The sequence below is a fragment of the Schistocerca cancellata genome, chromosome 1, assembly GCF_023864275.1.
Source record: "Schistocerca cancellata isolate TAMUIC-IGC-003103 chromosome 1, iqSchCanc2.1, whole genome shotgun sequence".
In the NCBI taxonomy this organism is placed as follows: Eukaryota; Metazoa; Arthropoda; class Insecta; order Orthoptera; family Acrididae; genus Schistocerca; species Schistocerca cancellata.
Window position 1 is genome coordinate 1,075,602,746 of NC_064626.1, and position 72,089 is coordinate 1,075,674,834.

The following is a 72,089-nucleotide window of genomic DNA, read 5'->3' on the forward strand; positions in this document are numbered from 1 at the left end:
ACACACAGTTAGGTCATTACATACATCAAGATCAGGACAATAATTTCATATCCTATTGCAAGTGATTTCTGCCAACCCTTTTGTGGCACTAGACACATACCTCTAACATCTACTTCACATACTTTAGTCAGGTTTATCTCCTCAGTTTTAAACACACATACAGTTTTTCAACATAATAATTATCCCTATTTTCAAAAGAAAAAATTACATTCAGTCATATTATAGTATTCATTTATTTTGTTTTCAGTAATTTTACCTTTTCTCATCCATATTTCTCTTTCCAACTACTTTTCCATTACATTTTTCCTTTACAATACCCACTTTACTTTCATTATTCTTGGTCATTTTCTAGTGTACCCAATTTAATTATTCATTTACTTGTCCACAAACAATACACAGTATTCTACATTATTTCCACACTATTCAATACGCTCTGATAGAGAAGAAGGAAAGAAGATAGTAAAAGTTCTGAATGATGAAGAGGAAGGTTGGCAGCACGAAAATAAATGGAAGTAGTGCTGACAACGACTCGGGTACCTAGTGCTCGTCAGACACTTGACAATGCAAAGAGTGCATGGCCCCTGAGGCTTAACAACCCTCATCTGAGGACATGTCTCTTTAAGTAAACCACATACTGCAAACATAAGCCCTTTTTGAATTTTAAGTATATTAGGAATAAATTATTATCTTTTGGAGTTCTTTGCACTCTCGTTAAGTTACTATAAGCATCATTAGTCACAAAGTTCTCAGGTTTCTCACACTACATGGCCCTGTCTTCATAATTAGATTGGCAACAGTAAGTATTCAATTGAAAATAAACAGTTTCTAAGCAAAGGCAATAATAAAATAAACAACAACCTGCCCCAGGTCTCAAGATCAACAAAACAATAATTCACTTTCAGGTAACACTCAGACACAATAATAATAAAGACACGCATTAAATTAACAGTATATATACATGCATCCTGCCCCCAGACTCTTTATTAACAAGGCAGTCTTTTATGGTTCATAAAATAGTTACTAAGTCTGGTGGTTTTTTAGGCCTCCTGTTTTCTACATCTTTCACTAAGCCATTCAGATCTTGCCAACGTTTTGTTTCATCAGGTGGCTTTTTAGGTTTTGGAATTTCAAAGTCTTTAGCAAGGTACAACATCTCCTGTTTTGCTATTATTTTATCGGGTAGTTCTTTATGTTCCTGTGCCTCACACTTATTCAAAACATTTGTTAAGGCTTGCCCCAGTATAGTATCATCTGGAGGTTCCTGCAGATTATGCCCCTGTGTTACATTACTTAATAATTCATTTGGTTTTGGCCCAGTTCTACTTTCTGTATTTTGCTTTGGAAAAAGTCACTAATTTTCTCATACCCTCTTTCAGTAAATGTATATTCACTTTCGTTTACACCTGAAAATTCATCATCTCTGGAGTCATCACTACTCTCTTCCTCGCCACCAGATTCACTTAAGTGCTCTACTTTTGAACAAAAGGGGAAGTTAGTATATTCATTCTTACCTGTATTCATATACCCTTCATCATCTAAATTATCACTGATTTCATTTTCGTCATCAGATTCGAGCAGGAAAGCAACTTTTAGACAGTGGAGCAGATTATCACTACATTTTTCAACCACTTCGATTTTCGACTCATTTTCTACACACTGCACATCGTTTGGAGACTCAGGCACTTCAGTTGTATCACTTTGAACGATTTCAGCCTTAACTTCATACTTAGTATAATCGTCATATACTTCGATAACCTTCATTTCATTTTCTTCCTTACTATCAGTTTCAGACAATCATGCGAAATTCCTACAAGACTCTTCTGCATTATAATCACAGAACACCTTTCCATCAACAACAATTTCGTCTGCACTGCTTATAATGCAATGGTTCAAATGGCTCTGAGCACTATGGGACTCAACTGCTGTGGTCATAAGTCCCCTAGAACTTAGAACTACTTAAACCTAACTAACCTAAGGACAGCACACAACACCCAGCCATCACGAGGCAGAGAAAATCCCTGACCCCGCCGGGAATCGAACCCGGGAACCCGGGCGTGGGAAGCGAGAACGCTACCGCACGACCACGAGATGCGGGCAATATAATGCAATGTTTACTAACGTCCTCCTCTACATCATTTTCACCTATTATTAATTGTGCACACGTCTTTTGCGTGGCGTATTTTACCTTCCTTTCCTCTTTATTTATCATAACCTCCCCCACATCTACGTCTTTTACCTCATACACATCATTAACAGTGCCAATATTCCCTTTTTCACTCGCGCTTTCTATCTCCCTTTCTTCCTTAAATAATGTCTTTTCGCACGTTTTCGATACTGAGTTATCTTTATCATATGACATATTAACTTTATTTTCATTTCTACATTCATCTACTACTGAAACCGGCCAACGGAAGTGTCCGATCCCGCCTCTTCTGTTTCTCTCTACGGCAGCCATCTTGTTCTGACGTCTGCCATTTATATGTGCTGCCAAGTGCAATGTACGCTGCTCCGGCAACCGCTGGCCCGAGCACGAACGGTCACGTGACTTCGCACTGGGAACGCCACTATGTATCACTCCGCGCCCGTCTTTCATAGGCGCGTCCTTAACCTTCCTGCCCCGTATTTTGCATGTTTCCTTCTCGAATCTATTATTTGACATCTTTTCTTTGGGCCCGAAATCGGTTTCCGCGTGAATCCGGCCCGTAACACACGCGGTTTTCAGTTTTCCATTTCGTCTCTAGTTTGGAAATTCCGTGCCATGTATCCTCTACCGCGCGTAGTATAATTTCCCCTGCCTCACGCACGACCTCTTTGAATCGTGTTTACACGATATCTTTCGTTTTCAGGTCGTTCGTTTTGGTCATTGTTTTCGCGCGAATAATTGTTGTTATGATGGGGACGGGTCTCGCGATTTCTTCGCCAGTGATCTCCATCCTCTACCCTATCCAAGAAAGCAGAAAAACTTCTGTGGGTACTCCCAACATATCGTTTAGAATCCTCAGATCCTCAGGCAGTTTCTGCCAAAGAACCCAGACGATCTCGGCTTCAGTCCTTCTTGCTTTTAGGTGTATCAGTTTTCTATACCACGATTCGCAAAACTCTTTCATGGTTTGTCTACCCCTGGCATCATACAGTCTGGCCATTAGGAACTCGCAGCACAACTGGTCTTGCTTTTGTTCCGACCAATATTCGTCAATAAATTTTTGCTTAAAGTTTTCAAAAGACATCTGGTCAGTATCCAGATTCAGTCCCCACCTTTTTGCTTCTCCCGTTAATGCTCTGATTACAACATTAATTTTTTCCTGGTCAGTCAAATATTCAGGAAAATTTCTTTCGCAATTCTTTACAAAATCAAGGGGGTGCCAGCCGTTATGTCTCTTTGCTGGGTTGAATTTTTCCTCGCCCTCTAATATTTTACTGAAAGGCATTTTTTCAGTAAAATGTGTAGGTCCAGATTGTAATTTTCTTTCCAAGTCATACATTTTGCCTTGGATTTGTGAAGTGTTATGTTCACACTTCTTTTTGCAAGTAACAATCTGTCTGGTTAATTCTCTACTTGTTTCTGTTACAGACTGTTTAATCTGTGCAAATTCCACTTTACATTCTGTTTGTATTTCGGATTTAATACCGAATACCTTTTCATCCACTTTAGTACAGACTAAGGGTTCTATCTGATCTTGAATTTTAATTATTTCAGAGTCAAATCTTTCGTTAATGTCATCAACTTGTCCCTGTATGTTGGCAATATTGCCATTGATGACAGTAATTTCGCTTTTGAGGTTTTTAATTTCATTACTCACAATGTCTACTTTTACATCAACTTTCTCAATCTGTTTACTAATATCACTACCCTGTGTTGTAATTAACTGCCACTGTGCTGCAATTAGATGTCTTTGTTCTACATTTTGTTGCCCCAGTGCTGCAATTTGATGCCCCTGTGCTGCGATTTGTGCCTTAATATTATCACAGTGTGCTGTAATTTGTGCCTTAATATTGTCATTGATATAGTCATTTTGCGCTGCAAATTGCGCAGACAGTATTCTAAGTAAATCAGTCAGATCTGGTGTCTTTTCACTTTTGGTTTCTACCGCATTTTCGTGTTCGAGTCCTGCTTCCCTCTCAATTTCTGGTGATTCGAACATATCTCGCGATTCATTAACATAGCCACTGTCTTCGACAACATCCCCTATTTTGTCTTGATTAGTACGCGCGAAAGTCATAGCTTCGATCTGTTTATTCACGTCTGCGTGATAACGTACATAGTTTAACTCGCGTATAATGCCATCTGTTGGTGTGCTGCCTGAACTGCTCTCGGTTGCATTCTGCTCTCGCGTGTCTAGATTTATTTCTAGTTTCCTGTCCATTTTAGTTATTATTAAGTACTGATACCTTTTATTTTCAATTTAAACTGGACTTTCACTATCCGTTCTGTCAACTAATGTACAGGTTCGTGCCGCTGGACATTTTATGTTCACTCTATGTTTGTAAAATGCTAACTACTTATAATTTTTTTTCCGTTTGTAGGTGCAAATTGTACAACGTCCTGTCACGCGGCACCACGTATAACACTCCTGTCTGCTACTGCCATACCTTAACCTCGAAGCTGGAGGCAGTTTGCAAAACAGAATTATTTAGTTATAGCAATTATGGTATAAAGCAACTGAGCAGTGTTACCCTCTGAGAGGAATTTTGTTATTTTGACCGTGTTGTTCCTAACGGAGGTGGCTTATCGGAAATGAAAGTCAGAATTACTTAAATATTTGAACAGTAACAAACGGAATTTTGCCTATCTGTACTGTTTAATGGATAAAGAAAATAGTCACCAGCCTAACTAGGCAAGAGAATGATTAACATTCTCATTCAAGAAAATATTTATTAGTAATTTTAGTGGATAAACACAACCTATACTTTGTTACACGGGAGTGCAGTGAACTCTGACACACATGTTTTAAGATTGAAGCTAACAACTGGAGCAGCACAAACTATTCGCAAAAATTATAAGAGGTACCGAAACACTCTATTACTTTCAGGCTTACATAAATTATGGTTTTACTAATTAGTGGTCTTTCCGTTACTTGATACTCAGCATTAATACAATAGACAAACTGTGGATCTTGTTATATTATTAATATGCACTTCCTATACACAAAGCCCGCATCTCGTGGTCGTGCGGTAGCGTTCTCGCTTCCCACGCCCGGGTTCCCGGGTTCGATTCCCGGCGGGGTCAGGGATTTTCTCTGCCTCGTGATGGCTGGGTGTTGTGTGCTGTCCTTAGGTTAGTTAGGTTTAAGTAGTTCTAAGTTCTAGGGGACTTATGACCACAGCAGTTGAGTCCCATAGTGCTCAGAGCCAGAGCCTATACACAAGAGAGACATACACTTAACAAACATGAGCATATAATGTTTCACAACTGCAGTTTTCCACTTTTACTACAGCGAAACACAATGTTGACAAAATTTCAAGAAACTGACTCACCTTTTTGAATTTACTACAGATATCTAGGTGATCATTTGCTAAGCAAAACTTTAGATGCCTCAGTCTTAAGAACTTTTAATTTTGCAGTTGGCAACAGCACTTTAATAAGCAGTTTTAATAGGAAAATTATTTTCAGCAAACAATATTTACTTTAACTCACTCTCTTGCCACATTAACTTTAACTTTCTTTTTACTAAGTTCAAGAGGAATTAATTAGCAAGACTCTAGGCTTTAATTTCTTTTGGTAAGGACACTCGGATATCACTTTAGCTCAAACGGAGAGGAACCCGAGAGGTGTTATGATAAGGAAAAAATCAAGGTAGGTACATAAATCCCGATATAAATTACCTTATATTTGAGCACACTAACACATCCATTAGGCTGATCCTTTACTGTACATCAATGTAGTATTCCGATACAATGATTGCGCAATGTGGTGGCAACTGCATGTTGGTAGGTGGAATTGCAGGTAGAATTGATGGACTCTGTCATTTCTTGGTGGCGATGATAAATACAAATTCCAGAATAGTTCCAGCTATTTATCCACCCATCCGAGGCATTGGAAAGTAGCAGAAAAAGCCTCCCTCGGAATAATCACAATATGCATCGGTTACTTGGCAGTCCCCGACTGGTAGCTCGTCTCCGACTGCTGGCTCGTCCCCGACTGACTATCAGTTCCACCTTTTCTACCTAGGCCAACCACAATTTGCGCGCGCTACACAGTTCCGTTCCCGAGGGGAACCACTACACTTTTTACATACAAATTAACTAAGAACCCTAAGTGAAGGTCAGCAGTTTACATAACAGCAAACAAATACATTAAATAAAACAGAACATTTTCACATATTGACACTTCTACAAAAAATTATTCACACAAAATTACAATTATATACAGTAAGTTTTGTTCCCTCCAAATGGGACAAAGAATATAAATTGCAGATACACTACTTTGCATAGAATCAAATCACGACATCAAAGGTTTGACAAAGAAAAGAGTACACAATTTTATGTTATCGATTCAAACACATTTACGGAAGATCAACAGTGTAACATTAAATAAAGCAAAATAAATCCATACAGCATAAGAGCTGTGGTGTTACAAACAGGCCGTTATAGTTTGGATACTGGGCTTGTTTCGTGAGCGAACAGAATTCGATCCTCGTATAGCTATGCTCATTTCAGTTTACATAAATCACAGCAAGGAAATTCGTCGCGTGCTACGTGGGATTTAAGTCGGTGGAACGGGCTAGCCACCTCATTCGCCGCTTATCCTCTCGTTCCAAGACGTCCTCCATTGTGCAGTTAAATGCGTTCGCCCATTGTAATCCATAAAAGTGAAGTCAGGGCCGGATGCACTCACGAAAAGGCGCAGATGGAGAAGGAGTACAGAGTCAAAATAACATTGACAAGTGACTGTACCATGGTAAAAGATATGGAGGTCAGTGCGTCAGTGCAAAATTATGCCTCCCCACAACATTTTACCTGGACCACCAAAACTATCATGTTCGGGAATGCTGGACGTACCCTCCTACGGCGAGATGTGGGATCACGTAATTCGTCCTGCAACGTTTTGGTGGACCAGGTGTTACGGCGTGGGAAGTCATAACGTTGCCTGGGCGTACTGACCTACAAACCTTTGAATACGGTACACTCGCCGGTCAGCATTACTGTGATACTGCACTCCTTCCCCATCTGCGTCTTTTCAGGACTGAATTCGGTCCTGACTTCATTTTGTGCATGACAATGCTTGATGCATCAGACAGCGCGTGTGGAGGAGCTCTTGGAACGAGATGATTTATGGCAAATAGACTGTCTTACTTGTTCACCCAACCTGTAACTCATCGGAAACGTGAGAGATACGTTGGGAAGACGTATTGCAGGACATAATCCGCAAAAACGACCATTCAGCTGTTGTCTACTACGCTTGTGGAGGAACGGAACCCCCTAACACAGCAACTCATTACCAACCTTGTGGCCACATGGGAAAACGTGCAGTGCATGCACTGCCATCCGTGGTGATCACACGCTCTGTCAAGAACCAGATCTCGTCTTTTGTAACATCCATGGGGCCATCATGAAAAGCGGTGGCTTCAGTGTAAATACCGTCTTTGAGTAAAAATGTAACAAATGTTCGTCTCATTGTGTCTTTCTTTTAGTTACCTTCTGTACTGTGCTGTATTGTAGCAGCTATTTCTTTGAGTGGTTCAAGGTTCAAGAAGATATTTTACTTGCCAATGACACATCATGTGAAAATTCCTGTCGTCCTTAAGTTTTGCGCACCAGTATATAGCTACATTAATACTTCGTGCAACATTATGATGTGCATTGCGAAGGCTGCTTCCCATTGTACCATTTATTGGAGCTTCTTTCAGTTCTATTCGCATATGGAACGCGGAAAAATGATTTCTTGAACGCCCCTGTGCGATCGTCAATCGTCTGACCTTGTCCTCGCAATCCCGTGATGCAAAGGGGTTCGTAGTATATTCCTAGGTTCCTCACTCTTGAAACTTTGCAAGTAGGCTTAAATTTTTAAGTGTCTACCTGTTCAGGTTCTTGAGCAATTTAACGTTTCCGTGAAAGTCTCTCGTGGATAAAACAAACCTACACCTTTCGTACTCCTTTTCTTTGAACACGTTTGGTATACTCTGTTAGTCCTATTTCGTATATTGCCTATATACTTGAGTAGTATTCTGGAATTGGTCGCACAATGTTCAGTAATCAGCGTTCACCGTACGTAACGTTTTCCCAGTATCCTATCAATAACGGAAGTCTGCCACCTACCTTTCATACGACTGAGATTATGTGACGATATCCCCACAACACCTCTCTTGCAGCGTCTGCAACGGGAGTTTGTTGGGCATCTTTGTAACGCTCGTCCGCCGACCAAACGATTGCGTGACGAAAGACGTCGCACTTCGTTGGATATACTCTATCTCTTCTATCAATTACTAATTCCACCTGATAAGGATCTCAGACTGATGAGTAGTGCTCAAGAATCAATTGAACAAGTGGCTTGTACGTCACTTCGTTCGTGGATGAGTTACATTTCCCTGAGAGTCATCCAATGAATCTAAGTCTGGAATTTGCTTTTCCTACAATCTGTTTTATATGGCAATTCCACTCGAGGACGCTCTGAAAAGTAGTTACTCCCAGGTATTTTACGATACATTCCGTTTCTAACAATCTGTCGTCAACACCGTAGTGGTACAGAGGTGGATTTCTTTTCCTATATATGCACAATATGTTACGTTTAATGTATTTACGGTTAAGATCAACTGCCAGAGCTTGCTCCATTCATCAGTCATCTGTAGGTCATCGTGTAAATCGATACTGTGTTCTAACGTTGCTACTTTCTTATAGACAACCGTATTATCCGCCAACTGTCTTAAAGAGTTTATGGAAGGACAATGGTTCAAACCCGCGTACGGCCATCTCGATTTAGGTTGTCCTTGATTTCCGGCCATCTCGATTTAGGTTGTCCTTGATTTCCCCTAATCGCTTAAGGTAAATGCCACGATGGTTCCTTTTCCATAGTTCCCTAATAAGAGATTGTACTCTGTCTCTAATGATCTCGTTATTGATGGGACGTTAAACTCTGATCTTTTCCACCTCCTTAAAGAGCTTCCGACACTTCTTACCGCATCATTTATATACACTGTAAACAGTAACGTTCCTATCACGCTTCCTTGGGGTACTCCTGAGATTACTTTTATATCTGTCCATTTTCTTCCCATAAGAGCGACGTTTTGAGCTCTATCTGCAACGAATTCTTGATTCCAGTCGCAAATATGGTCCATTACTCTGTATGCTTGTATTTTTTCATTAAATAACAGTCCGGGATGGTGTCAGATGCCTTCCTGCAGTCAAGGTACATGGCTTCAACTTGAGCACCGTCGTCTGGAGCAGTCTCATGGAGGAACACAGCGAGCTGAGTTTCGTAAGATCTCTGTTTGTGGATCGATGTTCACTTTGATCGACGAGATTTTCCTTCTCCAAAAAGTCATAATCCTTGAACGTAAAACACGTTTCATAATTCTACAACAGACTGAGTCAACGTCATAGGCTTATAGATATGTGTATTTTTCTTCTGGCCCTTCTTGAAAACAGGAATGACGTGCGCTTTTTTCCAGCTGATAGCTAAACTGCTGCTGGAAGGGGAAATTCTTTCGCATTATATTTGTAGAATGTAACATGTGTCTTGTCTAGTCATGATCCCTTTCCACTACAAAGCGACTGTAGTTGTTTTTCTGTTCGTCTGTCAGTTGTCCCAATATCTGATATTTTGAAGTGCGTACGATGATTGAAAGGACAGATAGTATTACGATCGTCCGTCGTGAAACAGTTCAGCAGACTGGATTCGCGCCGGCCGGGTTGGGTAGCGGTTCTAGGCGTTACAGTCTGGAACCGCCCGACCGCTACGGTCGCGGGTTCGAATCCTGCCTCGGGCATGGGTGTGTGTGATGTCCTTAGGTTAGTTAAGTTTAAGTAGTTCTAAGTTTAAGGGGACTGATGACCTCAGAAGTTAAGTCTCATAGTGCTCAGAGCCATTTGAACCATTTGAACTGGATTCACAATTTTGGACTTCTTTCTGCTATGATGGTCACCGAGTGCAGAATAGGTGATTTCTAACCGCTTACTGATTTCACAAAAGAACAAAATCTCTAAGGATTTTTACTCATATCAGTTCACGAAATTTTACTTGCGAAGTCACTAAACGATTCTCTCATTGTACTCATTTTCGAATCGTTCACTTTTTGTTGGTCAGCTAGATATTATTTCTTTTGAATCTGTGATAAACTCTCTTTGTTTACGTACCAGTTGTCTAGTATGGCCATTAAAACACTCGGTCTCTTTCCCATCCTTTCAGGTCTTGCTCGCAACGTGCTTGGTCGATTTGGGGGAAGAGACCAAACAGCGAGGTCATCGGTCCCACCGGCGTAGGGAGGGATAAGGAAGTACGTCAGCCGAGCACTTTCAAAGGAACCATCCAGCTATTTGCCTGAAGAAATTTAGGGAGATCACTGAAAACCTAAATCAGGAGGGCCGGACGCGGGTTTGAACTGCCGTCCTCCCTAATGCGAGTCCAGTGTGCTAACCACTGCGCCACCTCGTTCACTGCAACATACTTGTCTGAAGCATATGGAACAATGCTTGTGAGATTCTTTCCATTCTTGGTCCACATTTCCTACCTCAGCACTGAATATTTGAAGTTCACTACTCAGATACTCTGCAAATCGTATGCAGTCATTCCTCCAAAGCAATTTTTTTTCCTTTCTTTATATTTATTGTAATACCTGTAGTCGTACTTGCTTGCTTTCACAGCCTTATGGTTCAAATGGCTCTGAGCACTATGGGACTTAACTTCTGAGGTTATCAGTCCCCTAGAACTTAGAACTACTTAAACCTAACTAACCTAATTACATGACACACATCCATGCCCGTGGCAGGATCCGAACCTGCGACCGTAGCGGTCGCGCGGTTCCAGACTGTAGCGCGTAAAACCGCTCGGCCACTTCGGCCGGCGAATATTTCCAAATTAATTACTTTAGTCCGTGGAAAGGAGGCGAGGGACAAAGTACATTTAAAAAAATGGTTCAAATGGCTCTGAGCACTATGGGACTTAACATCTATGGTCATCAGTCCCCTAGAACTTAGAACTACTTCAACCTAACTAACCTAAGGACAGCACACAACACCCAGCCATCACGAGGCAGAGAAAATCCCTGACCCCGCCGGGAATCGAACCCGGGAACCCGGGCGTGGGAAGCGAGTACATTTAAAACGGGTAGATATTCTTGTACATATCTTGCATCTAAAATCATTAAAAAATCACATAAGACCATTACAGTACGTAAGAAAATTTTCTTTCTCCAAAAAAAATTCAGTTCTGGGAAGGTTAAGTATACATATTCCAGTCTGAACTTAGAATTCCGTGACACTCACTTCCAGTTTCAACTGTCTTTCTGTTCCTACAACTTTCTGTGCATTGTTGTTGTTGTTGTTGTTGTTGTGGCCCCCAGTCCTGAGACTGGTTTGATGCAGCTCTCCATGCTACTCTATCCTGTGCAAGCTTCTTCATCTCCCAGTACCTACTGCAACCTACATCCTTCTGAATCTGCTTAGTGCATTCATCTCTTGGTCTCCCTCTATGATTTTTACCCTCCACGCTGTCCTCCAGTACTAAATTGGTCATCCCTTGATGCCTCAGAACATGTCCCACCAACCGATCCCTTCTTCTAGTTAAGTTGTGCCACAACTCCTCATCTCCCCAATTATTTTCAATACCTCCTTATTAGTTATGTGATCTACCCATCTAATCTTCAGCATTCTGCTGTAGCACCACATTTCGAAAGCTTCTATTCTCTTCCTCTCCAAACTATTTATCGTCCATGTTTCACTTCCATACATGGCTACACTACATACAAATACTTTCAGAAACGACTTCCTGACACTTAAATCTATACTCGATGTTAACAAATTTTTCTTCTTCAGAAACGGTTTCTTTGCCATTGCCAGTCTACATTTTATATCCTCTTTACTTCGACCATCATCAGTTATTTTGTTCCCCAAATAGCAAACTCATTTACTACTTTAAGCGTCTCATTTCCTAATCTAATTCCCTCAGCATCACCCCGTTTAATTCGACTACATTCCATTATCCTCGTTTTGATTTTGTTGATGTTCATATTATATCCTCCTTTCAAGACACTGTCCATTGCGTTCAGCTGCTCTTCCAGGTGCTTTGCTGAGTCTGACAGAATTACACTGACGAAGTGTTGTGATGTCTGTGTGCCCGGACGATTAATTGATTACTGTCAATGTCTGTAATGTGTTTAAATGTCTTATGCAATATGAAACACGGTGGCAGATGTTTACTAAATTCTTTGAATATAATTTTCCTTCTTTACATTGTACTATTTTACAACAGCCTTAAATTAATTTCATAGTCCTTGCTACAAACATGAGCCGCATTTGAAGATGATCATGTAGTCGTTTTTCCCTCGCTCTGTTTGCGAGTGGAAGGGGAAAGGAAATGACTAATAGTTGTCGAAGGTACTCTCCGCTACGCACCATACTGTGGCTAGCAAAGCCTGCATGTAATTGTGAAGTAACACACTGTGATTCTCCAAAACATTGGAAGAATGAGATCTCTCCCATCATTGCCGCCATACTTGTCGGCGATGGTCATCAGGGGCCAGGCAGAAAGCTGATTCATCGTTGAATGCAGTGCGACGCCTCTCATCAGCAGTTAATCCTTTCCGCTCACAGCACCACTCCAAAAGCATGTGTTTTTGTTGTGATCTTTACGGTAAGCTACGGGTAGTTCACTAGTTTGGCTACTGTTTAATCTCCGGCAAATGATGTGGGATGTCGCAGAATGTTGGTGGGAGCCCATTGCTTGTACTCGGGTAGCTAGCACAGATATGATTATGTTATGTTGTGGTTGGTGCAATATAAGGCGAGCCTCCCTTGTGGTGGTCAAACATGGTCGGTCAGAACCTTGACAAAAAGTAAGCCCGTTCCCTCTTTCCCATGCGGTCGAACATCTGGCCACTCTCACACCCGAATGTCCCCCATATCAAGACACGGCACAATTCGACCTGTCAGGCAAATGGGGCACAAAGAGGCCACTTTCGAACTCTTGCTAATAATTCTGTTTCACACGTGTACACGGAATCTCCGCCCGCTTCATATTAATTACAGAGCTTCTGACGCTGTTCACACCACTTATATACCTTACCATTCCTGATAAAATGACTAAAGACCGAGAATACTAATGCACTTTGGTGCCTCTTCTACCTGCTACAGAGAATTACAACTCAAATCATTTACGTACCCGAGGAAGGTGTGTACGCTTACGAAGTTGCGTTGGCGTCCGACCGTATCTTATAGGTGCTTTACTTCTCTTGGCGAGCAGCATATTTCGTACAGCTTCTCGATAAAGGTGTTAGGAAGGCCATACACCAATTCCTTCTCCCTCACATTGACATGCTAGCGCAAGGACGTAGGCAGCCACTGACATCTTCATAAAGTGAAGTTGGGTTGGGTTGTTTTGCGGAAGGAGACCAGACAGCGAGGTCATCGGTCTCATCGGATTAGGGAAGGACGGGGAAGGAAGTCGGCCGTGCCCTTTGAAAGGAACCATCCCGGCATTTGCCTGGAGCGATTTAGGGAAATCACGGAAAACCCGTCCGCCGCTCGTGGTCTCGCGGTAGCGTTCTCGCTTCCCGAGCACGGGGTCCCGGGTTCGATTCCCGGCGGGGTCAGGGATTTTCACCTGCCTCGAGATGACTGGGTGTTTGTGTTGTCCTCATCATTTCATCATCATCCAGGAAAGTGGCGAAATTGGACTGTGCAAAAGATTGGGTAATTGTACGGGCGCTGATAACCACGCAGTTGAGCGCCCCACAAACCAAACATTATCATCACGGAAAACCTAAATCAGGATGGCCGGACGCGGGATTGAACCGTCGTCCTCCCGAATGCTAAAGTGAAGTCTATTGCTTATCGTACGATTGGACACTAGTATAGCGATCGACGCAGTCAAACTGTGCCTAAGCAATCTCTGGATGTGAGTACTGCATGGACGTCACGGAGCTCCGCAGCTGTCTTCCAGCCTGCGTTTTCCAATAACTAGGATCGAACCAGAGTTCTCCGTTTAGCAGTCTCAAACGTTGCCTACTACATAAATCATGCAAATTACCTTATTTGGGGGAATGTTAATCCGTTTTTTGAGTCATTTTAAATGAACGGCCACCTGCAAAACGATACACATTATGCGTTTTTAATGCCATGGTCTCCATTGCCTTCTGCATCGTTATATCGGTGATTTCTGTTAGTTATTCTCCCTTTTAGGGATAGTTTTCCACCCCAAAGTTCGCTGAAACTATTTCACATCCTCAGCCCTTTTTGACGAGGCTTTTCGCAGAATTATGATGTCTTTTTGTACCGAGGTCTAGTTTCGTAACGTATGGCCAAAATTAAGAGACGCAAAGCTTATAATTTAAGGTGTCTCTGCCAACAAAGTCACAAGGGGCAAATGCTAAGCCGAGAAAGGGTCGAGGGTCATTCGGCTGTGTTAAGCTGTGATAAGAAACCACGAAATGAAAATATGCAAATGACTATCCGGAGAATTGGAACTAGTATCATCCGAATACCACTCTGGCACCCCAAGAAATGTTTTAGCTCTATCAGTAACATTAAAAGTGCATAATATTGTGTATGGTGTTTGTAGGAATCGTTGTTACAGGCGAGGAACACACTGACACAGTTCCATATATCATAAGGGGATTAAAAGCGGAGTGTACAAGATAGTGTCTGCAAGTCACGTAAAAAATGTCCGGCGCTTAAAATCACCAAGATTTCAGCAGTGGGTCAGCCAGTGAATGTTTTCTCGCTTCATCTTTTCGAATGGTTCTGTAGTATCGATACAGGCGTGTGGAATTGTAAAGGACAATGGTTGAAGAAATGACGTCAGAGCACCTTTCCACGGAAACCACGCTTAGCATTGTCATACTCCTATATAAGGACAGACGCAGGGAAGTTTAGGCAGAGCTTCGGAGACTGGTCACTGCAAGTAGACAGGATGAAGCAGAAGCGAACATACGTGGACGACGCCGTCGCCGTGTACTAGTCACTGGAAGTGCAAAAGCGCAGGGGGTGGCGGCGTCGATGCTGTTTGCGAAGTATACGGAGGTACGCCCTGTTATCTGATCGCGTGCGACCTCCCACGACTTGTGGTCCATTTATGCTCATGTACTCTCTTTTTTTTCAGAGTTTTGGATTTATTGGAGTGCAACGACGACGACGCCGACGTGTACAACTCGCTGGAGAGGTGGCGGCGTCGAAGCTGTCTGCGAAAAATAAGAAGGTATGCCGTGGTATCTGAGCACATACGAACTCCTACGATTTGTGCTAAATTTTTGCTAAGGTTCCTGTTTTTTCAGAGTTTTGGATTTGAGTACAACGACATGTCGCCGTTGTGTGCAAACTGCTGAAACCGCAAATGCTGGCAAGGTGGCGGCGTCGAAGACGATACGAAGATATGCCGTGGTGCCTGAGCACGTTACGAGTTCCCGCGACTCGCAGTAAACTCTTGCTCATGGACTCTCGTTTTCTTTCAGGTCCTTGCAATTATTTGTGTGCGACGAAGACCGCCAGCGCCATCACCACCGCCGCCGCCGTGTGCAGGTCGCTGGAAGCGCAAAGCTGAGGAGAAGGTGGCGGCATCAAAGCTGTTTGCAAGCGACGCGAAAGTGCGCCTTGGTGCCTGACAGCTTAGAGCATTACAAGACTCAAGTCACGCTGGGATGGTCGAAGACCAATCTAACAGAGCTGTAACTGACGAGTGCAGAAGATGGTGCGTGTGGGCTGAATTTCTGGACTCAATACTAACGCACTTGTAAATTAAGAAAAATAAAATGAAATAAGTGATCGATTTTGTTGTAATTGCTGTACTGGTAGACATATAGAAACATACTAGATTAAGGCTTAGTTTTCACCAGAGCTGCAAAAAAACAGTAGACTTGAGTATGGAAAATGCACTAGTTTGAGGCTCATAATTTCTATTAGAGTAACAAAAGTAATCGCCGCCCCCCCAAACTAATGTTAGGAGTATACATAATTACGTATTGCTCCGATGTATTCCCATTCTTGCTTATATCTGCCTCACGTGCAGAACGAACGATCGCTGACACTATAATTCTAGCTTAAAACCGATACTGAACTGCTGAGCCTTTTGTGTGGATACGGGTCACATAATTCAGATGGGTCACATAAATGGGTCACTTAATGGCACTGACAGCGCATCCGACCACGAAAGGAACACTACGGTGGGTAGGAGCTCAGTCTCATTTGCGGAAAGTATTGCTTCTAACACAGAGTTGTGCAGTCAGTAGCACCAGCTAGAAGAACGGACTGCAGAATTACACCGTCAAGAGAAGAGATCGGACACTGCGGTGTCAGAGGAATTGAAGAAGTCGACTTTCGCTAAGAGGCGTATACACTATGGGACGAAAACCTATGTCCATGTTCCGTAAACTACTATACCAACGTAGAAGAAGCGACAGTGCAGACTTAATGCAGAAAATTCCTGCACACCAATGGTATACCTTTGGAAAATCTTTGTCATAGTCAATTACGTCTTCTCATTAATCACGGGAGATTCATGCAGCAACTCTGTCGTGTGTGTGTTCGTGCGTATGTAGCTTGAAAGAAACCCAGAAATCTCCACTTAAGATTTAAACCCAGCTCAGAAGAATGCGTTGCCTATTTGCAGGCACTCACGACTTTCAGAAGAATCCGTTGCCTATTTACAGGCAGTCACGACTTTTAATTACATCTAGCTGACGTATTAGCCTAAGAATAACAGCGTACTCTTCTCTCAAAATGATCGAAGATACTTCCAGCGTGCCTGTAAATCACAAGAGCTTCCGTCATATAATGACATCTGCCATTCGTATTAAATCAAGAGTAATCACGTAACTGGATCCCAGCACTATCAGTAGTTAGTATCCTTACATAACAATGTACTTTCCAACTACAGCTGCTTTTGAATTAATTTACCGTCTACCACCATTTGAATCCGATATTTACTGGGAGCTTTACCCCTGGGATCGCGCAAATCTGAACTAAACAGCTGATGTGAGTTGCCTAAACGCAGACCCCAGTCGTTTTTTGCGCCCTAAAGCAAAACAATACCTTATGTCCTTTCCTTTCCGACCCTTCGTGCGAAAAACGTTGGCAACATACGCACACTTCCTTCCTCTTTCCGATCACCCACCCCCCCACCCTCCCTTTGCCTCTGTGGGTTATGACGTTACGAAGCGGCATAACAAAGGATGAAAGTTTCTGTTACAGAGGCCCAAGTTAATTTAGCGATTTTTGGAAAAATGTTTAAAAGCGCCAGTAATATTATTAGATTTCTTTATCAAATCAGCGTTACAATGAATCACGATAGGCAGTTGTCCTACAGCACACAGATTGAAATTTTATTTCTATATTTGTGTTTCGACTACTTATCTTTTTAAAATAAGAGCCGTTATTTTGTGAAAAATTTTGACGTGATACAAAAAAAAGTATTTTTCTAAATCTATATTTGAGAAATTTACCAAAATGTAAGTTTGCCTAATCTTCAATGCACAAACCAATTAAATGACCCCTTTTTCTAACCCGTAATTGAATTCTTTTGTGACGTGGAAGTTTAAAACTGGTCCCCAAGATGTCTGTAACCTTAACTCTGTAAAGGTGCAAAAGCGTGGTGCCCTGCAACGTCACCCTGCGACTCGAGGACGCTTCAGACAGCGAGGTATCAACACGTGTGATAAAAAGGTCGGAACTCGGAATCTTACGTGCCGTGCAATGTGGGGTGTTTACGTCACATTGGCATCAAATTTCACGTGCTGATCAGCACCACCGTGGACGTGTCACACAATGAAAAGGTCATCACACCCCCTCTTAACAACATTTCACCCTTCTTTTGACGCCTCTCCGATGTAGATCAAAATGGTGACACCTGGCGCTGAAATCACTCGGTTTGTTTATGAGTGGCCAGAACAGACACGCTCAGAACAGACACGAAAAGGCCTGAGAGGACGACATAAAGGGGCTCAGTCAAACCAGGCCTTTTCTTTAGGGCGTTCAGTCCCGCACATTTTGCGGTCGAAAACGACAGTTCTCAGTGCGCTGAGCACCAGGGCGGAGTCCTTGGCAACCTCTGAATTTGCTACATCCCAGGACATTTCAATTTCTCTCTAAGGACACTGTGGGGTTCCATCCCCATTTAACGTGGTAGCACCCATTGGGAGTGCAGCCTGATCACAATTTTTGCTCTTCTGTGCAGGCTGGAATCCCTAGCGACCTCCGAAAATTATTCGACAACATTGGAACTTTATCCGAAATAATAAAAGGGTGATTATCCATTTTCATCACTCTAGTTTCGCATCCTCCTGTGGCGTGATCACGGAGGATTGCGACAGTGACACATGCACGAATACTATGGTTGAGGGTCCCTCTAAGACATTCTGGTTTGGCAATGCTCTTGGTCGCATCCTACCACATTTATTGAGAGAACCTAGAAAACCCGCATCTTTACAGAGAAAATCTGTGAAGTAGCCCTAAATGCCTGCATCGGCCAGTTCGTCAAATGATTCCTTGCCTGCAGGCACCTAGGGCTGCTTCACAGGTTTTGTTTGTAAAGGCACGCTTTTAAAATTCTCAATACATGTGAGTGGGTGTACTGTCGAGCCAGAGGGTGACACCGCAGGACACCACGCTTTTGCATCATTACAGAGGATTAGGCCTCTTGAGCCACTGTTTCCTACAGCTGTGCCCAGCGGTGGTAAGCCTAGTACCACCAGGAGAGCCTCAGTCGGTGTTGTTCTGTAAGCAGTGGTCGTCACACTGCGGACCGAATAAAGTACTCGTTCGGCCCGCGATTCTCAACCGTAACACCCATCTCACAACTAACAGTTGATTCTAAAAACGTCAGCTACAGCCATGAACTACTTAATGGCTTATGGTTCATTTTTAGTAATAAACAAAAATACGCACAGAGACAGTAATATTTCAGGGTGTTCTTAATTTTGACTCACGTTGATTCATTGAGCCGTGAACTGAGTAAAGTTGGCCGCTTACCTCAGGCGAGAGGAATATGTAGCACAGTTGACGCGGGATTAGCGGATATGACAGGCTTTTTTTTTGACCAACCACAACATAACATCATCACATCTGTGCTAGCTACGCGAGTACAAGCAATGGGCTCCCACCAACATTCTGCGACATCCCACATCATTTGCCGGAGATTAAACAGTAGCCAAACTAGAGAATTACCCGTAGCTTACCGTAAACATCACAACAAAAACACATGCTTTTGGAGTGGTGCTGTGAGCGGAAAGGATTAACTGCTGATGAGAGGCGTCGCACTGCATTCAACGATGAATCAGCTTTCTGCCTGGCCCCTGATGACCATCGCCGACAAGTATGGCGGCAATGATGGGAGAGATCTCATTCTTCCAATGTTTTGGAGAATCACAGTGTCTTACTTCACAATTACATGCAGACTTTGCTAGCCACAGTATGGTGCGTAGCGGAGAGTACCTTCGACAACTATTAGTGATTTCCTTTCCCCTTCCACTCGCAAACAGAGCGAGGGAAACACGACTATCTATAAGCGTCGCTACCCCCAATTTCTCATGGCTCCTGCTCGTGGTTCTTTGGTGAAATTTCTGTGGCGGCAACTGAATCATTCTATCCTCTCCTGCCACTGCCTATTCTCTAAATTTCCTCAATACTGTATCTTGAAATGAACATTTCTTTCCTTCCAGGGACTTCCATTTCAGTTTACGAAGCATCAACGTAGCACTCGCGTATTGATCGAAAGTTTTCATTTGAGTCATCAGTTTGAAGCGACCCGTCACGAATTCCTGTCCTGTGCCAACTTCTTCATCTCAGAGTTGCATCCGCAACCTATGTCCTCAATTATTTGCTGAATGAGTTCCAATCTCTGTTTCCCTCTATAGCTTCTACCCTGTACACCTCTCTCTAGTACCATGGGAGCTATTCTCCGATTTCTTAACACGTGTCCCACCAGTATGTCCCTCCTTTTTGTCAGTGTTTTATATATATTCCTTTCCTCACCTCTTCTTTGGAGAACTTCCTCATTCTTTACCTTAGCAGTCCTCCTAATTTTCAACATTTTTCTGTAGCGCTGTATCTCACATGCTCAGTCCACGTTTCACTACCATATAATACAGCGTTCCAAACCTACATACTCAGAATTTTCTTCCTCAAATTAAGGACTATGATTGATACTAGTAGGCATTTCTTGGTTAGAAATTCCCGTTTTGCCAATGCTAGGTTGCTTTTTATATCCTCCTTGCTCCGTCTGTCGTGGGTTATTTTGCTGTCTTCGTAGCATTTCTCGCCATTCTCGTGTCTGCTTCTTCTTTTTTTCTAGTTTATTCTCAATCCATATTCTGTACTCATAAGACTTCATCCCATTCAACTGTTCCTCTGGCTCTTCTTTAATTTCGCTGCGGATAGCAGTGTCATCAGCGTATCTTATATTGACATCCTCTCATATGGAATTTTAATTCCAGTCTTGAACCTCTCTAATATTTCCGTTATTGTGTCTTCTACCTGTAGACTGAATGGAAGGGCTGAAAGGCTGCATCCCTGTCCTACACTCTTTTGAACTACAATTCGTCCTCTGCCTTCTAGTCTTAATGTTCCCTTTTGGTTTCGGTAGGGCCTTTTTTTCTTGAGTCATCAGTCTTGTGGTTTGATGCGGCCTGCTACGAACTCCCATAGGGTCTGAATGTTATATATCATCCGTGTTTACCCACGGCTTACTTCTATTACCTAAAGCACAATGGCTTCTGGTTTACTCATCCAACACATCCTCAGTTTTCTATTACTCGTACATTCTTATGATTATTATTCTTCTCAGCAATTTGGTTGCTTCAGTTGTTAAGCTAATTATGCGTGATTCTAGCACTTATCCCTCTTGGTATTTTCGGAACTGCGTAGATTATGCTTTTCCCAAAGTCTGATGGTATGTGGCCTGTCTCATATATTCTAAACACCAACTTGAATAGTCGTTTGTTTTTGCCACTTCCCCAAGTGGTTTTAGAAATTTCGATGAAATGTTATCTATCCCTTCTGCATTGCTCAAAAGGCTTTCAGAACTGTTTTAAATTCTGACTGAAAAGCTAGATCTCCTCTCTCTTCCATACCGACTCCAGTTTCTTCTTCTATCGCGTCTTCAGACAAATCTTATAGTTGATATAGGTCTTCAGTGTACTCTGTGAGCTCTTTCGTCTGCGTTCAACAGTGGAATTTCCATTGCCACCCTTGCCTTTCGTATTACCGAAAGTTGTTTTGAATTTCCTATTTGCTAAGTCAGTCGTTCCGACGATTAATTCCTTTTACATTTATAGACATTTTTCCTGTAGCCATTTTGCCTTAGCTTCCCTGCACTTCCAATTTATTTCATTGCTAAATGATTCTATTTCTATGTTCCTCTATTTTCGTCGATATTTCTGTGCATACTTCTTTCGTCGATCAGTTGAAGCATTTCTTCTGTTCCCAAAGATGTCTTAGCAGTTACCTTACATGTATTTATGTTCATCTGTCCAAGATTTGTGATTGACCTTTCGAGAGATGTCCGCTCCTCTTTAACTGAGCTGCCTTTCCTGATATTCTGTATTGCAGTATCCACATCTACAGCGAACTCCATACACATCTTCTCATTCCTCAGCGCTTTAGTATCCCACTTTCTTCTGCACTGATTCTTTCGGACGGTTGTCCTAAACCTCAATCTACTCTTCATCATTACTAAATTGTGTTCAGAGTCTACATGTGTTTCTGGCTACGTCTTACAGTCCTATATTTAATTACTGATTCTCTGTCTGAGCATGATGTAACTTAACTGGGAATTTTCCCGTATCCCTCGGCGTTTTCTGACTACACCAACCCTGGTCTTGGGGTCGATACAGCACATATCTCCCCGTTACTGTAACATACCGTAACTTACTTTAATGAACTCAGCTACATACAAAACGATCACCAGGTCACCGGCCCTCCTCTTGCGAAAGGATTTTTCAAAAAAAAAAGGTTCAAAAATGGTTCAAATGGCTCTGAGCACTATGGGACTCAACTTCTGAGGTCATTAGTCCCCTAGAACTTAGAACTAGTTAAACCTAACTAACCTAAGGACATCACAAACATCCATGCCCGAGGCAGGATTCGAACCTGCGACCGTAGCGGTCTTGTGGTTCCAGACTGCAGTGCCTTTAACCGCACGGCCACTTCGGCCGGCGAAAGGATTTTTATCCTTTGTTTACATCGTTCATCAACCCTCTCAACCCCATGGAGGTACGGCTCCCAGACATTAACTGGCGAACGGTTTGTTGGTGTACCCACTCACCCTTTTTACTATTGAACGTGTCAGCACTCTGGTATGTCGTTGTCAGCGGTAAATTCCCGACTAGTTCTCGACTTAATCTTACAGAATTGGCTACTTCGCCACTTTTCTCTGACTGCCAACCTGACGTCACTGGCGAGAATCGTCTTACATGCTCCCCAGAAACGGTACGTTTGTTCGTCATCCAACGGATCGTGGGCTGTTTGTTACCTCAGCGCCCCGCCAACGACAGTTACCCCGGAGTTCTTGCTGTTGCCTCACAACTCGCACTACCTTCTTGCAAAACCCGAAGCACTCATCTGGATACAAGTACAGGTTTTAAAATATCTCTTTCACAACGGTCCACATAGGTCCTCTATTTTTGGAACTGGGTTGTGAACAGTACGCTCACCCTATCGCCCCATCACCGACGAACCTTCGTCGAATATCTCCACAGCGTCTTTCTTGACTACCTCACAGATGAGGGTGTGCCCCATCTACCCATTTCATGACGCACGTGTGCTCACCTTCCACAATACTGTGCATGGACATGCACAGACCAACGGACTGTTTCATGATTATTGGGATCTCATAACCCTCATTCCTATCGCCCTTCATCATTACCACTCGAACCATTGCCCTTTTTATTTATTTTAGTTTTATTAAGTGAGGGAGAGTTTCAGGTATAGTTCGGATGACAATGCCTGAAGAGGGATCAGTTTATTTTTCCTGAGAGCAGTTTCGTTCATCATCGTCATATACGTTATCTCTTCATCTTCTGCTTGCGACGTCGGTATGTATACCCAAACTATCATTGTTGGTGTTGGTTTGCTGTCGATTCTGATGAGAATAATCGTATCACGAACTGTTCACAGTAACTCACTCTCTGCAGTACCTTCTATTCTGAATGAATCATACTCTCTTTGTACCATTTTCTGCTGCTGTTGATATTACCCTAAATGTTTTGTGAAAAATGCGTGTGAAGTCAAGTTAAGAGCGATATTTTTATAAATATCAGCATAGAGACACTGTTCTCAGTAGCGGTAGAAACATATTCAACCAAAGATATACAAAAAGATGGAAAATATAAGAAAAATGACCTAAATAACCAGTACGCCCAAAATATTGCTTCAGAAATGCACAAAAATTTTCTCAATGACTACTACGCAGATGACACGCTGTCAAAACGACCAAAAGGACACAAAAACGCAGTTTCACTAGCAGTGTAATTTTCAGGTGAGCAATCGAAACAAACCAAACAATATGCACATGTTATAAGTTTTAGGACTACAATAGATAAATGATTATAAACTTTATATTATACTTTACAGAAGTAAATTTGACCCGCAGAAGATGATACATAAGTGTCGAAACATGCCATGGTGAATAAAAAGAAATAATAATATTTGAATAACGTGGTTTTCAAAGCAACCACAATTTTAAATCGTAAACATGGAAAAACGTCAAGAGGGGCTGAAGGCTGAGCAAGATAAAACTGCACCAAGCAACCATAAAGAAAGATTTGTCTCTGTGTGTAGCTGTGTATGCAAAAATTAATAAAAATTTTGTACCTAGGTATTTGATTTCTTAGTTACTACACGACCAAAAGATCCTAAAAAGTCTCCTAAAAAGTCTCACTCTACGAGTGTCTATTGAAGGGTGAGAATGAAATGCAACAACAGAGGCATTATCTCAACGAGAGATTTACTGTCTCAAAAATCGTCGGAGCGTTAGTTCTTAGAGTCAAGTGCAATTGTTTGACTTTTCTCTGCGAACGCTATGTCACAGTAGAAAGAGCATTTCTACTGCATGAGAAGTACAATGTGTGACAGCGAAAGGAAACAACATTGTGACTTATTTGATGACTGCCCTGGATAGCAAGTAATCTGCTTTTCTCATATATTCTCTGCATTAAAATTATAGTCTTCGAGATGTACAGAAAATTTCGCAACATAATTCAATGACAAAAGCGAACTCTCAGTTTAAAATCATTTACTTGCGTACATTGTTTATGGTAGGGACTAATAGTTTTCTCAAATGTGCTACTCAAGAGCAAGTTGAGGGTTGCTTATATATAAATTATTCACCCCGCAATCCAACCCATGTCATCACATTTCTGCTGCGTGAACACTTCTTCCTCAAGAACCTTGTCCCAGCTCTCGGTGTCTTGAACGACCCAAATTCTCGTAAGTTTCTTTTGAAATCAACAAAGTTATTCGAATTGTTGTGAGGTATCTTGTGAAACTTTTTCAGTATATTCGTTCAGGTTTCTGCTGTAATTAGTCGTTACCAAGCTTCAATAGCCATTCTCGAAATACAGCTCATTTATGGACAATTTGTGATATCTCTATTTCTTAAAACTAAAATGAGGATGGAATTATAGCGTTACCTAAGTTTGTCTCTAATTCTGAGCGTTAAACCATTGTTAACAGAATTGAAAACACATTACATATTCTTTCAATAAAATTACACATAATGCACCTCATAGTTATAACATCATATCAGTATTTTATAAAATATTAACAATAACAGCATAGCCCTTGCACTTAGCAACCATGCTGAAGGAAAAATTGCAACATCAAAACATAATTAACGTTGACTAATGAAATTTCGGAAATATATTTGTTTAGGTAACATACTTTTGTGATTGACATTGCAAGATCACAGATAAAGAGGAGATAAGCCATTACAAATATGAAAAGCTGGTACATTAGTAACCAGTGTAACTGCCGGAGTGTTGAATGCATGCATCCATGCATTGTGTTCTACAGGTGCCGGGTGTCAGTTTGTGGGATGGAATTTCATGCTGTTGCAGCTGGTCAGTTGGTACAGGGACGGTTAATACTGTTAGTGGAATTGGATGACGCTGGAGTTCTCGTGCGATGGTGTCCCACATCTGCTCGTCTGGAGGCAGGTCTAGTGGTCGAGCAGGCCAAGGCTATTGGCGACTCTCTGAAGAGCACATTGGGTTGCAACAGCGGTATGTGGTCGAGCGTTATCCTGTTGGAAAACACCCCCTGGAATGCCGTTCATGAACGGCAGCACAACAGTCAAATCACTATAGTGACCTACAGATTTGCAGTCAGGATGCATGGGAGAACCACGAGAATGCTCCTTCTGTCACACGAAGTCGAACCTCTGACCAGAACTTAGGTGTAGGTCCATTGTGTCTAGAATATTAACAGGATGGTTTCAGACCCTCAACTGGCTTCCTTATAACCAACACAGGGCCATCACCAGCACATAGGCAGTACCAGCTTTTGTCAGAAAACGCAACAGACCTCCATCCTGCCCTTCCAATGAGCTCTCGGTAGAGACCACCGAAGTCGCAAACGGTGGTGGCTTGGGGTCAGTGGAACGCACGCTAAAGGGCTTCTGACTCAGAGCTGTCCTTGAAGTAACCGATTTGTAACAATTGGGTGTGTCACTGTGGGGCCAACTCAGATTTCTGCTACAGATGCAGTACGATGTGCCAGAGCCGTACGCCAAACACGATGATCTTCCACGTCACGTGACAGTCACGTGACAGTCCGGAGCCTAGTCTTCTTGCGACCGTACTTTCTCGAGAGTACCACCGCCAACAGTCATGTACAGTGGCTACAATACTCCCAAGTCTTTATGCAGTATTGTAGACGGAATGTCCGGTTCTGGTAGGTCTATAGCACGACATCGCTCACACTCACTCAGTAGGGTGTTGAGAACGGCCTCTTTGTCGCCTTAAAGTCATCCTTGACTGACGTCAACCCACCACGTCTGATTTCAGAGGTAACTAACGCTCACGACCGTTACAGCCTGTATTTGAAGCAAACCTGATTTGCATTCACGTAGTGGCGCTACTAACGCGACTCTTTCGTGATTGGCGCGAAATTTGAATAGACATCATCTTTCGGATATAGAAACGCGCCTACCAATTTTTGTTTATGTCGCACAATTCTTTATGATGTGATTTTTTTTCCATTAAGTGTGTAAAGACGTCAGTGTAGAATGAATACGATGCAAGGACTTACTAATTCCGTACCACTTACGCCATTGTTCCACGTCACCTGTCCTTGGTACTGGTTTGCGGAAGCTCGGTTGCAGCTCAGACACTCTTTGTGGTGTCACCGCCAGACACCACACTTGCTAGGTGGTAGCCTTTAAATCGGCCGCGGTCCGCTAGTATACGTCGGACCCGCGTGTCGCCACTATCAGTGATTGCAGACCGAGCGCCGCAACACGGCAGGTCTAGAGAGACTTCCTAGCACTCGCCCCAGTTGTACAGCCGACTTTGCTAGCGATGGTTCACTGACAAATTACGCTCTCATTTGCCGAGACGATAGTTAGCATAGCCTTCAGCTACGTCATTTGCTACGACCTAGCAAGGCGCCATTATCATTTGCTATTTATCTTGTAATGCATGTACCGACAGACCGATGTTCACCAATTATGGATTAAAGTTAAGTATTCCAACAGCTACGACCTTTTTTGCTAAAGTCTAACTCCTATAACTATTCCAGACCTCACGCCAGCCTGCGTGAGCTTAACGCGTGCCTTTCGGCTACCAATCATAGTGACTTGGCTGTCTTGCCAAGTCACAACACTCTTAGTATAAAACAATTTTTTTTTTTCCAAAAGAATGAATGGAAGGATCTTTTGCCACTTGTCGTGCTTCTCCCATCACTCGGCGACGGTGAAATTAACAGTTTCCTTTGTTTATATTTGAATGATAGTTTATTGCGGAATAAAAAGGCATGTAAAAAGACCGTTACAACTCATAGACATTTGTGTAAGTTTTTCGACATACCGCCACTGATATCGACATGGCAGACAGTTGTTTATAATGAACTATTATACGTTCAAAAATGACGCATTCTTACTTTCGCCAACTATATTAGATGTGCCATTCCTGTTAATAACTAATGTCTTCGCAGAATGTATGGTAAGGAGCCACCAAATGGTTCAAATGGCTCTGAGCACTATTGGACTTAACTTCTGAGGTCATGAGTCCCCTAGAACTTAGAACTACTTAAATCTAACTAACCTAAGGACATCACACACATTCATGCCCGAGGCAGAATTCGAACCTGCGACCGTAGCGGTCGCGCGGTTCCAGCTTGTAGCGCCTAGAACCACTCGGCCACCCCGGCCGACAAGGAGGGACCAGATAAGTCCGCTATCAAACGGATGTACAGAAAGCTGGAGGAGACAGGAAATGTGGCAAAGGTAGCCAAAAGTGGTCGACTGAAAGAACTAACAACAGAAACGTTCATCGACGGGAAAGTCGCACATTTCTTACGACCTCCGAAGTTTGTGCAATATCTTACAAGCCGCTCTAATATCACAGTTGCACCAACACAACATTGTGCAATATCACCGCATTTCCACAATTCGCATTACCAACGGGGAGTGTGCTTTGTGCGCTCCCTAAAAAAGTTTAAAAAGAAGCAAAATTCATTAATTGTTGTTGATATATATTAATATCATGCTGTTAAAGAAGTATTGATGGTGTCAGGAACCTAAAGATGCCTTTTAGCATCTCTGCCAATATCAGCGCATTTTCAGTAGCGTGTACAACCAGACTGGGACTACTTTGTATGACATCCACAAAAAATATTTTAAAATTACATATTTTTAAATTGTTGTTGACTTTTACTCACTAAATACTTTTTTAAAGCGATATTTATGTGTAAATAAGGTGTTCAACCTGAAAATATTGAATATGACATTCACTGTGAAAAGTGACATTTACTACTTTAAAATTTTTGTGTTAAGTTTAACTGAAAAGTTTAAAACATTTATGGGTAGAAGAATTAAGTAAAAACAATAAATACGTTTTTCAAAACTTTAAAATATAAAGTAACTGACTAAATGACAATATTTTCAAAAGTTGGGCATAAATTACCCCACCACCCCCTTGGTATTGTATGGGTAAGAAGATGCATTCATTCGGAAAGGATACTCAACATTTTACATGAAGGCAACGGAAAACATTTAGCATTATGGCAGTGGTTCATGTCATCTGTGTAGCCATGAGAAATAGATCCAGGTTTTGCTGTGATAAGGCATCGCTCAACGTTGATGGATATGTGAATGCACCGAATTCACGCATTTGGAATACAGAAAATCCAATTCAGCTTCACTAGACCCATCTCTACGCTGTAAATGTCTGTGTTTCATGTGCAGTGTCACGTAGGAGAATCTTCATCTCAGTCTTTTATAACACAGCGATCACTGATCGTCACACCAAAATACTGCAACACTTCGTAAAGGCTAATCTGAAGCCCAGCTGCAGTTCATGAGGATTCAACAGCACAATGCTACGGGTCGTAAGGTGCGTCCACAAAATGCCCTTTTTCTAGTCAACTTAGCGCATGGGCATAAATTACCAGTAGCGCAAGTACGCGTGCGCCCTTGTGTGTTGTGGTTATGCTGTGAAGCGATTTATATGCAATAACGTATGTTGACTTCGAGGGAAGCACGCTTACATTTATAGATGATTACAAACAAAGGAAAGCCGTATGAAATGCCACTTCTAAAGATTATTTGAATAAAAATTTGAGATGTGGTGCCCTGAGCGACAAGTATTAGATAAAATGTTCACGATCATATTACTGTAAAAAATGAGATACCGTAAGTTTCTAAGTAGGAAAACATAAAACAATTAACCTGGAATTGATGAAAAGTGAATATGAAAACTGTGAACGAATATTCACACTATTGCGACTTGTCGCACAACTGTGGAGCCTGACATCTGAAGAATAGAAGTGATGGAGTATGTGTATCTAGCTCCTCAACAAACTACAAGATACAGAAATGAAGGACATTGATGATCCCAAAAATACAAATAGGAAAACACAGCCTCTGTTCTAGTGGATTTTGGCGTCTATGAAATTCTCAAATTTGTCGAGTCCGAATATTCTTTCACGATTAATGTTATGTAATTACCTTTTCATACAATATGAAATAAAAATGACATATTGAGATTTAGATAACCTTTATATAACGACTTAGAACCTCCCCTAAGCATTTCATAGCTTCAGGAATAATCACTGAAATGTTTTGTTTTGATATGCGAAATAAATAGTTCAAAATAAATAGTACAATTAGTCGCCAGTCACTAGCTAACGAAGTGTTACTTCTAGCCTTATCACAGCAGTTTCCCCTAGGGTGAAAATCTGTCATATATAGAAATTTGGAAACAACGTTGTCGTCACTTCGTATTTCTCTTACCTCTGTGATACAGATACTTCTTTAACTACTGTCGCTTTTGCATTTTCTTTTTCTGCTTCATTTTCAATACAGTTAGGCAGCACAAGCTCCCAAGCAGGAAAGGGAATCGATAGCAGACTACTTACGCAATAAGGCAACTTGTGGACACGAGAAGGCCCATAGGTACAAGGGTTCTTTCAACAAATGTCTGAGCACGCCAATTTACCCCGTGCGTCTGCGAGGAAAGAAGCACCTAGTGGACGTACCTCTACAGCCAACAACAATGAGTCTTCCGTCGCTCATTTTTTTTCGCACGTAAGTCATTTCGAAGCGAGTGAGGCTTCATTCACCTGATTAAACCCCCTTTTTTTACTGTGAGGATAACTCAACGACGTTGTTAACGAAACTCACTTTCACGTTATTTCTAACTAACATAAAGAAGTTGATGAGTTGGTGCAATTTTGTAAAAAATCGTCACAGTTTTGTTTTTGAGAACATGCTACAACGTATTCGATTTTGTGACTCACATAATGAAGGCAACTATCAAATACGTATGTATATCACTGTGCTATATGTTTGCGTTTTTTCTTTAACATTCTGAATAACCAATTTACAAAGACGTACCTGACACCAAACGCTGTTTGAAGCCCTCGTGAAGAAATGTTTATTTTCAACCATCAGTTCAATGTCCCAAAATACTCACTTTAGTGAAATTTTGATCCTAAGAATTTTGGACGCGCTGTGTAAGAGCTGAAGTGTAAGGTGGCAACAGCCTTGCACCTTACATGAGTCCATTTAACGTGACACTTTAGGTTTTGTTGGAGTAATACTCTAAATAACGGTGTAGGAAATGTATGTGGAAACGCATCGGCACGCGAGAATTCCGCAATTTTGTAATTATAAGATTTTGCGGAAAGTGAGTACGTGAGAGACAGCTTGGCTACGTCCCCGCCTAGCCGCCGAACGCCACAGCCTGACGGTATGAATGATGAACTGGGGGATTTCTGTAATCCGTTTAGAGAGGCCACAGCAGCCGCCAACCTCTGAGGGACGTGCAGCTGCAGGTGTTCAAGTGTTTACCAAAACAGAGCAGTAGATAGCTGGACGGGCTTTCCTATGTGTGCTCTCGCCTATGTCTCACTAATTTGACGCCTTTGAGTAACTCATGTGGGACAGGCCAAACTTTCAATGGAAGAATCTGTGTTCGCTACGACGGGGAATCCTTCTGGGAGAATCTCGAGTGGTCTCTTGGGAGAAAACTTCCAGTAAACGTGTTATTGCCCGCAGCTGTGATTCTGCCCAGCCGGCGATGGCGGAGTTTACTCGTGAAATTTTGTAGAAATAAAAGAATTGTGGCATATTGAGGCATGCTGTCTCTGCAGCCGTCCATAATTGCGGAAGTGTTGCCTGTACAGCATTTTGTGCACCAATTTACTTCTCGATTATGTGCCATAACTATTGGTTGGGATTCATGTCGGGCGTTGTGGTTGGTGAAATCACGAGCTCGAATTGTCCAGTATGTTGTTCAAACCAATCACGAACAGTCGTACCCGACGACATGGTGTAACGTTGTTTGGGAATATGAATTCCATGAATGGCTGAAAATGGCCTCCAAGTAGACGACGATGACCATTTCCAGTCAATTGTCGTTTCAGTTGGACCTGGTAAGCCAGTCCATTCGTGTACACACAGGTCGCACCATTATGGAGCCACTACCAACTTGTACAGTGCATTGCTGACAGTCTGGGTCCATGGTTTCGTGGGATCTGCGCCACACTCGTACTCTACCATCAGCTCTTACTAACCGAAATCTGGACTCATCTGACCATGCCAATATGTCCCAGTCGTCTAGGGTAAAACCGACACTTTAGCGAGCCCACGAGAGGCGCTGCAGGCGATGTCGTGCTGTTAGCATAGGTACTCGCATAGGTCGTCTGCTACCATTAACGCCAAAGTTCACTGCACTATTCTGATGGACACGTTCGTCGTTCATCCCACATTGATTTCTGCGTTTATTTCACGCAATGTTGCTTGTCTGTCAGCACTCGCAACTCTACGCAAACGCTGCTGATTTCGGTCGTTCAGATGGTTAAAATGGCTTTGAGCACTATGGCACTCAACTGCTGAGGTCATTAGTCCCCTAGAACTTAGAATTAGTTAAACCTAACTAACCTAAGGACATCACACATATCCATGCCCGAGGCAGGATTCGAACCTGCGACCTTAGCGGTCTCGCGGTTCCAGACTGCAGCGTCTAGAACCGCACGGCCACTTCGGCCGGCTTTCGGTCGTAATGTGAGGCCCGTTGGCCACTGCGTTTCCTGTGGTGAGAGATAATTCCCGAAATTAGAGATTCTCAGCACATTCTTGACCCTGTACATCTCGGAATATTGAATTCCCTGAAGATATTGAAACGTCCCCTTAGAACAATTATACACGACTGTGCTTAACCTGACACACAATAATTTTAGCGCAACGCAATCTGACTATCAAAAATCCCTGTAAAAGAATGGCCCTGAGTAACATTAAACTATACCTTTCAGAAATCACTTACCTCACAAAAATCTTCGTTACTCGAACTACTGCAATACAGCGAGCGCCACTACTGCCAGCTAAATAAAAGATTCAAACTACTGAAGGCACTAACTACTGATAGGGATAGTTAGCAAATGAAAGATATTAATAGAGAACAAACAATGTATTTACCTTAATATTCATAATTGACATCCAGTATTACAAATTATCAAAACTCCGCCATCTCTCTCCCCACATCCACCACTGCTGGCGGCTCACCTCCAACTGCGCAACGCTACGCGCTGTTCACATCCAGCTGCCGCTCTACAATGGCCGACAACAATGCAAACTAGCCACATACTGCACACAGCACAGCCATTGATTTTCATACAGAGAGCGCTACGTGGCGGCGGCGTTACCAATATAACAACCTAAACAGCCTACTTACATAAAGAAAACATAAACAGCCTACTTACATAAAGAAAACATAAACAGCCTACTTACAATATTGAAATGGAATGTCCCATGTGTCTAAGTCCAGCTACCAAAAATGAAATTTTCACTCTACAGCGGAGTGTGGGCTCATATGAAGCTTCCTGTCAGATTAAAAGTGTGTGCCGGACCGAGACTCGAACTCGGGACCTTTGCCTTTCGCGGGCGAGTGCTCTACAAACTGAACTACCCAAGCACGACTCACGCCCCGTCCTCACAGCTTTAATTCCCGAGCTCGAGTCTCGGTCCGGCACACAGTTTTAATCTGCCAGGTAAGTTTCATATCAGCGCACACTCCGCCGTAGAGGGAAAATTTCATTCTAGGAACATCCTCCAGGCTGTGGCTAAGCCATGTCTCCGCGATATCCTTTCTTCCAGGAGTGCTAGTTCTGTAAGGTTCGCAGGAGCGCTTCTGTGAAGTTTGGAAGGTAGGAGACGAGGTACCGGCGGAATTAAAGCTGTGAGGATGGGGCGTGAGCCGTGCTTGGGTGGCTCAGTTGGTAAAGCACTTGCCCGCGAAAGGCAAAGGTCCCGAGCTTGAGTCTGAGTCCGGTACACAGTTTTAATCTGCCAGGAAGTTTCATTCCAGCTACCAAGCCTACTAATTCCCGTCGTGCGGCCATAATCCCGTCGGAGACATTAATTACCGGAGTACAAATAGCAGCTCCGCCAATGGACTGCCCTTTTATTCTTTGTGCAAGCGATATTACCACCATCTGTATATGTGCATATCGCTATCCCACGTCTTTCTTCACGTCAGTGTAAAGACGTAGTATGACGGCAGCCACTACGGCTACTATGATTAATCGAGTGTTTAGCAACCGCGCGCAGCTGCCCCAGTCATTCTCAAGCCGGCGCAACAGCTGCAACGTATCCGCGCATTCCCTGTTCGCGCCACCTGCTGCCGCGCCCCAAACAAAGGAGCGCTGGCTGTGCATTCCACGCGGCAGCCCAGCGTTCGGCGAGCGCCCGCGCCGCATATGGCAACAGCACTTCCTGCTGCGCACTGGGACGCGGGCGGCTTTTTGTCCGCTGCGCTGGCGTGCCGCTGCTAGCCTTCGGCTCACTTCCTTAACCTTCTGGCGTCCCAAAATAAAAACCGCGGAGCGAGAGGCGGACGAAGGACGAGAGGGCAGCGCAGAATTTACGACCGGCCGACTCTGTGCGAGCAACAAGAAGAGGAACTGCGTCCTTGGCCGCGTCGCAGGATTCGCAGGACCCTGGGACCGCCGTGGGAAGCCGGACACGCCCACGTCCTGACCAGCTCCTCTCCACGCCTCGCTTATTTAGGCTTTATTTCCAAACGGGTTCCCGTTTGCAATGCTAATTTATACCAGGAAGAGGTAAATTACAACGAACAATGGCCCTGCTGGTGTGACGGACACTTTACAATGAATTCGACTATGTGTAACTCAACTGGTGGAACTTTTTCACAATACAACACCCAAAACAAACTGCCGCAGCGCTTTAGTTTTCTCTTCCTGATTTCACCCAGTATTTTTTTTTCTACAGTAAATATTTACATAAGCTTGTGTTATATATCAGTTTAAATGTTCCACTATTTCTCTAATTTCTTCCTAATAATTTTTCTTTTCTTTTTCAAGATTTCTGAGTTTTCTTGTATAAATGCTACTTCTTTTAGATTTATGGGCTTTAGGCATGTACCCATTAGCCATGTCATTTGTGGAATGTTACCGTTGACAATACGATCGTCATGACAACACATCACCCAATCCTCGAGCGGAAAAAAATCTCCGACCGAACCGGGAATCGAACCCGAGGCTTTTCGCTTGGCACTCAGCCACGATGACCACGCAGCTACCGAGACGGACAGTCCTGAAAGTAGAATTAGTTTCCTCATATATCTGGCTCCATACTCCCAGTATACGATCTGAAGATAAAAAGTATTTTGTTCACCATGATTAACTCATGGGAACAAACTGAAGCAAAGGTTTATCTTGCTCCACTACACAGCTTATCACGAACAAAATGGTACTGACCTTCATAAAATACGTGTATATAAAGCATATGTGCCTTCTGTCTGTACGTCTGCCGGGTAATGATGAATTTTCTACAGAGTGATAGTCATTACATACATAATGCTAATTGCATATCCGTCTTTATTAATCTTTGAGTGGTAGCTTCATTTATCCATCCATTAAGCTTAATAAATTCGTCTAGGTACTTCAGTTTGTAGACCCAACGATATTTCCATACATTTTATTTAATTCTAGGGGTGGATGCAGTCATATTGTTCATATGTACTTTTGTTTTCTTAGAATAGTACAATAGCTTTGAACAACGAAACATATTATTCGGACTACTATTCAGATGACATGCGGCCAAGCATGTAAAATCTCATCTTTATCATTAACACAGTTTGAGAAGAGTAGTCACAAAACGAAAATACAACTAGTTTTTACTCCTAAAGTAGGAAACTTATCAATGGTTTTGTGTAATACTTCACACGAACTGTAGCAACGATTCTTTGCTGCGATTCTAGATGACAGGGTATCGCCTCTTCCACATTTAGAGTGTAAATCCGACGTGTAGGACTACTGTTGTAAGCGAGTACTTTACTGAATGGCCGCGTGGGCGTTTCATTCAACAGAAAATTTCATTCATGCACCTCGTTGTATGTTTTTACGGCAGAACAAATTATGCAAATCTTCGGACGAACTTGATCTATCAGTTCAAAGCAGGAATAAAATAACTCAAAAATTTCACTTTCAATTCCGAGGGCATACATGGTATATTTGTTCAAATGTGGAAGTCCATTACACTTCGGTAAGCTGAAAGGGAACAGAGGCGAGAGAAAACACGATGACAATACGTAAGATGTCATAAGAAACACTTGTCGATGGCGGAACCTACTTTAAAGTGCCTTATCTACAGACAAAATATTTCACCGACAAATCACATACGCAAAAAAATAATAATAAATAAATAAATAAAAAAATAAAATAAAAAAAACAAAAAACACAATTTTCTTCAAGTGTGCTCCCTAAGTATGAGAGGCACCACCCGGAATTTGGAAAACACTTCCACGTGGAGCTAAATAATTGCAACTGATGTTCTCTCTCTCATACCCGTTCAATCTCAGTTTATTGTGAAACGTCTGCAGTGGCCTATTGCGACAGTTTCTGGGTACATTCTTCGTCCGTGTGTTTGTCCAGCATCACATGTCTTTTTGCTCATGTTTGTCTGTCCTAATGAATGGGCCCTGAGCACTACGGGACTTAACATCTGTGGTCATCAGTCCCTAGAACTTAGAACTACTTAAACCTAACAAACCTAAGGACATCACACACATCCATGCCCGAGGCAGGATTCGAACCTGCGACCGGAGCGGTCACGTGGTTCCAGACTAAAGCGCCTAGAACCGCACGGCCACACAGGCCGGCGTTCTAATGAACATGTAGCAGGTGCCTTCCTCCAACCTTTCCTACATTTATTTAATTTAATTTAACGGTTTATTCAATTTTTTCTGCTATCACTCTTTGTTTGTTTTACATTAGCGACTTCTAATGTGTGTGACGAAATTCCTTACAGTCATGCCTACGTCTTGTGGTTTACGAGTTTTCCATTGAACTTGGCATTGCCAACGCCCGCGATTTTGACTCCTTTAGCTGTTGTACAGTTTGATTGTGACTGGAACACTGGGATTTGTAGTTCTGTTTCTGTAGTACTCTGACATTTCCGGCTTTCCTGTAAGATTCGTTGTTTCTCCTGTGTCATTTTTATAGTGATATCTGTGATACAAGTGATGGAAATGATTGGGTGGGAGGGGGGGGGGAGGGTGTGAGGTTAGTAAGTGTCTACTATGTAACTGAGCCGTGCTCCGGCTCGTGTTTGTGCAGTTGACAGGATGACGTCGTGCATGCGGATTGTGACCTCTTGTTTTCTTAGTGCGTTCACTGGCACCACTACGTTTACTCGCTTTGTCCGTCCGTGAGTGGCAGCAGCGGCGTTTATGGATAGCGAGTACTGTGGTACTATCTTTGGAGCAACCTCTAGTATTTTCGGGTCGTCGTGTGTTGGAGTTTAGTTGGGACGGGGCAGTAGTGAGGTCCAACAGCGGAAGTACTCGCAGTCGCACATGACTGAGGGCTGAACCCTCTGCTGGGGACGAAGTTCTAGCGCGTGCTGCGCTTCGCCTTCTTGCATGGTGTGGTGAGGATGAGTGATGACTTGGTAGTGGCGGCTGTTACTTGACAGTTGTGCTGGTTTTTTTTTTTTTTTTTTTTTACGAAAGATAAAATGATAGTGAGAGGGACAGTGAGAGAAAAGGAAAACGAACGGCCCAATTGACTGGCCGGGAATTACGATTAGTTACAGAAGAAAGGACAGAAGGAGGAACAGTGAGAGTGAGTGAAAGCGAACGGCCATTATCCTGGCCTCTTCTGCTTCGTAGCGGCGACGCGATGGTGGCGGCAGTCAGTCTTGAAATGGCGAAGTGGGGGGGGGGGGGGGGAAGAGAAAGAAGTCAGAGGGTGACAGTTGAAGAAGGGGAAAAAGGAAGGGCCTATCATGATTAGGCCAACATTGGGGGTAGTGTGGGGGGAAGGGGAACATGTTTGGGGAGCGAAAGACATGGCATGTTGGGGGGAATAATCTATGGCGTGAGGGAGGTAGGCGGCATGAGATGAGGTGCCCGGTGCAGGCGAAGTCATGGGGGGCGAAATAAAAGGTCGGGCCATCGAGTGGTGGCTAGGCGGTGAACACGGGTGCCCAGGGAAAGGATTAAGGGATTAGGAGAGTGACGGGTTTTGTGGTAAAAGGAGTGGGCGACGGAGAGGATGCGGGTACGAAGGAGAGGAAGTACTCGCCGAGGAAACTGGCGATATATGCTACCCGATGGGAGGATGTGGTCGCGAGAGTGCAGACCATGTCGAAGTTGAATGGATCGTTACATTCGAGTAGTGCAACTTTCACTTGTGTGTGTGTCGAAACGTAGAAGTGACCTCATGCCATCAAGCTGTCAGTTGGCGGTTTTACACTCCGACGTTTCCCTTGCCTGACTTGATTGATGACGACCGATGGTTGGTCGTTCGGTCGGTCGTCTCAGTGGACGTCGTGTATCTGGTCTTTCGACCGTTTCTCTGTTCTAAACGTTCATGTCTACGTGCAATTCGTCTTGTCGCTGTATAGTGGCTGTTTCAGCATTGTTTGAGCTGTTTGTGGAGTTGAATTTTGCGGTTCCACGTACTTCTAGTCAGATTTTGAATAGGCAGTTTGGTCTTAAACCTGTCTGCGTACTAGGATTTGGTGGAGCCAACTTGTGTAATTAAATGCTTGTCATTAGACGATGTTAACTGTTATTCTATAGTGGTACTGGTTATCGCATCTTCGGTGGATTTTGCGAGTGTGCTGGTCGGCGTTTAACCTGTCCCTAGTTTCATTTTCCATCCTTCAGCCATTAACTGAAGGGCTTATTTCAATAGTGGTACAAGTCCATTGTCTTTCATATTGAGATACAGAGTCCTACAGTTAAATGAGTTATGAAAAATCTGCAGTTGAGATACCAGAAATATTCAAGCATATGGCATCATGCTAGAGATGAATCTTTCTTTCTGTTTGTTTGGCTCATAAATTTTAGAAGCATTATAGACAGAAAAGTGGAGGTAATGGACTTGTACCACTATCGAAATACGCCCTTCAATTGTTCTGAAGTATTCTTTGTGGCCTTCAGCCGACAAATAATTTTGAATTCTTTCGTTGTAAGGCCTTCTGCCGTCAGTGTAGCTTGTGTTAAAGTCATTTTTTTAAAAAAAATATTGTTTAAAAAAATTATTTCCTTAAATAAAGTGTACGTGTTCACTGTATAACCAACGGTAACTGATTAGGCCCCGTCCGCACCTTTCCCTGCTTTCCCTAAGAACCACGTTTCTGTAGTAATCCTCCGTCCCAACGGAACTATCAGCACACACGAACCGGAAAACACTTCACGTCCTTCCGAAGATAGTGAGCCATGCTGTCTCTGTAGCCGTCCGTAATTGCGGAAGTGTTGCCGGTGCTGGGTTTTGTTGGGATTCATCTCGGGCGATGTGGTTGGTCAAATCATGGGCTCGAATTGTCCAGAATGCTGTTCAAACCAATCACGAACAGGCGGACCCAGTGACATGGTGCATCGTTGTATGGGAATATGAAGTCCATGAATGACTGAAAATGGCCTCCAAGTAGCCGAAAATGACCATTTCCAGTCAATTATCGTTTCAGTTGGACCTGGGGACCCAGTCCATTCGTGTAAACGCAGCTCGCACCATTATGAAGCCACTACCAACTTACACAGTGCATTGCTGACAATCTGGGTCCATGGTTTCGTGGGGTCTGCGCCACACTTGTACTCTACCATCAGCTCTTACCAACCGAAATCTGGACTCATCTGACCATGCCACGATGTTCCAGTCGTCTAGGGTAAAACCGGCACTTTCGCGAGCCCACGAGAGGCGCTGCAGGCGCCTAGATATCGATAAACGGTACTAGATATCGATAAACGCTGCTGCTGCCACTCGCGGACAGACAACGCTACCAAACGTAGTGGCGCCAATAAATAGAAGAAGAAACGAGACGCCACTATCCCTATTACACGATGCCAACCTACCAACGCTACCAACGCAAGCCGCACACGGCTCAGTAACACTCCCTTACGTACTTTAGCTACAACGCTTTTATACCTAGACAAAGAAAGCGGCTGTAACTGAGCCAGTACCTGTCTGTCGCTATATTTTTGACTACAGTACTGTCTCTCATTTTATTCATGACTTTGAAGTTAATTGTTCCTTTATTTTACCATTAGTAATTATAAAACTTACTAAATCTAGAGTTTCTCAATCATCCTTAACTTTCAGTTTAATTTTGCATTTACTCAGGCGTTTGCCATTGCGTAATTAGTGCCTGCAATAAATAAGGAATAGTGTGATAACGATGATAACGACTTTTCTGCTTGACAAAGGAAATAGCTTCTCAAATTACTGAAACATTAATTTTCCAGTACGAAACACGGAAGGAAATTACGAAACACGGAAGGAAATAACGTATTGCCAGAGACGATGCTTCTTAATGGAAGAGGCGTTATTTTCATCAAAAGTAAGAATTCAGGACTGAGAATTTTATTATCTAGCTGAGAATTAACGCCGGGCGTGTGCTTGGAAGTCCGAATAATTTATCCAGGAAGGACAAGATTCTAAAAGCACCGATTTGATATAAATGTGTTGGTCAATTGCGAGATATGTTATGCCACAAAACTGAAGGTTTTAGGTGACAATAAAACCATATTATGTACCAGAGAACTTATGGTTATTCACTCACTCCTCAAAGTCTAATAAATAAAAACTTTGTACTACAGATTGCATACGGGTGCGGAGGTGGGGCAGTGGAGGAGAGACAGGAAAGAGCCCCCCTTGCCCCTCCCGCCCCCTTTCCTTAGGCTAATGGACATGTGAAAAAAATGTTAAACTAATGGTACAGTAATTGGAAAAAGAGAAGCATCACAGGATGTAAGAAATTCGGCTGGAAGCGCAGAATGCTAATTATTGGACCTATTGGTAGCGACAGTGATTTTTTGAGAGATGCATATTTGTTTTTCTATCTTAAAAAAAGTTTTAAAAATCGAAAAAAATGTATCCGAAAACCTTCAACGGTAAAATGATCAAAAATTGTTCGACAATGTTCTGGAGAAACTGGATCTCTTTATAATAACTATGGGCAGCGATTAGTATCGTGGTGCCTGTGTTGAGTGGAGGCCACGAAAACGGCGGAGAAAGGAAGGCATCATAAAATAACTGACAGGAAGCGGAGCCTCTCCATAGTGAAGCTGTCAATTGTTGCAGTTTCACCCCATAGCGGTTGTATGAATTTATGTACAAGGATGCATCACTATAAACAATAAGACATTTAAACTATCTGACGTACTGTGATTAATGCACAAGGCTGTGTCTGACGGTGTTGGAAAGCACAACAACATTTAAATAAAGAAAAAATGTGGGACGTGGATGGTTTCATGTACGGTGTTGTTGATCAGCTGCTCGCTCATGTAGCACGTGACAGTTCCAGTTGTGAACTGGATTCCTCGAATACTTCTATGGAAGGAGGTGATAGATTTCCAGGCGTCTTGCAGTACTGCCTTCACTGAGTACTGTCTTTGACTATACGACGACTTCACTGTGATGTACATTGACTTCACAGGAACGTCCATACGATAGTTTGTTGTGGGGGGGGGGGGGGGGGGGACTGCGGTATGGAGTATTTTTGATATTCTGGAAGAGGAATGAATGTCGACTTGCAAGCAGCCGTAGAAAAGTTCCACTTCCGACCCTGTTAAAAACCTGCGTAATACCAACCTTTAAATCAACTCGATCAGTTTCAATTTAGAAAAGCTAAAGGCGCAAGAGGGGTAATTCTGACGTTGCGGTTGATTATGAAATCAAGACTAAATAAAGACCTGTTCATAGGATTTGTCGACATGGAAAAAGCGTTCGACAGAGTAAAATGATGCAAGTTGTTCGAAATTCTAAGGAAAGTAGGGGTAATCTACAGGAAGAGATGGGTATGTACAACATGTGCAAGAACCAAAAGGGAATAATAAGAACAGAAGACCAAGAACGAAATGCTCGGATTAAAAAGCATATAAGACAGTCTTTCGCCCCTGCCGTTCAGTCTATACGTCCAAGAAGAGGTGATGGAAATAAAAATTCAAGGTGAAATAAGAGTGAAGAATAGGGATTGCGAGTAAATGCAAGAAAGACGAAAGTAATGAGAAGCAGCAAAAGCGAGAACAGCGAGAAACTTAACGTCAGGATTGATGGTCACAAAGTAGATGAAGTTAAGGAATTCTGCTACGTAGGCAGCAGATTAACCGATTATGGACGGAGCAAGGAGGACATAAAAAGCAGACTAGCACTGGCAAAAAGGCTATTCCTGGTCAAGAGAAGTCTACTGGTATCAAACATAGGCCTTAATTTCAGGAAGAGATTTCTGGAAATGTACGTTTCGAGCACTGCGCTGTGTGGTAGTGAATCGTGAACTGTGGGAAAACCGGTAAAGAAGAGAACTGAAGCATTTGATTATGGTGCTACAGACGAATGTTGAAAATTAGGTGCCCTTATAAGCTAAGGAATGAGGCGGTTCTGCGCAGAATCGGAGGAATGCGTGACCGTTCTCTCTCACAGTGCGATAACTGTATTAACAGTTTCGGCGATTACTTTTGAGATAATGAAGAGTTTACATACATTTTAGGGTTTCGTATCCCATTCGCTAAAAACGGAAGCCTTACAGGATCACTCCGTTGTCCATCTGTCTGTCTGTTCGATTTTAAAGAACCCTTTTCCCTCAAAACCGGTTAGATGTATCAAGTTGAAATTTATGTTACATGCTAAGGGCTACGGCCCCTGAGGGCGTAAAAAATTTTTTTTGAAGCTTCCAAGTCTGCGTAATCAAAATATATGGCTATTTGTCTTACCTGTTTCGATAATCGCAAATGTCACTGATCAAAATCTGTAGGATACTTAGTGCTGAAATTCCGAAAATTGTTGATCTGCAGTTACATCACACGAGAAACACAATTTTTGTCTTTCGTTTCCCGCCTGACTGTCTGCATATTAAGACTTTTTCTTTCTGAAATTACAATAGCAAATGCGAAATTACAGAAAAGTTTAACCTTAAAACTTAAAGTTAAAACATTTTCGGAAGCCTTCGCATTGCCGGAACCGATAGCTAGTCAGTTTGGACATCGACAACAGGTAAAAATCGACGAGATTCTCGATTCCCATTATGGATGAACTACCTATACGCATAATTAAATTCGCACTGAATCTTAAGAGCGCGAGTCCTGCTCGCATTGGTCATTTTATTCTATCTACTTCTACTGAATACCTATTATACCGGGTGAGCAAAAAGTCAGTATAAATTTGAAAACTGAATAAATCACGGAATAATGTAGATAGGGAGTAACAAATTGACAGACGTGCTTGGAATGACATGGGGTTTTATTAGAACGAAAAAAAAATAGGAAAGTTCAAAAAATGTCCGACAGATGGCGCTTCATCTGATCAGAATAGCAATAATTAGCATAACAAAGTAAGACAAAGCAAAGATGATGTTCTTTACAGGAAATGCTCAATATGTCCACCATCATTCCTCAACAATAGCTGTAGTCGAGGGATAATGTTGTGAACAGCACTGTCCGGAATTATGGTGAGGCATTGGCGTCGGATGTTGTCTTTCGGCATCCCTAGAGACGTCGGTCGAGCACGATACACTTGCGACTTCAGGTAACCCCAAAGCCAATAATCGCACGGACTGAGGTCTGGGGACCTGGGAGGCCAAGCATGACGAAAGTGGCGGCTGAGCACACGATCATCACCAAACGACGCGCGCAAGTGATCTCTCACGCGTCTAGCAATATGGGGTGGAGCGCCATCCTCCATAAACATCGTTCGTTCCAGCAGGTGTTTATCAGCCAGGCTGAGGATGATGCGATTCTGTAACACATCGGCGTACCTGTCACCCGTCACGGTATCAGTTACAAAACCAGAATCACGCATTTCCTCGAAGAAAAAAGGCCCGATAACGGTAGATGTGGTAATTCCAACCCAAACCGTGACTTTCTCGTCGTGCAAATAGAGTTTCCACGACAGTTCTAGAATTTTCGGTAGCCCAAATTCTGCAGTTGAGGGCGTTGACAGAACCTCGGAGCGTGAAATGAGCTTCGTCGGTCCACAACACGTTAATCAACCAATCCTCATGTTCCGCCATCTTTTGAAACGCCCACACCGCAAATGCCCTCCGCGTCACTAAATCGCCAGGTAACAGTTCATGATGCCGATGGATTTTGTACGGATAGCTTCGGAGGGTACGCATAAGTGTCAACCAAACAGTAGTTTATGGAATGCCAGTGCGACGTGCGACTGCACGAGCGCTGACTTCCCCGTGCATAGACGAACCCGCTACGGTCTCCATTACTTCCTCAACTGTCTTAGCAGCATTACCCCTTGTGCTTGGTCGGCCACTACGAGGTCTATCGTCTAAACACCCCGCGGCTTCTAACTTCGAAATCATTCTCGCCACAGCTGCATTTGTCAACGGTCCTTTACCCGTTCGAATCCCCTTCCTTTGGCGATAGGATCGTAACGCTGAACTAGCACGTCCCCCTTCTGATAATACAGTTTCACTAAAAGCGCCTTTTCAGGTAAAGTCAACATGCTGCGACTGCTGGCGCATCTGATTCTCTCATTATAGCTTCTTTTATACACGATTGTCATGCGCAGTCACTGGCGTTTTGCTGTCCATCGCCATCTGTCGGACATTTTGTGAATTTTTTTTTTCGCTAGTGAAACCCCATGTCATTCCAGCATGTGTGTCAATTTTTACCTCTCTATGTACATTATTCCGTAGTTTATTTAGTTTTCAAATTTATACTGACTTTTTGATCGATACAGGGTGGAACAAGAATTTGAGAAGGAACCTATACACTAACTTGTAGCATATAAGAAGGCTTAGGAAGGTTTGTTTCAAGTTTTTAAGTGAAGTAAGTCAACAGTCGAAATACCAGGCGGTGCCTGGTATAACGCCTCACGCGGCGGTGTTTATACCTCAATAGCTTACTCCACCCTCTTCGCCTTTCAGTTTTAGTATGCAGGAAATTCGGGATCGATCCCCTACCCGATCCCCTGGCCTACCGAAGAGTCGCCGTGTCGGGCAGAAACGGGCGCAAGGCGGGTGTCCGGCGGCCGCTGGATGCGGCGTCGCCATTCTTGCGGAACGCGCCGCTTCTTGTTTCTGCGGCCGCCACTTTTTGTGGCTCGAAATAGCTACTTCTAGTTCTCTTTCTTTTTTGCACGGATTCCGGGATGGCCAGCGAAAAAAGCTAAAGCGTCCAGTTATTTATGTATGGAACAAAAAAGAATTTTCGCTGTGTTATTCTGATACTCCAGCTTTGTTTCCTTGGCAGCTGCGCAACAAGGAACTGAATGTTGTCCTTTTCTTTGTTCCTACACCGACGCAAATGATGAATGTTACACCATGAGGAACTGGTCAGATATTTCTGAAGATTTACTATGAAAAGCACGAAGTTGAAAGTCTTAAATTATTAAGACTTTTACGAAATATTTTATCTTTACTTTGTAATTTTATTTCACCAAACGTTATTTTATGACTGTCTATCTATTTTAGAGTGTTTGCTTATATGCTTTTAGAGTGTATATTGCTAATTCACATCCTTTTATTTTTGACAATACTGCTCATAATATTATAATTTTAAATTCCTTCCATTTTCATTATTTTTATTTGTTTATAAGACTGGAATACAACTTAAGGAATAGCAATGCCTTTTTAAAAATTGTCACACTTAATTTAAAAAAAAATGCAATCTACATACGAACTTCATAGACAATATTTCATAAATATGGACAATTACTTCGTATCGTATCTGTGCAGCACGTAGTACACATGTCAGCTAAAGATTATTGCAGCCTACTCATTGAAAATCGTTTCAATAAAGACATGTTGTTGCTTAATAATACATCGTCTGACCTGACAGTCTTCGCCATTCCACTTTTGCAACAACTTCGTTAGAAAGAAGCCTGCTGCCACATATCTGCAGTGGCGTTTATCCTCACCATGGCAACCACTAGTTTGCCTATCGACTTTACAACAACTTCAGTGGAAAGAAGCTTGCTGCCTCATCTTTGGAACGGCGTCCAACTTCATCATGGCAACCAGTGATTCCAAATGATTCACTAACAGGCCTTTCAGAGGGCAACCCATGTACTGTCAAACCGAAGTTCATCCATCCTACACATTTAAATATTTTTAACGCTTCTTAATTGACAATAGCTGTTTAATAAGCTAAGTTTAGCGTGTGTTTATTTTTATTTCTTGACAATGTTCTTTTAACTAATAAATTTTACATTGTTATTCGACTTATAACTCATTGGTTAGAAATGACATCATGCCATCTGAAGTAGGTGGAGCCTCCATTCTACACTCCTGGAAATGGAAAAAAGAACACATTGACACCGGTGTGTCAGACCCACCATACTTGCTCCGGACACTGCGAGAGGGCTGTACAAGCAATGATCACACGCACGGCACAGCGGACACACCAGGAACCGCGGTGTTGGCCGTCGAATGGCGCTAGCTGCGCAGCATTTGTGCACCGCCGCCGTCAGTGTCAGCCAGTTTGCCGTGGCATACGGAGCTCCATCGCAGTCTTTAACACTGGTAGCATGCCGCGACAGCGTGGACGTGAACCGTATGTGCAGTTGACGGACTTTGAGCGAGGGCGTATAGTGGGCATGTGGGAGGCCGGGTGGACGTACCGCCGAATTGCTCAACACGTGGGGCGTGAAGTCTCCACAGTACATCGATGTTGTCGCCAGTGGTCGGCGGAAGGTGCACGTGCCCGTCGACCTGGGACCAGACCGCAGCGACGCACGGATGCACGCCAAGACCGTAGGATCCCACGCAGTGCCGTAGGGGACCGCACCGCCACTTCCCAGCAAATTAGGGACTGGATGAAGCGTCGTCTCACGCGGTCTGCACGTCCAGCACGAACGCTGGTCCAACTGAGGCGCCAGGTGGAAATGGCATGGCAAGCCGTTCCACAGGACTACATCCAGCATCTCTACGATCGTCTCCATGGGAGAATAGCAGCCTGCATTGCTGCGAAAGGTGGATATACACTGTACTAGTGCCGACATTGTGCATGCTCTGTTGCCTGTGTCTATGTGCCTGTGGTTCTGTCAGTGTGATCATGTGATGTATCTGACCCCAGGAATGTGTCAATAAAGTTTCCCCTTCCTGGGACAATGAATTCACGGTGTTCTTATTTCAATTTCCAGGAGTGTATATAGTAAGACGTGCACTGGTTTCTGCAGTAGTGATTCTCCAGCAGAAAGAGGTTCCTACTCAATGGTAATTCATCGTTTTATAGCTTTATAACTTTTGTATTTTCTTTAATGTATGTAGCCCTCTAATTAAAGCTTTGTATACGACTTGTAGGTCTGAAGAAGACCACAGCAGTGGTCGAAACCGGTCACCTTAACAAATAAATCGTGATCAAGACTGTTTTAATAGTAAGTATTTGTAACACATTGATCGCTGTCACTCCCATAATGTATTCAAAAGTATTTCTAAAGATGTTTGGAGATGTTCGTCACATAACGAGTATCGCAGTATCAAAGTTTTATTCGTCCGGAACTTATCACCACTATCACACGAGTACGAATACACTCTTGTATTCGCTGTGGCATGGAAACAAACAGTCTCTGAATTTGATTTTGAAGTATTTATTGCCGTAAGTGAAAAAATTACTTTTCAAACTCTATATAAATGACCTAGTAAATAACGGTTGCTTTTCGCAAATGATGCTGTCGTAGACAGAGATGTCGCGAGGATTGTAGCGAAATGGAGGAAGACACTTGGTGCAGGGAGTGGCAACTGACCGTCAACAGAAACACATGTAACATACTGCGAATGTATACAAAGACCCCTTATTGGAAGATTACACCATTGCTCCTCTTGGACCTAGGAGGTTATAAGCCCCACCGCGCTGATACTCGTGTGCCTTGCTGATCCTGTGCCAGATTTGGTAGCAATCCGTCCATTGGTTTGTGAGTACACATACGTACACTCTGCTTTGTGTATACGATTACAAAATTGCAAAACATTCGCTGAAAGCAATCACTTCCATAAAATGTTTAAGAGTATGCGTTGGGAGCAATTTTAAATCTAGCAACATATAATCGCGGTTAAGGCAGATGCCAGACTGATTGTCATTAGAAGAATCTTCATGCAATACAGTGCATCAACAGTCCGGCTACGAAGATGCCACAACGTCCTGAGGAAGAACCCAGCAGAGAAGTCGAAGCTTGTATCGTTTTAAGAAATATAACACGACCCAACAACCCATAAGATTAACATTCAATAGAGGAAGCACCTTGCAAAACAATCTTCCGACCAATACCTCAGTACCCCTCGTCGGTGCGGCTCCATACCATGTACGGCTAGTAGAGGAAATGAAGAAGAATCATAGAAGTGCAATGCGTTTCGTTAGAGGTTCACTTAGTGAGCGAGAAAGCGTCACAGAGATTAGTCATCTGTCGCTACAAGAGAGGTGTTCCAGTCGGCCGCGGTGGCCGAGCGGCTCTAGGCGCTTCAGTCTGGAACCGAGCGACTGCTACGGTCGCAGGTTCGAATACTGCCTCGGGCATGGATGTGTGTGATGTCCTTAGCTTAGTTAGGTTTTTATTATTTCTAAGTTCTAGGGGACTGATGACCTCAGAAGTTAAGTCCCATAGTGCTCAGAGCCATTTGAACCATTTGAGAGGTGTTCCTCGTCGTGGCGAGGTTGATTGTTATAGCTCTGAGCACATAAGCTCCTAGAAGAGTTATCAAATATATTGCTTCTTCCCACACATATCTTGACCAAGGACCCTGAAGGTAAAATTAGGATCGAGCCGCCACGGAAGCTTCAAGGCAATCGTTCTTCCCACGAACTGACTGGAACGGGAAACGGAGGGGACGAAGTGATAGTGGTACACAAAATACCCTCCACCACACTCCACAAGGCGGCGTGTGGATCATAGATGCAGATGTCGGTGTGCAAAAAGTAATGTGTCATTTCATGAACATAGCTGACAGGAGGCTGGTGTGAAAGTATATATCTGTCAATCGCACCCCAGATTAACTCTGTGGCTGACAATGACAAATGAGACTAGACGAACCACTTCAGGATCCATACATTCTTCAAGGCGTTTTTGTGGCGTGCACTTCAGTGTGGGATCTTGCAGTATCTTGCTGATGAAAGGCAGCGTGGGATAGTGGATTATCATGCTGGAATATGTCATTTGGAACGCTCGTTAAGAAGAACAAGGTTTACCATTGTCTCCACATGCTGCTAAGAACACAATCTGCTCTGTTGACATGCCCAACAGCCCCCACACCATGATACCAAGAGTTATTCGCTGCTTCCTCTGACCTTTCATCGGGTCATCTAATGATACTTCGACGTCCACTTAACCACCACAACAGAAGTGAAACTTTCCGCTGAACACCGAGGAATGCCACATAATGGCCCAGCTGGTAAGTCTCCGTTGCCTGTGGCATGGTGTCTGTGATAAACATTGGCTGATATCTCGAGATGCCACCGCAGCTTCCAGTAATTGTTCACTCGATTTCAATACTCATAAACTGTCCATTTTTCTGAGTGAGCCTAACAGAGAGACACGTGACCACGCTTTTTGCGGTGCTGTATTCGTGAGTCCATCTCATCACCACTCACCCTACAGCCACTGAGCCCAGATTTCGGTTTCCTGAGATTTCCCTAAGTATCTCAAGGAAATAATGGGTAGATTCTTCATAAAATGAAACGGCCAGTATCTTTCCACATCCTTATCCTGAGTAAATCAACCTGCTTTCAGAAAAAAATACGTGTTGCATTACTTATAGAATGACCCTCGTACGTTCCACGAAGTGGTTTCTTCATCTCAGCTGCGTGGTTTGAGGCGCCATGTCAAGGACCGCGCGCCCCCTCCTGCCGGAGGTTCGAGTCCGCCCTCGAGCATGGGTGTATGTGTTTGTCTTAGCATAAGTTAGTTTAAGCTACTTTAAGCAGAGTGTAGGTCTAGGGACCGATGACCTCAGCAGTTTGGTCCCTTAAGATTTCACACACATTTCAACATTTTTTTCTTCATCTCAGGAAAAAGAAAGAAGTAACAGCTTGAAGTGCCAGAAGCAAACTGTGTGAGCGTATCTTGTGCAGAGTGATATGGGGCATCGTAGTGAAGCAAAAACACTCCATTGAATGGTAGAGACTACGACTTTTTCTGCGGTTTTGCACTGAAGAGCCAAAGAAACTGATACACCTGCCTAATATCGTGTAGGGCACCCGTGACCACGCGGAAGTGCTGCAACACGGCCTGGCATGAACTCGACTCATGTCTGAAGTAGTACTGGAGGGAAATGGCACCATGAACCCTGCAGGGCTGTCCATAAATCGCTAAGAGTACGAGGGCGTAGAGATCTCTTGTGAGTAGCACGTTGCAAGGCATCCCGGATAAGCTTAATAATTTTCATGTTTGGGGAGTTTGGTGGCCAGCAAAAGTGTTTAAACTCAGAAGAGTGTTCCTGAAGACACTCTGTAGCAATTGTTGACGTGTGAGTTGTGGCACTGTCGTACTTGAATTGCCCTAGTCCGTCGGAATGCACGATGGACATGAATGCATGCAGGTGATCAGACAGGATTCTTACGTACGTATCACCCGTCAGAGTAGTATGTAGACGTATCAGGGGTCTTATATCACTCCAACTGCACACGCCCCACACCTTTACAGAGCCTCAACCGGCTTGAACAGTCCCCCGTTGACATACAGGATCCATGGATTCATGAGGTTGTCTCCATGCCCTACATGTCTATCCGCTCGATATACAGGTTGTTACAAAAAGTTACGGCCAAACTTTCAGGAAACATTCCTCACACACAAATAAAGAAAAGTTGTTATGTGGATATGTGTCCGGAAACGCTTAATTTCCATGTTAGAGCTCATTTTAGTTTCGTCAGAATGTACTTTACTTCCTCGATTCACCGCCAGTTGGCCCAATTGAAGGAAGGTAATGTTGACTTCGGTGCTTGTGTTGACATGCGACTCATTGCTCTACAGTACTAGCATCAAGCACATCAGTACGTAGCATCAACAGAATTCAGAAAGTTGAAATATGTGGTTCATGTAATGTTAAAACAACAGCTGATTCCTCAAACTGGGGTGCTATCAAGTACGGGGTCCCACAGGGTTCGGTATTAAGTCCTTTACTGTTGTTGATATACATTAATGACTTACCATTCCACATTGATGAAGATGCAAAGTTAGTTCTTTTTGCTGATGATACAAGTATAGTAATAACATTCAAAAACCAAGAACTAAATGATGTAATTGTAAACGATGTTTTTCACAAAATTATTAAGTGGTTCTCAGCAAACGGACTCTCTTTAAATTTTGATAAAACACAGTATATTTAGTTCCGTACAGTAAATGGCACAATTCCAGTAATAAATATAGACTTTCAACAGAAGTCTGTAGCTAAGGTAGAATTTTCAAAATTTTTAGGTGTGTCCATTGATGAGAGGTTAAACCGGAAGCAACACATTGATGGTCTGCTGAAACGTCTGAGTTCAGCTACGTATACTATTAGGGTTATTGCAAATTTTGGTGATAAGAATCTCAGTAAATTAGCTTACTATGCCTAGGTAATTCATGGTTGAGTAGAAAAGTATTCATTGCTCAAAAACGTGTAATCAGAATAATTGCTGGAGCCCACCCACGGTCATCCTGCAGACATCTATTTAAGGATCTAGGGATCCTCACAGTAACCTCACAGTATATATATTCACTAATGAAATTTGTTGTTAATAATCCAACCCATTTCAAAAGTAATAGCAATGTGCATAGCTAAAACACCAGAAGAAAGGATGATCTTCACTATGCAGGGTTAAATCTGACTTTGGCACAGAAAGGGGTAAATTATGCTGCCACAAAAGTCTTCGGTCACCTACCAAACAGCATCAAAAGCCTGACAGATAGCCAACTAACATTTAAAAATAAATTAAAAGAATTTTTAGATGACAACTCCTTCTACTCATTAGCTGAATTTTTAGATATAAATTAAGTGAAAAAAAAACAACTTAAACATCAGTGTCATGCTATATTTTGTGTAATGTAATATCTTGTACAGACATCTTTTATTAACCTGACACGTTCCACATCATTACGAAGTGTTGTACTCATGATCTATGGAACAAGTATTAATCTAATCTAATCTCATCTAATCAGGTTAATGTTCATCACGAACGTAGTTTTGCAATCAGTTGGCAGATGCCCATTTGATGTATGGATTAGCACGGGGCAATAGCCGTGGCGCGGTACGTTTGTATCGAGACAGATTTCCAGAACGTAGGTGTCCCGACAGGAAGACGTTCGAAGCAATTTATCGGCGTCTTAGGGAGCACGGAACATTCCAACCTATGACTCGAACAGGGGAAGACCTAGAACGACGAGGACACCTGCAATGGACGAGGCAATTCTTCGTGCAGTTGACGATAACCCTAATGTCAGCGTCAGAGAAGTTGCTGCTGTACAAGGTAACGTTGACTACGTCACTGTATGGAGAGTGCTACGGGAGAACCAGTTGTTTCCGTACCATGTACAGCGTGTGCAGGCACTATCAGCAGCTGATTGGCCTCCACGGGTACACTTCTGCGAATGGTTCATCCAACAATGTGTCAATGCTCATTTCAGTGCAAATGTTCTCTTTACGGATGAGGCTTCATTCCAACGTGATCCAATTGTAAATTTTCACAATCGACATGTGTGGGCTGACGAGAATCCGCACGCAATTGTGCAATAACGTCATCAACACCGATTTTCTGTGAACATTTGGGCAGGCATTGTTGGTGATGTCTTGATTGGGCCCCATGTTCTTCCACCTACGCTCAATGGAGCACGTTATCATGATTTCATACGGGATACTCTACCTGTGCTGCTAGAACATGTGCCTTTACAAGTACGACACAACATGTGGTTCATGCACGATGGAGCTCCTGCACATTTCAGTCGAAGTGTTCGTACGCTTCTCAACAACAGATTCGGTGACCGAATGATTGGTAGAGGCGGACCAATTCCATGGCCTCCACGCTCTCCTGACCTCAACCCTCTAGACTTTCATTTATGGGGGCATTTGAAAGCTCTTGTCTACGCAACCCCGGTACCAAATGTAGAGAATCTTCGTGCTTGTATTGTGGACGGCTGTGATCTGTGATACAATACGGCATTCTCCAGGGCTGCATCAGCGCATCAGGGATTCCATGCGACGGAGGGTAGATGCATGTATCCTCGCTAACGGAGGACATTTTGAACATTTCATGTAACAAAGTGTTTGAAGTCACGCTGGTACGTTCTGTTGCTGTGTGTCTCCATTCCATGAATATTGTGATTTGAAGAGAAGTAATAAAATGAGCTCTGACATGGAAAGTAAGCATTTCCGGACACATGTCCACATAACATATTTTCTTTCTTTGTGTGTGAGGAATGTTTCCTGAAAGTTTGGCCGTACCTTTCCGTAACACCCTGTAGTTTGAAACGAGACTCGTCCGACCAGGCAACATGTTTCCAGTAATCAACAGTCCAATGACGGTGTTGACGGGCTCAGGCGAGGTGTAAAACTATGTGTCGTGCAGTCATCAATGGTACACGAGTGGGCCTTCGGCTCCGAAAGCCTATATCGATTATGTTCCGTTGAATGGTTCGCAAGCTGACACTTGTTGATGGGCCATCACTGAAATCTGCAGCAATTTGCGGAAGGGTGGCACTTCTGTCACATCGAATGATTCTCTTCAGTCGTCGTTGGTCCCGTTCTTCCAGGATCTTTTCCGGCCGCAGCGATGAAGATTTTATATTTTACCGGATTCCTGATATTCACGGTACACTCGTCAAATGATCGTACGGGAATATCCCAACTTCATCGCTACCTCGGAGATGCCGTGTCCCATCGCTTGTTGCGCCGACTATAACAGCACGTTCAAACGTACTGAAATCTTGATAACCTGCCATTGTAGCAGCAATAACCGATCTAACAACTACGCGTCAGACGCTTGTCTTACATAGGTGTTGCGGGCCGCAGCGCCGTATTCTGCCTGTTTACATATCTCTGGATTTTAATACGCAGCCTATACTAGTTTCTTTGGCGCTTCAGTGTTTTTGCAGTGCTTGCTCTGTTTCTTTGTATCAGGTGGTAATGATACACATAAGATTCGTCCATCATGATTAGGCAGCTTAAGATGTCGCCTGGGTTGGCATGACACAGCTCCAACTAAAAACGAATCGTGGCACGATACTGCAATTTATCAATGTGGTGCTCTATTTTGGCTTCGCTCGTCTAGTTGATGGTTTACGGAACTGTGATGCGAGGATTTCATTGCATACTAGGACTGCAGGCATATTTCTGCAAATAAGCTAAAAATTGATTATGCAACTGTATCTTTTTTCGAGGTGATAATTAAAACTTTTGTGTCATATGTCACCAAGAGGCAATTATCGTATTATAGTTTCGATTTATTGTCAAGGCAACCAAATCTCAGTTGCTAGCTGCTGTTGCGACGGTACCATGAGTGAGTGAGTGTGTGTGCGTGTGTGTGTGTGTGTGTGTGTGTGTGTGTGTGTGTGTGTGTGTGAGTGTGTGTGTGCGTGTGTGTGTGTGTGTGTGTGTATGTGTGTGTGTATGTATGTTAACGGAAGCAGGTTTCGAAGCAGCACCTCGCATTGCGTCCGCTGGTGGCTGCCCTTGACCAAAGACGCCGCTGCAGCTGTACTTGCTCCAAGGTCGACACGTCCAGTGTGTGTGTGTGTGTGTGTGTGTGTGTGTGTGTGTGTGTGAAGAGGCACCAGCGTTGGACCTGCCTGTCGGAAATAATGTCAGCTGCAGCCTCACCTACTCCGAAGCCTAGTCGTTCTATCCCGAAAATTATGTAATTTAAATTATCTGCATATGAACTCTGCAAACCACTCTGAACAACATGCCAGAGTTCAAAATGGCTCTGAGCACTATGGGACTTAACATCTATGGTCATCAGTCCCCTATAACTTAGAACTACTTAAACCTCACTAACCTAAGGACGTCACGCAACACCCAGTCATCACGAGGCAGAGAAAATCCCTGACCCCGCCGGGAATCGAACCCGGGAACCCGGGCGCGGGAAGCGAGAACGCTACCGCACGACCACGAGCTGCAGACCAATACACGCCAGAGGTAATTCGTTTTTGAAGCATACACAGATAAGCCAAAACTGTATGACCACTGCCAACCGCTACGTTGAACGCCTCCTGGTGGCGTTACGGGTACATGGCGCACTAATTAAAGTATATAAGCCAAGCGGATAAGGACGGGGGACCACCCTAGCGAAGATGTAGGCTGCAAATGGGGAAATCCATTGATATAATCGACTTTGACAAAGGGCTCTTTATTATTACGCAGAGCCCGTGGACGAGTATCTCGAAAACGGCGAAGATTATCGAATGTTCAAGTGCTACTGTCATCAACTTCTGCGGCAGAAGGTAGAATGACACTGAAACTATCATAGGTTGGACGTCCACGGCTCTTCAGAGCGTGGATTTCGGAGGCTTGTCGGCTCTGTTAAGTATGTAAAGTAGGATAGATGTAGATATGTGGCACCTCTGACGAAAGAGCACAATGCTGGAGCACGCACGAGAGTTTTGGAGCACACCGTTCATCGTGCATTGTTGAATATGGAGCTCCGCAGCAGACCACCCCTACGTGTTCACATATTGACGCAACGACATCGTCAGTTACGATTTCAGTGGTCACAGGACCATCAGGATACGACCGTCGAACGTGTCGGCTCTTCGGCGGAAAGTCATTTTTGCTACACTAGGTCTATGGTCGCCTCCATAACGCCGTCATCGAGGTGAACGGCGGCTCGAAACGTGGTGCGCAGGCTGGTGTGAGCAGTGTTATGCTATGGGAAACATTCTCCTGCGCTCGCATGGGACCATCGGTAGTAACCGAAGACACGCTGATAGCTACAAATCATCTGCATCTCCTCGTGTATGATGTCTTCCCCGATAGCGATGTCATCTTTCACGAGTATAACGGTGTGTGTGTGTCGGAGCCAGAACCGTGATACAGTGCTTACAGTGCTTCGAGCAGCATTACATTGATGTCTCGGAGACCAAATTCGCCTGATGTAAATCCTACGGAACCCACAGAAACCTACAATCACGCATAAAGCGATGTAAGGCGAAAGGCTAGGGCCCATTAGCATCATGTCTCATTTCCTGTTACTACCTCGTTGACATAAATTCCTCTGAAACATGTAGGCATTTGGTAATCACAATTACAGTTAATTAGAACACAGACTGAGTAAGCTATCCGATCACAATAATAGGGAAATAAAAAGAGCTTGGTTCTGATTAATAAGAGTTTCAGCTAGCACAGACTATGAAACAGCTCTTAATTTAATTAAAAGGGAACAGGAAGGCCCTCAGTAATAACAGCTTAGTCAAGTAAAGCTACCAAACAGTAAACAGGCAGGCCTTGTATATCAACTGTAATTTCGTTTCTCTTCGAGTCATATACGTTACCTCGCATTTCTAACTGCTTCTCTCACACAAATAATCATAAAAATTCAGAAATTCGGGGTCGCCACCAGCCCAAGCCCCTCCTAACCACTAAGAAAAAAAAACGGAGCTGGAAAATTATTAGTTTAATTACTTTAGTGTTTTAAATACAAGTATGCAAATTTCTTTAAGTAGCCGGATAAGTAGCACTCCATGTCGTGAATGACGCAACTTGCTTAATTCAGGATTGGAAATCGGTGCAAGTGGGTAAAATCAACACCAAAGAATTTATCTTTCACGTAAATTATTTATTGTAACGAAATATTTGGTTGCACATCCTAACTACAGATAACTGGTGCCTGACTCGAAATACGTAAGTAAGAATTACGTGAGAATGTAACAGAGCACAATTTAACTACAGCAAGAAGAAACACAGAAAACGGGGGTGGGAGACAATGGTACTATCATCTCCTTTGCATTCATACCATAAAAATATCTCAGTGAGATTCACGTTACGATTCTACGCAGGCACTACTCTGGACAGAGGTTTAACCAATGCACGAGGTTGTGCGATAATTATTAAACATACTAACTGCGTCTGCTGCTTGCAAACGGCCGAACTAGAGCACGTGGTGCATTCCGAATCAAACTGTTGTGCTACTTTGTAGAAAGCACACGAAAGAACAGATGTTCTTGCAGAAATTATAGCTCATTAAACAAGCAAACTGTTAAAAGAAAGCCTACTGCGGTGCCATGGTGGACCAGAAGGGTCGCTGATTACCAAACACGTGGCACAAAATCGACACACAAAGACAAAAGCAACTTCCACAAAATATAACATTAAAAATCATACACGCTTCGACACAGTATTACACTCAAATACGGCTGAAGTGATTCTAACCAGCTTTTCCTAATCAGATTTACCGTTTGAAATTCTACTTCATCGTTGTTCAAAACGAACAAAGTAACGTCCACACTTACAACTCCAACACCCAAAAATCGCCTATTTAAGGCCATATAATTATGGTACATCCGGAAAAATAACCCGCTTCAGTTAAGCTGAAGTTCTTAAGTATTTCAACTGTTAAACATAACGAAGTCCTAACTCAACCTACTACCTATCACCTGAAACCCCCCTTAAGAGCTACGATCCGTACTCACCAAGTGTTCACCGAAGAGTGCCCCTTTCTCTTTCGACATTACGTAGCTCTGCGTGCAGCGGAAGCTACCAGAGGGGTAGCCCTTCGTCACCAACCTCACACACAAAAACAGTCTTCGACACAGCCTTCGACTAAGATGGGTAAACCTCTCTGTTCAGGTATTGGAAACCTAAGTTGGTCATCTTGTGCTCTCCTTCGAACGAGAAGCAACATCGTCTGCTCCCACCAGACGATGACCAACTGAGCGTTTCCCACAAAACAAAACCGAAACCTCATATTAAAACACACATATAATAATCAATAGGCCTTATCTGAGTGCTCACTCTTTCTGGAAGACTTCATGAATAAAGCTAAAATCAGGTAGTAAAGTGAATAAGTTGTACCGAATTCACCTAGCGTCTTACGAAACGACTTCATAGAGACGTTTCACAACAGCTTCAGTTAAATAAAATAGAAAACAGGCAGACCTTCTTTAATAACAACTTTAGTTAAGTGAAAGCCAAATATAAAACAGGCAGGCCTTTAATAATAACAGCTAAGAACTCAAGAAACAAAACTTAAACGGAGTTCACGAATCGAAGCTGGTTCCTAAGGGGGCCCAGGTTCAGCCTAGCTAAACTGGCTTCAACTCTCTCATCGGCGTGCCACCTCCCAGAGCTGGTTGGTCAGGCTACGCATGATGACGGCACTCGAAGTCAGCCACGGATTCAAATCGGTCCACAAATATGCCCAGCATCCACTCGCCGGACTCTGTGCCCAAGATGCATGCGCAAGTGTTCGCCTTCCTCGCTGAGCGGATCTCTCGCGCCGAGCGGTTCTAGGCGCTACAGTCTGGAACCGCGTGACGTCGCAGGTTCGAATCCTGCCTCGGGCATGCATGTGTGTGATGTCCTTAGGTTAGTTAGGTTTAAGTAGTTCCAAGTTCTAGGGGACTGATGACCTCAGAAGTTGAGTCCTATAGTGCTCAGAGCCATTTGAACCATTTTTGGACCTCTCGCACTGTCCTCTTCGTTCCGTTACCACTCCCCAACTCCCCACGGCACAACACGCCTACTTCCCAACAACAACGTCGAGCAAACATCTTAGCTGGCTCAAGCCAGAGGGGCAACAAAAGACAGATCGAGCTAGTGGCGCCAAGAATTCGAAAAGCGACGCCATGGCTCAGTCACCACGTACGCAAATCAGCTGCCCATAATTTACGCAAATTACATGACCTGTGAATAGACATCTAATGCCACACACTCCCACAAACCTACCAATAAAATGTCGCATCCCTGATACTCAGAATCAGAGATGTATTTTACTCCAAAGATGCAGTAACAAGTTATTAAGCAGGTGGTTCAAATGGTTCAAATGGCTCTGAGCACTATGGGACTTAACATCTGAGGTCATCAGTCCCCTAGAACGTAGAACTACTTAAACCAAACTAACCTAAGAACATCACACACATCCATACCCGAGGCAGGTTTCGAACCTGCGACCGTAGCGGTCGCGCGGTTCCAAACTGTAGCGGCTAGAACCGCTCGGCCACACCGGCCGGCATTAAGCAGGTGGTCGTAATGTTTCGGCTCATCAGTGTTTATGTAGATGACTTCCCATTCTATTCGCGTATGGAGCGGGGGAAGAATGACTGCCTAAATTCCTCTGTGCCAACTGTAATTTGTCTAATCTAATCTTCGCTGACCCTGCTGGGGGTGAAACGTAATGGGTTGCAGTATATTCCTAGATTCTTCCCTTAATAATAGCTCTTGAAATTTTGAAAGTGGGTTTTCTGGGGATAGTTGGCTTCTGCCTCAAAGTATGTGCCAAGTCAGGTTTCTCAGAATTTCACTGTCGATTTTCCAGGGGGCTGGCGGGGGACGGGGAGGGTGAAAACTGTAACTCTTGGTTCTATCCCTCTTTGTAAACATTCAATAACCCGTGTTTTTCCGGTCTGCCAGTTAGTAGGTCACATGTTTGTTTTGTAAGCAGTGTTCCATGTACAGTCGTGGACAAAACGAGCGAGACCCCTCGCCTTTTCGTTATGCTGATCCGCACAGCTTTAAAGTCTGCTACACAGCATAATAGGCAAGGAGACGAAGTGCTACCAACATACTATGCACAGGCGTGAAACAGAAAAACCATCGGAACTATGTCAGACTGTTTTCAATCATGTGTAAGACTATATTAATGCTGATTAGTGTGTTAAACACAACACGTAAATGTAAGATATGATTGAATGAAGAAACGCTAATTAGTGTGAACTGTACTAATAAAAATGAATTTCAGCTTATCGAGATAACATAACTGTTTTAGTAACACAATGTACCCCAGATCGATACCAATTAGCAAAATAATATGCGCATTCGGCCGCGAAACGGTCTGTGTCAACGTTCAGACCAGTGATACGGGATTACCGTTGCTGACCTACCATGAAAGTGTGCAAATTTAGCAATGCGTGAAGATTCACAACGAAATTCAGTTAAAAATCATTCAGTGCCACAGTTAATTCAATTATTGATAGAAGCGGAAAAAGTAGGCGGTAACAAGTATGAAATTCTGCGATAGTTTCATATTGACACCCACAGGGCGCCGGTACAGTAGCAATAAAACGTATTGGGGGCGCGAGAATTTCTTAAAATTACTTCACTGATAGTCTAAGAGTGGGACGGTAGAGAAATAGTCCGAAGTTGGTTCGATAAACCCTCTGCCATGCACGTTAGTCTGGATTGCAAAGAAATCCTGTAGATGCAGTCATGTGGATGTAACATCGAAATTATGTTGTGATTGCGACATGTGAGTTACATTTGATTTGAACATCGAAGTTGTTTGCTGTTTATTTATTTTTTATTCATTATGTTCTGCCATAGGCAAACTCCTAGCTGCGTTAAACTGATACTGAAATAAAGTGTCATGCATGGATCAATAACAATAAATTATTAACTACTTTTTATAGTACTGCAGTATCTGCCCGATTCTTCAGAAGTGGATATCGCATACGACGTTCCTAGGGTGTTTATAAGACTTCGAACAAAATTTGAATGTAGCTTCGTTAAAGTCCCGTGATCTAACGATCTGAGCTGCTGGCAAACACAGTTTATCCTCACTAGATAGTATATATTTTCATTATACATGAGGTGAAAAGGGTTTCGCCGGGTGCGGTGGCCGAGCGGTTCTTTTATTTTTTTCATTTTGCTCGTTACGTTTGGCCGTCGCGGACGGCACAAGACATCCGTTGAAGTTCGTTTGTTGATCCTTCCACTCAGTTTTTTATTTATTTATTTATTTATTTTTTGTTATTACAGAGGCCAACCAACTCTCTGACCGGACACGCTGAGCTACCGTGCCGGCGTTCTAGGCGCTTGAATCACGAACCGCACGGACGCTTCAGTCGCAGGTTGGAATCCTACCACGGGCATGAATGTGTGTGATGTCCTTAGGTTAGGTGGGCTTAAGTAGTCCTAAGTCCAGTGGACTGACGACCTAAGCAGTTTGGTCGCATAGTCCTTAGAGCCATTTTTTGACCTTTCGCGTAAATTTTCTTTACATAAACGGCCGTATCTTTAGATTGCGTTGATATAGAAGCTCACTTTTTTACACCACCAAGGGACCATATACCGCAGGAAGTGTGGTACACTTTCGCTTAATATGTCTACCCCTACTCGAGGTAAACGGGTTTTAAGGGTTGGGGAGACAGATAGACAGTCAATAAAGTGAGGCTAGTAGGGTTCCATTTTTATCGATTTAGGTGACGAAAATAGCTACGACCGTTACTGAAGATGAGGGCAGCATAAATAATCACCTCTACTCTTTATGTGAAATGTTGTAGTTGCAGTCGATACATCAGCATACTACTCGTAGCTACGCTTTCGATCTAAATCACGTTTACAGGAGTGCAAATTAAATCCATTTGCCTATACACGTGGTATTTCAGATCCCAATATTAATGGCACCGCGTTTTAGAAGTGCGTGCATTCCCGTTGCTACCTAGCTTAAGAAACACTTCAGCTAATGATCGTTTTCTTGCTGTGGCGAGTCTAATGGAGAATTAGAAACATTGTACAACACGAAACTTCCTGGCAGATTAAAACTGTGTGCCCGACCGAGACTCGAACTCGGGACCTTTGCCTTTCGCGGGCATGTGCTCTACCACTGAGCTACCGAAGCACGACTCGCAGGAGAGCTTCTGTAAAGTTTGGAAGGTAGGAGACGAGATACTGGCAGAAGTAAAGCTGTGAGACCGGGCATGAGTCGTGCTTCGGTAACTCAGTGGTAGAGCACTTGCTCGCGAAAGGCAAAGGTCCCGAGTTCGAATCTCGATCGGGCACACAGTTTTAATCTGCCAGGAAGTTTCATATCAGCGCACACTCCGCTGCAGAGTGAAAATCTCATTCTGGATTGTATAACACATTTGGCAGCTATGTAGCCTTTTATTTCCTGAGGTGGTGCAGAATTATCCTACTCAATTTACTCGCTAATAACAGTATTTTGTTCTTTCGAAAAACATCCCGAATGATTTTCACATAAGCGGTAACATAAAGGTAGAAAATTCATGTTTTTGAGTCCAGAAAGCTCTATGCAATAGAAACTTTAGATCATTCTGCCATTTTCATTGCGAAATTTTCGACTTATTCACGTCTGGGGTAATAATTGAGGGCTGTTTGCCTGGGTTGTCTCCTAGCGTAGTGAAAGGTGTATGCTACTGCAAGGGAGGTCTGGTTTTTTTTCGGTTCTAATCTCGATCGTGGGATTTCATATTTGTTACTGCCTGCTTTTTCCGCTTCTGTCCATAATTGTATTAAGTGTGGCACTGAATGATTTTTAACTGACTTTCGTTATGAATCTTTTCCCATTGCTAAATTTGCACACTTTCATGGTAGGTCAGCAATGGTAATCCCGTATGACTGGTCTGAACGTTCACACAGACCGTTTCGCGGCCGAATGCGCACATTAATTTGCTAATTGGTAACGATCATTGTGTTACTAAAACAGTTATGTTATCTAGATAAGCTGAAATTCATTTTTATTAGTACAGTTCATACTAATTAGCGTTTCTTCTTTCATGTATATCTTATATTTACTTGTTGTGTTTAACACGCTAAACAGCATTAATATAGTCTTACACATGACTGAAAACAGTCTGACATAGTTCGGATAGTTTTTCAGTTTCACCCCTGTGCATAGTATGTTAGTAGCACTTCCTCTCCTTGCCTGTTATGCTGTGTAGCAGACTTTAAGGCTGTGCGGATCAGCATAACGAAAAGGCGAGGGGTCTCGCTCGTTTCGTCCACGACTGTACATCTCATCAATGAGCCGAAGTCAACCACCTGATTGACGTACGACTGAGCCTATATCATCATTCCATCTCTTCAACTTGTTGCCCAAGATATACTTTAAAAATTGGCTGATTCCAGTAATGACTCGCTGAAACTGTTATCATATGATACTAAGTCTTTGTTGTTTGTGAAGCGCAATGTGTTAGATTTACATATACACTCAAAATAAGTTGCCAATCTTTGCAGTAGTGTGGACTATTTTCAAAACGAGAATGAATATTCTTCAGGTTTTTTTTTTTCAGATAGTACTCCATTACAGCCCTCTTCCCCCCCCCTCCCCCTCCGCCCACCCCTACCCATTAACCACGGCCCTTGCCAAGATTATGTGGCTTGCGTGACTCATAGATACAGGTAGCGACTATACCGTGTGTGCAACAACAAAGGAGGACAATCCTGTCATTCCTAAACGTAGACATCAGTTCTTTCAGGCCGGCCGAAGTGGCCGTGCGGTTAAAGGCGCTGCAGTCTGGAACCGCAGGACCACTACGGTCGCAGGTTCGAATCCTGCCTCGGGCATGGATGTTTGTGATGTCCTTAGGTTAGTTAGGTTTAACTAGTTCTAAGTTCTAGGGGACTAATGACCTCAGCAGTTGAGTCCCATAGTGCTCAGAGCCAGTTCTTTCAGTAGTTGCAGGGCCAACTTCCTGTATGATTGACTGATTCGGCTTTGTTACATACCCAACATGGTTTTGCTATGTTGCTACTTCGAACAACTGAAAGCAAAGGGAAACTACAGCCGTCCCTTTTCTCAGAGGCGTGCATCTCTACTGCAAAGCTTAATGGTGATAGCGTTCTCTTGGGGAAAATATTACGAACATAAAATTATCCCCCATTGGGATCTCCGGCGAGAAATACTCAAGGAAATCGCACCACAAGTAAAAACAAAACTGGAGTTGTGCAAGTCGAGGTATGGAATTTTAGATCGCTTAAACAGGTTGATACAATATTGCAGTGCCTGTTTTATTCTGCTTACGACGCAAAGTCCCTTTGGACATGCGTGTCTAAAGGAACTTGCATCGTATTTATCTGCCGATACGCGGCAAGCGACTTTCAAGTATAACGTCTGACCTGTACGGGAATATACATAACACATGTACGAGTACAAGTCTTAGACGCATAGTTCACGACAAATGGAAGTTTGGGTGTGGTGTGAGTCTTCCATGGATAGCCAAATGGTAAGGCAACTACTCGCGATAAGCGGGAAGCCCGGGTTCGAGTCCCGTGCCGGCACAAATTTTCGTTGCCCTCATTCCATTCTACAGCTGATGGTAGTCCTTATTCGCAATTCCGAAATAATTTGATGCTAACAGGTTGAAGTTACATATGGTGAGAATTATTAAAAAACAGGACTTCCGGTCGGATGGGACCAGACTCATAAGCACGAGAACAAGTAGAGGTCATACAGGAGTAGGTCTAATAATGAATGAAACATAAGTCGGCAGGTAACATATTTAGAACAAAAACCGCACTATCGCAGCAAAGGTAGAGACGAGGACATAGCCCACCACGGTACTACAAGCTTGTATGCCTACCAGTTCCGTAGATGGTGGTGAGAGTCAAAAAGTGTCTGATGAAATAAGAGAAATTATTCGGGTAGTTCAGTGAATGAAAATTGAATTGTGATAGGACAATAGAATTCGATATCAGGGAAAGTAAGTGAAGGAAAAATAATAGGACAACATTGACATACGTAAAGAAATGAAAGAAAGAAGATTAGGATTTAGCGGCCCGTCAATAACAAGGTCATTAGAGACGGAGATCAAGCTCAGGTTGCTTTTTAAGGATGGGAAGGAAATGGGCCATCCCCTTTCAAAGGAAGGATCTTCGCATTTTTCTGGAGCGAATTAGTTAAATTACGGAAAATCTAAGATGACCAGGTACGGCTCTGAGCCGTCCTCCTGAATGCGAGTCCAGTAATGTACGACAGCGGAGGTTTGGTAACACCCTCATTCAGTATAAAGTAATCATCACGAACAGTTGGTTTCAGAATCGTGAGAGAGTGTTGTACACGTGGAAGAGACGTAGAGACTGCGAAATGTTTCAGGTAGATTATTATTTAATGACAAGAGAGAAATTTAGATACCATGTTATAAACTACAAAACGTTGCCATTGAAAGATATGGACTCAGACTATAATTTATCGGTTGTAAACTGCAGATTAGAAACAAAGAAATTGCATAAGGGCCAGAAAATAAGGAGATGAGGCTGGTATTATTTGAAGTATCTAGAGGATGTTGAGAGTGCTAGAGGGAATGTTAGGCAGCAACTGACGGAACCAAAGGAACGAAATACAGCAGAAGATGAATGGATAGGTTTGAGATATGAAGTAATGAAAATAGAAGAAGAGGATCAAATAGGGAAAACGCTAATGCTCGGTAGAAAACCTTGGATAACGTACGAAATATTGAAGTTAAATAACGAAAGAAGAAAATATAAAACTGCAGAAAGTGAAGAGACAAAAGGGAATAAAGTCGTCTGATACATGAGACTCATAGAAAGCTCGAATTGTCAACGCAGGATTAAGCGCATGGCTGTAAAACGTGAAGAAAAAGCCTCTGTAGAGATTTAGTCTAATGAATTTTGACATAAATGTGTCCCAATATTTAATTTGGAACTGAAATAAATTAATATTAAATGTTTACAGAGCTGGAAGAACCTATTTCGACGCCAAAGTTACTGTAAATGTCGCTTTTACACGCTCCAAAATACAGAATGTAGTAATTCAATGAATACTTTCGTAGCCATATAAATTGTAATGTTGTCCAAAATGTAGCCAGACTCATTTATGTCTTGAGAATTTTTGAGTATTTCGAGTTACAGAATATAACCATAAGTTGTCACACTACACCTAACACATTTAAAATTCCCACTACTGATATGTTTAAATCTTGTATTAATGCTAAATAATATACTTTATTGTGACTGGTCTGAGCCGGAAAACTAATGATGACGGACGTCAGACTCACATACATTCTATTAAATATATCATACAAATTCATAAAATTACCTAATAACATATGCACACATACACTCACAAACACACACACACAAACACACCCTTCATATATACACTCCTGGAAATTGAAATAAGAACACCGTGAATGCATTGTCCCAGGAAGGGGAAACTTTATTGACACATTCCTGGGGTCAGATACATCACATGATCACACTGACAGAACCACAGGCACATAGACACAGGCAACAGAGCATGCACAATGTCGGCACTAGTACAGTGTATATCCACCTTTCGCAGCAATGCAGGCTGCTATTCTCCCATGGAGACGATCGTAGAGATGCTGGATGTAGTCCTGCGGAACGGCTTGCCATGCCATTTCCACCTGGCGCCTCAGTTGGACCAGCGTTCGTGCTGGACGTGCAGACCGCGTGAGACGACGCTTCATCCAGTTCCAAACATGCTCAATGGGGGACAGATCCGGAGATCTTGCTGGCCAGGGTAGTTGACTTACACCTTCTAGAGCACGTTGGGTGGCACGGGTACATGCGGACGTGCATTGTCCTGTTGGAACAGCAAGTACCCTTGCCGGTCTAGGAATGGTAGAACGATGGGTTCGATGACGGTTTGGATGTACCGTGCACTATTCAGTGTCCCCTCGACGATCACCAGTGGTGTACGGCCAGTGTAGGAGATCGCTCCCCACACCATGATGCCGGGTGTTGGCCCTGTGTGCCTCGGTCGTATGCAGTCCTGATTGTGGCGCTCACCTGCACGGCGCCAAACACGCATACGACCATCATTGGCACCAAGGCAGAAGCGACTCTCATCGCTGAAGACGACACGTCTCCATTCGTCCCTCCATTCACGCCTGTCGCGACACCACTGGAGGCGGGCTGCACGTTGTTGGGGCGTGAGCGGAAGACGGCCTAACGGTGTGCGGGACCGTAGCCCAGCTTCATGGAGACGGTTGCGAATGGTCCTCGCCGATACCCCAGGAGCAACAGTGTCCCTAATTTGCTGGGAAGTGGCGGTGCGGTCCCCTACGGCACTGCGTAGGATCCTACGGTCTTGGCGTGCATCCGTGCGTCGCTGCGGTCCGGTCCCAGGTCGACGGGCACGTGCACCTTCCGCCGACCACTGGCGACAACATCGATGTACTGTGGAGACCTCACGCCCCACGTGTTGAGCAATTCGGCGGTACGTCCACCCGGCCTCCCGCATGCCCACTATACGCCCTCGCTCAAAGTCCGTCAACTGCACATACGGTTCACGTCCACGCTGTCGCGGCATGCTACCAGTGTTAAAGACTGCGATGGAGCTCCGTATGCCACGGCAAACTGGCTGACACTGACGGCGGCGGTGCACAAATGCTGCGCAGCTAGCGCCATTCGACGGCCAACACCGCGGTTCCTGGTGTGTCCGCTGTGCCGTGCGTGTGATCATTGCTTGTACAGCCCTCTCGCAGTGTCCGGAGCAAGTATGGTGGGTCTGACACACCGGTGTCAATGTGTTCTTTTTCCATTTCCAGGAATATATATATATATATATATATATATATATATATATATTGAAACGTCCCCTTTGAAAAATTGCACAAGACTGTGCTTAAACTGACACACAATATTATTAGCGCAACGCAATCTGACTTTCAAAAATCCCTACAAAAGAATGGCCCTGACTAACATTAACCTATACCTTTCACAAATCACTTACCTATCAAAAATCTTCATTACTCGAACTACTGCAATACAGCGAGCGCCACTACTGCCAGCTAAATAAAAGATTCAAACTACTGAAGGCACTAAATACTGATAGGCATAGTTAGCAAATGAAAGATTTTAATAGAAAACAAACAATGTATTTACCTTAATAGTGTTGAAAAATCATAATATACATAGCAGTTCATAATATCCAGTATAACAAATTTCAAAACTCCGTGATACTGTGTAGTGAATTAACAGACATTCGAAGTAGTAATTTGATAATTGTGCATAGGGAAATGGAGCGGGCGGCAAATAATGGTGTAGACAGTGAAACAGGTAGTGAACAGGGAAGCATTATCGATCGATCGGTCGGCAACAGCTCGCCTCAGGAATCCGAAATGACAGAACACAATACTGCAAATACTGTAGACTTAGGTTTTGGGTCCTCACCGTTTTCTCAAGTGAGTCAAGACACATTTTCTGCTTGTCAAAATGTGAATGTTGCCGGTGAAAATGCACTGCCAAAAAGCATAGAGAAACAGATTCCAGACACTAATACATTATTATTGCAATTAATGCAACAAATGGAACAAAATCAGAGACAAATGGGACAAAATCTTCAAAAGTTAGACACAATGGAACAAAATCTTAAAAAGTTAGACACAATGGAACAAAATCTTAAAAAGTTAGACACAGTGGAACAAAATCTTAAAAAGTTAGACACAATGGAACAAAATCTTCAAAAGTTAGACACCACACTTGAACAAACACGTGAAGATTTAACTACTGAGTTACATAAGATTGAATAGAAATATCAAAAAGTCTGTAATGACGTAAAAACACAAATTTGTGAGCATTTTCAACCTATTTTTTCGCGGCATGAAAATGCATTACAGAATCATGAAGCAGCCATAAAAGAACTGCAAACCATTGTTCATGAAAATCATGAGACCTTGTGGGCTAAAATTGACTCAGTTGCATCTACCAATTCGGTTATGCAACTTGCAAAAACTCAGGAAAACTTAAAGGACACAGTAGTTTCGAATTCAACACAAATGGACACTCTGAAACTTGGTTCAGAAAAACACACTGAGGAAATGTGTTCACTATCGGAGAAAGTAGCCGAACTTTCGGATCAGGTCACTAATTTATCTATGAAGGTAGATGATAATCTGAATGACACAAAACCAGTAGCCTTCACTGACACAGAAGAGTATGAACAAATTAGAAAATTCAAACAAAATCAAAATTAAATCCATACACAGTACAAAAGAGAAATCCAGGAAGTACAAGATCAGTTGACGCAGGTAATACAAGAATTACATATTTCTGAGGACACTCGCGCTCCAGTACGGGAAGAGGGACATAGAAATAAGGAACAACCACAAAATAATAACACAGGGCACTTCGAAAATTATGAAAGAAATTGGAAAGGGACACCGAATTTTGAGATGGAACCGCCGACACGACGTAACAATGACCAATATGCTACTCGCCAACACGATGATTTTGACTATAAGCTGTTCATCACTACACGTAAATTCAAAACGTTTAAGAATTCTGGCAACGACATTCATCCACAAGCGTGGCTCCATCAATTCTCTCATTGTTTTCCTCCCAGCTGGTTATTAGAGCACAGATTAGAATTTATGTATGGCTATTTAGAGAATGAACCAGCTGTAAGAATGCGATCTGTCATTCACGATTGTCACAGTGAAGGAGAATTTTACCATGCCTTCCTCTCAGCATATTGGTCTCAAGCTACACAAGACCGAGTAAAACATAGCATCATGATGATGAAACACTCTGAACAATCTGAATTTTCCAGTCTTGTCAAATGTTTTGAAGACATGTTGCATAAGAATCAATATCTTTCAAACCCATACAGCCCCTCAGAACTCATCCGCATTTGCTTAATCAATTTGCCTGAGCATTTACGACATATTATTTTAGCAGGACGTTGCAAAGACGACATTGAAGCTTTACAGGGACTTCTACAAGAATTACACATTGACACAGACAGTCGCGGGATGCAAAAGCAGGAAAACAATCACTACAGGTCACATCCGTCACAATTCCGTAACGACAGAAACGATAACTCGCCACGACAAGCCTATTCTTACAACGTAAATCGTGACCAAAACAGACACCACCCGTATGACAACCACTGGCAGAGTAATAGTTACAGAGAAAGATAGCATTTCTGTAGTAATGAATATGACAGAGACAATCATAGAAACAGACAATTTGGCAACCAGAACTATTATTATCACAGGAGACAGAACAACTTCAGACGAAACGGTCCACTGGGCAGTGATAATTCAGGGAGAAATTCTCCACCACTTAACCGACAAGAAAGAAACTATGGAATCTACAGACATGACGACAGACGATATAATCATAACGACAGACCTGAATTTCATCAGAACTGGCGGGATTCTAACAGAGGTGGGCCCTTTTGGCAAGGCGAATTTGTAGAAGTTAGGCCTCCTAATCCCAGTAACGACGCACCAAACAAAGAAACAGACAATGACTCACACCGCAGGCAGCCACTTGCGCCCACTGGCTCAGGGAAAAATAACATTGACGCTAACCTTGAGCAAAATTCCAGTATTCTTTACGGACGAATACCGCATGATAATTGCATTCAAGTTGAAACTCTGCGTACTAGGAAGAGTAAAGGTTTACACCACATTTCACATGTAAAACCGCTTATTGAAAAATAATCTGCTTTTTAACTTTGTCTTTGCCATAAAACGTTTCGCTTCACATTTCTAGTATGCTTTGTCAGACTTAGAATCTGTTTGCGGTGTTTCTGTTTCATATCTGCACAGTTTTTCTGTATTATTCTGGAAAGTAAAACATGTTTTAGTAGTAACTTTTGTGGTATAGCTACAATGAGACAGCCTCTTTCGTAGCACAACAATACGTTACAGCACAGTATGTTCTTCATCACAACAATAAGCGTAATAACTAAGATATCTATACGCAAAGCATTTCAATTTTGTTTATCATGAGGTAAGTACATTGACTTCTGCAGAACTTAGCTTTCGGAGGACGATAACTACGACACTTCCACAGAGATTATCTTACAACAAGATGCACATTTAGCGCTACAGTACACGTATTTGAGTGATTAATTTTATACTTAAAACACTTATTTTTAAAGATATTTGAAGTACAATGATACAAAGGTTTTCCGTAATACATTTCATTCCATTGCTGTAATCTGTAACACCTGATGGTATAAGTACATTGATCCTCAGGGGGGTACATGCTTACTTTGTGTACCATGTGTTTGGCAAGCACAAGGAGCCCTGGCTAATATGGTATTTGCTCATACAACTTTACACATCGGTACCATATTCCTCTAACACAGAATTACACAGCTATCTGATCATTTAACTGAGAGATAAACATATTTTTACTACATCAGTGACACATGTTTACGCAATTACACAGTTGGATAACTTCACACTTACGAAATTGTATTTTGTCTGTACTTTGTGAACTGTTCATGTTTTTTTGGAACCATTGTGATATTATGAGAGCTTTGAATGACATATTTGGTATGGGATCATGATTTTTAAAGAACGTATGAGGTAGAGGACACTTTTGAAATGAGCAGAGAATTTTTTTTAATTATTGCAGAAAGCTACGACGTTTTTGAGATTTGACTGAGGTGTTATGATGTTATTATTACGACGACGATGTGTATTGTGCTGTTGAGGAATTTTTATTATGCTACGTATTTATTATGATGAAATATTGAAGAAGTGTCGACGAATATGTATATGTGTAGTAAGGTAAGGAATAAGGAGTAGTGGTTAGGGACTCTGATTTATGAAAAGGATGTTGGAAACCAAGAATCGTACTTTAAGAGTTATGAAATGTGTGTAAATGCGTGAATGTATCACAATGCCGGCGAAAATTTTTTGGACACTGTTATATTTACAGGATTTTGTTTCTACACATTTGTAACGCTAATTCTCGACCTGTGAAATTTTTATATGAGACTGCCACTGTAGCAGAAACTGCGGTCGTAAATATTTCAGTAAGAAAGGTAAGTGACCTTGATGTAATGCGTTTTTGGCGCCCAGCTGAGAGGTAGTCGTCTGACAAAAGAAAGCCATTAGGTGGAGAAAAAAAGAGGCCATAAACCTCACTATTGACATTCCTTCATAGAAAGCACCGCAAATACGACACGCTCATTACTTGGAAACATTCTTACATCTGCACACCTGATTATGACAAGTATCTTTCTACGAGAGTTGAGAGATTTTTTACTACCTTATGAAATGCCATATGGCTAATGAATGATGTTTCATGCCGTCCTTTGTACATATTTGCTCATTTTCTTTAATATCTAGTTTCTAGCTGCACTGCAGCATTGGTTAAAATAAAATTTTATGAATGTACTAATATAGATATTTTATGCCTACAGATCCAGTAAACAATAAGTTAAAAAAAACGAAGGAGCACAAAAAGACATTTCCCTTCACAGGACTTGCATACATAATTTTCTTTTCAACTACTTGGTAATATTTTTCGTAGAATAAGTTGTGGTGCACCACTTTAATTACATAGACATTAAGATGTGATTATACATTTCCTTTATCTGCATTGTTGTCTTTAGTGTACTATTTTTTCTGCTTGATCTTTGTCATGCTTAGGTATAAGTTATAGCATGTACTGCTGCTGTTTGCCAGGCATAGTGTTACTGAATTGACTTTGTGTTACTCTGTTAAGCCAATTTACTACTGATTTATTTTTCTTGTTTGCTGCACAGTGCCTTATCTTAGTTGTAATATTGTTGCTTCACCAATTTCCATTTTTTTGTCATTGCTGTTTGTATTAATTGTTTTGTGCTACTGCATTGCCTCGTCCCGTAGTTTATGCATCTGAGCTCAGTAGATTTAAGTTAGCTTAAGAGGGGGTAGACTATATAAGAAACTAACTATGATGAATTGGAAGAAATGCATTGAGAAGCTATAAGAAAATGGTGTGGCGAAAGAAAAAATGAATTTTGAAAGAGGATATGAACAAAAAAAGTAGGGTTTAGGGACAACAGGTTTAGGTAGGATTTTCTTGGAAATAAATGATGAGGTAAGATAATGGAAAATGAATAATGAGGTGAGATATATGTGAACATAAAAATACAGAAAGCATGCTTGGATAGAATTTTTTGGCTGGAGCAAATATCGAAATAAGACGAAAGATCTATGGAATGAAGTTTTGGGTTGGACTGCAGTACCAA